The 72,089-nt window shown below is 36.1% G+C and overlaps 7 protein-coding genes across 7 annotated transcripts in view; 5 read left to right on the top strand and 2 right to left on the bottom strand.

Annotated features, from left to right (window-relative positions):
• The window catches only part of LOC110877593 (serine/threonine-protein kinase BSK2), a 4,638-nt gene extending 1,065 nt beyond the window's left edge, over nt 1-3,573 (top strand). Inside the window, exons 3-10 of the mRNA XM_022125753.2 lie at nt 381-516; nt 596-729; nt 859-964; nt 1,114-1,199; nt 1,288-1,476; nt 1,764-1,925; nt 2,664-2,777; nt 3,170-3,573. Of these exons, the coding sequence (XP_021981445.1) occupies nt 381-516; nt 596-729; nt 859-964; nt 1,114-1,199; nt 1,288-1,476; nt 1,764-1,925; nt 2,664-2,777; nt 3,170-3,424 (1,182 nt within the window). The 3' untranslated portion in view covers nt 3,425-3,573. The remainder of the gene's footprint in view (nt 1-380; nt 517-595; nt 730-858; nt 965-1,113; nt 1,200-1,287; nt 1,477-1,763; nt 1,926-2,663; nt 2,778-3,169) is intronic.
• A 10,008-nt stretch (nt 3,574-13,581) lies between these two features.
• Nucleotides 13,582-14,141, top strand: LOC110874300 (putative calcium-binding protein CML23). The gene has a single exon (XM_022123060.2). It carries the CDS (start codon nt 13,628-13,630, stop codon nt 14,048-14,050), a length of 423 nt encoding a protein of 140 aa, XP_021978752.1. The 5' UTR covers nt 13,582-13,627; the 3' UTR covers nt 14,051-14,141.
• A 12,884-nt stretch (nt 14,142-27,025) lies between these two features.
• Nucleotides 27,026-28,988, top strand: LOC110877592. The gene has a single exon (XM_022125752.2). The coding sequence runs from the start codon at nt 27,122-27,124 to the stop codon at nt 28,787-28,789; it is 1,668 nt and encodes a 555-aa protein (XP_021981444.1). The 5' UTR covers nt 27,026-27,121; the 3' UTR covers nt 28,790-28,988.
• Nucleotides 28,989-33,593: 4,605 nt separating this feature from the next.
• LOC118489198 (glutathione S-transferase T3-like) lies at nt 33,594-34,555 on the bottom strand. Its single transcript, XM_035986886.1, has 2 exons — nt 34,028-34,555; nt 33,594-33,939 (listed from the first exon to the last, which is right to left on the bottom strand). Exons 1-2 carry the CDS (start codon nt 34,490-34,492, stop codon nt 33,754-33,756), a joined length of 651 nt encoding a protein of 216 aa, XP_035842779.1. The 5' UTR covers nt 34,493-34,555; the 3' UTR covers nt 33,594-33,753.
• Nucleotides 34,556-37,740: 3,185 nt separating this feature from the next.
• LOC110877591 (40S ribosomal protein S13) lies at nt 37,741-40,149 on the top strand. Its single transcript, XM_022125750.2, has 5 exons — nt 37,741-37,905; nt 38,057-38,129; nt 39,219-39,357; nt 39,448-39,634; nt 39,931-40,149. Exons 1-5 carry the CDS (start codon nt 37,883-37,885, stop codon nt 39,962-39,964), a joined length of 456 nt encoding a protein of 151 aa, XP_021981442.1. The 5' UTR covers nt 37,741-37,882; the 3' UTR covers nt 39,965-40,149.
• Nucleotides 40,150-42,975: 2,826 nt separating this feature from the next.
• LOC110877590 (protein GRAVITROPIC IN THE LIGHT 1) lies at nt 42,976-46,483 on the top strand. Its single transcript, XM_022125749.2, has 2 exons — nt 42,976-43,173; nt 44,973-46,483. Exon 2 carries the CDS (start codon nt 45,034-45,036, stop codon nt 46,312-46,314), a length of 1,281 nt encoding a protein of 426 aa, XP_021981441.1. The 5' UTR covers nt 42,976-43,173; nt 44,973-45,033; the 3' UTR covers nt 46,315-46,483.
• A 1,117-nt stretch (nt 46,484-47,600) lies between these two features.
• Nucleotides 47,601-49,974, bottom strand: LOC110877589 (2-haloacrylate reductase). Its single transcript, XM_022125748.2, has 5 exons — nt 49,738-49,974; nt 49,493-49,634; nt 48,824-49,047; nt 48,495-48,752; nt 47,601-48,070 (listed from the first exon to the last, which is right to left on the bottom strand). The coding sequence occupies exons 1-5, from the start codon at nt 49,777-49,779 to the stop codon at nt 47,750-47,752; spliced, it is 987 nt and encodes a 328-aa protein (XP_021981440.1). The 5' UTR covers nt 49,780-49,974; the 3' UTR covers nt 47,601-47,749.
• Nucleotides 49,975-72,089: the final 22,115 nt, after the last annotated feature.

Here is a 72,089-nt window from a genome sequence, read left to right as displayed (position 1 = left end):
AGCAACATGAAAACTTTATTTGCTTAAGTTTGCAATTTGCTTTTACTTTGAGATATCTTTTTTGCTTCCTTCCTTTCCTTTTGTGATTGTGACTCGTGGGACCCAACCAATATCCTACTAACTATGGGTTAGGTAGTACGCAACTTGAACCGGAAATGTGGCCTTCAAGGGGTTTAAAGACCGAAAACCAATGGTAGTTGGATTCGAACCTGAGACCTCTGCTACCTACTAACCCATGGGTTAGGTAGTACACAACTTGCACAAGGTTATTTTGAGATATCTTGAGCTTATGAAAGATTATTAGTTGCATGTTTTGATTTCATGATCTATATGACTATATTAGTGTACTATGTGATTGATTCTTATGTTAATTTTTATAGGCAGAAGCTGCTGGTGTTGGCAAAGTTCGGCATAATAGATTAGTGAATCTGATTGGCTGTTGTGCAGAGGGGGATGAGCGTCTTTTAGTGGCGGAATATATGCCCAATGATACACTCTCAAAGCATCTATTTCACTGTATGAATTACAAGTCATGCTTGTCTTGTTTATATTTATAGTTGTGCATATTTTACGAAGTTGATGACTGTTGGTATAGGGGATAAACAACCTTTGCCATGGGAAATGCGTGTTAGAGTTGCATACCATATCGCACAAGCTCTCGAGCATTGCAATGCTGAAAATTTGAAAATCTACCATGATCTTAATGCCTACAGGGTTCTCTTCGATGAGGTATGTGTTCAATAACAACTCTGTATCTATATTGGATATTAATAATTAAATATTCATATTATGTTTATTTATGATATTGTTTTCTCATTCATGAAGTATCAGCTTGTTCCCTTATAATTTGTGCATCAGGATGGTGACCCCCGCTTATCTAGTTTCGGTTTGATGAAGAATAGTCGAGACGGGAAGAGTTATAGCACTAATCTTGCTTACACGCCTCCCGAGTTTCTACGCACAGGTATAGAGGTTTGAAATATGCTTTAGTTTCCTGTATTTTACTTTTCTTGTTTCAGTAAAAATTTAAATCTCAAATAACTTCCAACCTATTTCTTTCTGTTAACTAAATTTATTTTGAGTTCACATTCTAAACATATCGGCGTATTGCAGGTCGGGTCATTCCAGAGAGTGTGGTTTACAGCTATGGAACTGTGTTGCTGGACCTTTTGAGCGGAAAACACATTCCTCCAAGCCATGTAATATACATTCATTATATTTTCCTACTATATAACTTTACATATTTTTCTTATGATGCCTTTTTTTGTTGTCTATATTTCTTTTCAGGCATTGGATTTGATACGGGGAAAAAACGTATTGCTGCTAATGGATTCATCTTTGGAAGGACAATATGCTGACGATGATGCAACCGTGATGGTGGAACTTGCTTCAAAGTGTCTTCAATATGAGGGTAGAGATCGTCCTGATGTCAAATTTCTTCTGACAGCAGTGGCTCCTCTTCAAAAGCAGAAAGAGGTCTCCTTTACAATAATCACTTATTTTTAAGTACTTTCGTGTGTTTAATCTCTCAATCGGGCCAAAAAGGAAAAAAAATACTAAAATAGGGGAACATGTCAAAAGGGTCAAACCGGCTGTTGTTATCACTTACTGCACAAAAAAATGACCCGTTTTAATCCGAACCTTTGTTATCACTTGCCGAACTCTTGTCAGGCATCTTGCCAGTTGCCACCTCTAAATACTCTACATGTATGTTGACAAATGAGCCTAACTGAAGTTGCTTGGGTGATCCTTTGGATCTGTAGGTTGCATCACATGTCTTAATGGGTCTCACAAAAACTCCGGTTGCGGCGGTTCCAACCTTACTTTCTCCTCTTGGAAAGGCTTGTGCACGAATGGATCTTACTGCTGTACATGACTTTTTGCTAAAAACAGGATATAGAGATGAAGAGGGTGCTGAAAATGAGGTGTGCATAATAACTCTTCTATTCATTTGAATATTATGCCCAAATTTTAGGTTTACATGGTTGCATGGTGAGCAAAACCTTGTCCAAACTTATGAAACTGAAACTGGACCACGACTGGTTATGTGTGGTCTGGTTCTGTCCAAAATTGTTGTTTTAATGAAACGTCGTCTTTTTATCAAGGAACTCAAGCTCAGCTCGTTTTGAGCTCTATATCCATAGCTCGAGCTCGGCTCATTTATTATTTGTTAATTATTTAATTATATTTTATATACATGTTTAATGATTTCTATATAAATTTTGTAATTATAATTTATACATTGTAACATAATATGTATTATTTTGCTATATTTATAATTTTATTATATACACACACGCCCGAGCACGAGCATAGTCAAAGCTCGGGTTCGGGTTTGTTTATTAAATGGGCTTGCTTTAGGCTCGGGTGGCTCATGAGCAGCTAGGCTCGTTTACACCCCTAAGCTCGATCACTTGTCCGATAGCCAAGTCCAGTTTGGGACCTACACTGAACTGGCACTTTGCAGTCTGGTTTGCGGTTCAAATATTTTCATTTTATCTGTGCTTGTTCAGTTTAGTTCAATCCAGTGCAGTCAGTTTTGAACCGTTGACATTCGTTAAATGATATGGCTTATCAGATGTCTATACTAGTATATTAATCTATTGAATGGATATTTTTTAATCATGACTGATTTATATGTTCGGACTATTTGCATTATGAAGCTATCATTTCAAGAATGGACCCAGCAAGTGCAAGATATGCTAAATACAAAGAAGTTTGGGGACATCGCGTTTAGGGACAAAGATTTTAATGGTGCAATCGAATACTATTCTAAGGTATTCTCATCATCACTCATCTTTTCATATATAGTGAACCTCCAATGCATAGATAAGCAGTAATCGAGGTCCTGGAGATAAAGAAGCCCGGGTTCACCGTGACAATATGACATTAAATTGCAATTTGGTACTTGTTGAATTGGTCGGGTTGGGTGAAAAGCTATTTCTCCAAAAGATTATAAAACTGTTTTATTTCAATTATCATCTACTTTTTGAAATAATATGGTCAGGTTGGGTGAAAGCCTGTTTTCGATGTAGCTATTATGTTTCCCTATTTTACCCTTGACCCGTTATAGATAATAACCGAATCAACCTTTTTAAATAAACGGGTCAAAATTTCTACCCATACCCAATACTTTATGTTTACCCAAACCGTTGTTTTCAAACTGCAGTTGGTTTCAATGATGTCGGTCCCTTCGGGTACTATCTTTGTGAGGCGGGCCCTATCCTACTTGATGATTGGACAACCCGAACATGCATTAAGGGATGCAATGCAAGCTCAGGTATGCTTGCCTGAGTGGCCAACTGCTTTTTACATGCAAGCTCTCGCTCTCTCAAAGCTTGGAATGGAAACCGATGCTCAAGACATGCTTAATGATGGGTCCTCCTTTGAGGCAAAGAGGCAAAACAGTTGGCGTAATATGTGATTAAGGATCGTGTGATGAGGTAATGACTGTTTAAATTACTATTTTGCCATTCTATTGTAGACTACAGTTTTTATATTACCGTTGTGTAAATCACTTATAAATTGCCGAAAATATGGCTTCAAGTTATGCCGTTTCTATACTTTTGCTTTTCTTACCTTTTGTTTGATGTTCTTAAAACTGTTTTGAAGTCGGTTACATGCATAAAAACTTTCTTTTTCTTTGGAACCATGAGAATCCGCATGCATAAAAGTTGCAGGCAAGAAACTTTGAACTTCGATTATATTTTAAAATTTGTGAGTTACAATGCGGAAATGAAAACGTATGACTTCCTTTATAACGACCCGTAACGTCTCCAAGCAAGAAAACATTTGTCGAGCAGCTCAACTGAAGAAGAAACCTATCACCGGAGTTGCATCCCAACTCCCAAGTCACCTTACAAGATTCATCACTTGTTGATTGAAACCAAAGTACCTTGTTTCGAATCATGAACACGCGCACCTATTCAGTAAATCTCGCCCTCAGATCTTTGTGACTAAACCGTCAGAATTTGCCGGTGCTTCATGCTACATTGGTGTTTGTAGGCCAATTCCTCCTCATTGCTCCCAAGTACTCTCATTTTCTTTTTATCAAAACTACCTAACACTTACCATAATCACATTTGGCACCACACCCAACTACCCCAATCACCTTTGCAACCTCATTTTTTTTAATCAATCAATTATGGCACCACATCCAACTACCCTAAGCACTTTTGCAACATTCATCGGTCATCTCCATACAACCCACCACTTTTACCGCTTTGGCTACATATCCCCTAGAACCATTCCCACCCATGGGGAACCCGATTAATACCCCTTGTTGTACCCTTATCTGCATTTTGTTGGGTTAAACCATTTTTGGGACACTTGTCATCATATTAGGCCATGTCTTATGGATAATTATTATTTTAGTTTAATCTCTTCTAATTAATTATGGATAATCCTCCTACTAAATATTATTTAGTTTAATTATTACTTTTATATTTATCTATTTACTTCACATTCAAACTTAGTTATCTAATTTGATATTAGAGTAAATTAAGATTTTGGCCCATGTGGTTATATCACTTTTACTCTTTTAGCCCAAAAAGGAATTTTTTAACATCTGAGCTCTCAACGTCTTTTTTTCTAACCCTTTTGGACCTCAACGTCATTTTTTCTAACCCTTTTGGCCCCTAAAAGTAAATAGGTGGGGTTAGTGTTTGGGGCCAAAAGGATTAGAAAAAAAGACGTTAGAGGCCCAGATGTTAAAAGATTCATTTTTTGGCTAAAAGGGTAAAAGTGATATAACCACAGAGGCCAAAATCGTAATTTACTCTTGATATTAACTATATATTAGAACGTTTTGTTTAGTTTGGTATCAAATGGATTTTGTTTAAAGATAGATATATAATTTTATATTATTTGCTATTTAAAATTAGATTTATTCAACGCGTGTAATACTACACGGGGTTTTTTAAGGATATAATTTTTTTATTATTTGGTAGATTTTTCAACCCGACTATACACGGAGTTTTTAAAGATACGACATTTTTAGTATTTAATATACAAAATTACATTTGTTTAATCTGTGTAATACACATGGATTTTAAAGATATAACTCTTTTTTAGATCTATTCAACACGTGTAATATACGAAGTTTTTAAGGATGTAATTTTTTATTATTTGGAAGATTTATTCAACTCGATTATACACGGGTTTTTAAAAATACGACGTTTTTAGTATTTAGTATAAAAATTATATTTATTTAATCTGCGTAACACACATGGTTTTTAAATATATAACTTTTTTATTATTTGATATATAAAATTACATTTATTTAACCCGTACAATATACGGAGTTCATAAAAATATAACTTTTTATTATTTAGTATATAAAATTTATTTATTCGACCCGTGTAATACACAGGGTTCTAACCTAATTTATAATAATATAAATCTAGACAAAAAAAAGTTAAGGCTTTGTAGGTTAAAAAATAAATGAACAATTTAAGTGTACTAAACTGTATTTGAATAAAGGAAAAATATTATATAATAGTAACCAAGTTTTAAAAGTGTTCTAATTAGGTCACTTGTATCCTTTTTGTCCCAATTAGATAGCTTAACATTCAAATCGAGTCATGTCCTTTTTTTCCATTTGTCAAGAAAAAAATTGAGTATAAGATGCTGGGGTTGGATTATTTTAATATATAAAATTATATTTATTAAAAATAAAAACACTTTAATTACATTAAAAATTAAAAAAACAAGTTACAATCCACGTCATCACTCGACGTTAGTATGAAATAAAAGGGAAAAAGAAACAAAAATCTACATCACCACGGTTACTTATGAATGGGTGAAAAAACCCTTAATTTTAATGAAAAATGAATGTTGAGTGAACTGATTAGAACACTTTTGAAACTTGAGTGACCTAATTGAAACACTTTTAAAACTTTATTACTGTAACTATATGTAATCAAAAGAGAATGATATTAGGTTATTTTTAAATAAAATGACAAAAACTTTATTGACTGTTGTTGTATCACTTCTTTTGTTAATAAATAGATATCTATACTATATAATAAAAGAAACCACTTTCGTGACACTTGTCATCATATTAGAGCATCTCTTATAGAAAATTATTATTTTAATTTAATATTTTCTAATTAATTATAGATAATCCTTCTACTAAATATTATTTAGTTTAATATCTTATGGATAATTATTATTTAGTTTAATCTTCTTCTAATTTATACTATTATTTTGAGTAAATTACGATTTTGGCCCATGTGGTTATATCACTTTTATCCTTTTAGCTTAAAAAGGAATTTTTTTAACATCCGAGCCCCCAACGTATTCTTTTCTAACCCTTTTGGCCCATAACACTAACCTCATCCATTAAATGTTATTTTTAACATCTGAGCCCCCCAACGTCTTCTTTTTAAACCCTTTTGGCCCCTAAAACTAACCTCATCCATTAAATGTTAGGGGCCAAGAGGGTTAGAAAAAAAGACGTTAGAGGCCGAAAATGTTAGAAAAAAAAAGACGGGGGTTTAGATGTTAAAAAATTATTGTTTGGGCTAGACGTTGGGGGTCAAACAGGTTTTACGAAACTTAATATAAAATTAACTGATATACAAGAAGTTTTTAAGATATAACTTTTTATTATTTGATTTATAAAATTAGATTTATTCAATTCGTACAATACACGGGGTTTTTTAAGGATATAAATTTTTTTATTATTTAGTACATAAAATTACATTTGTTCAAACCGTGTAATACGCATATTTTTAAAGATGTACTCTTTTTATTATTTGGTATATAAAATTATATTTATTCAACCTGTGTAATAAATGAGGTCTTTAAAGATGTTTTATTCTTATTATTCGGTAAACAATATTACATTTATTCAACTCGTGCAATACACGTGTTTTAAAGATATAACTTTTTTATTTGGTATATAAAATTACATTTATTCAACCCGTACAATATTGTTCTTATAGATATAACTTTTTATTATTTAATATACAAAATTATATTTATTCAACCCGTGCAATAAAGAAGGTTTTTAAAGATATATTGTTTTATTATTTAGTATATAAAATTTATTTATTCAACCCGTGTAATACACGGGGTTATAACCTAGTGATTGTTATAAATAAATGTTCTTTAAGGACTTTATGCCATAGTGGGTATAGAGAATAGAGATTAGAGAATAGAGAATAGAGATGCTTGGTTCGATCCACACCAAAAACTTTATTGACTGTTGTTGTATCTCTTTTGTCTGGAGCTAGAGAATAGAGATTAGAGATGCTTGGTTCGATCCACACCAATACACCATACACCAAGCCTTTATTATGTGTTTTTTTGGTCATTTTCTAACATTAAAATTTCCAATCACACCAATTTATAACTAATAATAATAAGGCTATAGAGTGTGGTTATAACCCAAACCACTATCCCCTTATTTATTTTAATTTTGTCTAAAGAAAAAGGAAAGTAAATCTTGGAAAATTGAAAAGATGACCATGATTGACATGGTTTAATCCATGCGAACCATGGTGGATAAGGCAACAGGGTGGTGTAGCCTTCCATTCATGTTTCTACGTAGTGAATCATGTCCCAACCATGACCCCCAAACCCTTCAGCCTAATAGTAATAGTAATAGTAAAGGATAATGATAATAAAATTATTTTTAAATAAATCAAAAGTAAAACTGTGAGGTTGAAAAAAAGATTGTCATGTGTCATTAATTTGAGTCTTTTATTAATATTTAGATTAGATTTACGTAGCTTAATTTTAAAATATGTTAACATTTATAAAAAAAAATTATTATAAAAAAAGACTAAAAAGGTTGCAGATAATAGAATAACAATAAAGCCTAATTTATATAGCTAAATAAGGATCAAATATACAAGTTTTCAAACATGTAACTATTGTTATTATAAACCGTGTAAAATAAGACGGCGATTAGGGTTTTCCATCCGAAGATGTCGGGGAGAGACAAGTTCAAGCAGGATACTTGGTATGATGTTCCGTTCAAGAAGGGTAGGGGAAATCGGCATCAACACAACGAGAAGGAAAAGGATCCAGGGGTGAAGTTCTTCGTTTCCAATCTTCCTCAGGGGTGTGCGTCTGCTGATCTGGTTAGGGTTTTCAAAGAGTACGGTAACGTCCAAGGTACGTATATAGCCAGGAAGTATGATCGGTTAGGGAAACGGTTTGGCTTCGTTACGTTTGGTAAAGGTAGAAACATGGATGACTTAGAATTATCGCTAAAAGACGTCTGGATAGGTTCTTACAAACTATTTGTAGTACCGGCTAGATTTGTCGACGGTAAACAAATTCCAAGAAAGGAGGAGAAGGTGTGGCAACCGGTTAGGGGAGATGGTAGGAGCGAAGAGTTTCCGGAGGTGGTGAGTGATAATAATACGGCGCCTGCGGAAAATTTTATGCAGGATAGGAGGACTTTCAAAGATACTCTTTTAAACAAGGAGCCTGTGATTATCAATGAAGGGTTGGAGATTACTGTGGATAATAATATTGTGGCCTTTGGGGAATGGTTTGACCGTGGTATCATCGCTCACATGAAGAGTTTGCAAGCCTTAACGTCTCTGCGTTCTTGGCTGAAAAACATTGGTCATGATGTTGTAGAGATTAAATACGTTGGCGGTCTTTGTGTGGTTTTGCTGTTTGATAATAGGGATGCAAAGAACGATTTTACGTCCAATAAAGATGCATGGGGAACTTACATTAATTATATTGAGGAGTGGTATGGGCAAACGTTTAAGGTGAATAGGATTGCATGGATTAAAATCCATGGAGTCCCATTGAGCCTATCTTGTTCAGAGGTATTCGACGATGTTGCTTCAAGATTCGGTGAGGTTATTCAAACAGCTATGTTTCCTGAGGAAGATGGTGACCTCTCTGTTGCATGCGTTGGCATACTTCGTTCAGAGATCGATAGGGTAAACCAGAAAGTTAAGCTTAAGTGGAAATCTTATAGTTTTGTTGTGTTGGTAGAGGAAGAGATGGCTGACTGGATCCCCGATTGTTTGGTGGACATGGAGGAGGAGGGGGGTATGGAGGAAGAGGAAGTGGATCATGAAGACAATCTCGGTGTTGATGAGGGTTTCGACCTAAATGTGGAAAATACGGATACTTTTACTGTCAATGGATCGGGGCTAGAGGTGCATGAGGGGAGAGATAACAGTGACAACGGGAAGAAAGTCGGTAATGTCTCGATTATAAAGAAAAGGAAAGGTTTTTGTAGGAAGAAAGGGTCTCGAAATAAATCGGTGTCACCGGGCGGGAACGATAGACCCAAAAAAAGACAACGTGATGGCGAGGATTTGTTCGATTTGGACCGGTTTATTTTTACAGTAAACGAAGGACAAAATGTTTTGGAGAAGGAGGCAAATACGGGGGCTCGAGATATTCTTCAACAGGGAGGTCGTTTTGAGCACGTTGTTGGGGTGGGGTTGGAAGACGTTAGTGGTGTAGATAGCAATTCTAATGGGCCGCTTAATGGGTTGGGAGATCATATAGAGGTGATTAAAGAAATGGAAGCTACAGTGACCCTGGCTAACGATTTGGGTGTTAAAAATATGGTTAATTTCTCGGATAAGCTGGCTCAGGTGATTGTCAATGAAGGTTTTCAAGGCGTCGATCAATGAATTTCCTCTCTGTTAATATTCGTGGTCTGGGTAGTGATGATAAAGGTACATGGATTCGTAAACTTAGAACTGCTAATGAGATTGGTTTTATAATGCTTCAGGAGACACAGTTTGCGTCTCTTGAAAGTTTTGATTTAGGTAAATTCTGGGGGCAAGGGGTTTTTGATTGTGATTGGGTTGATGCGACAGGCAGGTCGGGTGGGCTGGTTTCTTTATGGGATCCGAAAAGATTTTCGGTATCTCAAGTCATTAAGAACCGGCATTTTTTATGTATTCGTGGTGTTTCTAATGATGACGGGAAGGTTTTTTCAGTGGTTAATGTTTATGCCCCCCAAAGACTTAGAGATAAAAGGGTTGTGTGGGCTGATATTGAGGGTATCATCGCTCAAGACTCTGCTTTTTGGGTGATTGGTGGTGACTTTAATTGTGTTCGAGATCGGACCGAAAGACGGAACTCTAAATTTAATGCTTTGGTTTCTAATGAATTTAATGAGTTCATTGATAAGGTGCAGATGCATGAGTTTTCTTTAAAAGGAAGGAAGTTCACCTATGTGTCTGGGAATAAGTGTAGTCGTATTGACCGCATGTTCGTGTCATGGAATTTTGTGAATGAATGGCCTAATGCGGAGTACCGGGCTCTTGCGAGGGAGGAATCAGATCATTGTCCGTTAGTGTTAAAAATTGAAGCTCGGAATTTTGGTCCTAAACCGTTTAGATTCTTTAACTCTTGGCTTCAAAGGGAAGGTCTAAGCGGTTTGGTTGAGAAGGCGTGTTCGGAGGAGGTGGGTAATGCTACAGCTCAGATTGCTTTGATGGGGAAATTCCGTAAATTGAAGGCTAGTATTATTGATTGGAAAAAGGGTTGGACGAGTGTCGAGGAGGAAGAGGAAGTGAACTTGAAGGCAGAGATTCGTGATTTAGACGAGATAGTTGATGATAGGGATTTGACGGAAGCGGAATTATGGGTCTTTGATGAAGCTAAGAATCGTGTTAGGGAGTTGGGAAATTTTAAAAAGAAAGATATGCAACAAAAATCTCGTATCCGATGGGCGCGGGAGGGGGATGAAAACACTAGTTTCTTTCATGGTTGTGTTAATATGAGAAGGGTGGTTAATAATATCCCGGGGTTAAATGTTGATGGCAAGTGGATTTTTAAGCCCTCCGAAGTGAAAAAAGAAGTTTATAAGTTTTTTAAGAATCGCTTCATTGAGGATACGGCCGTTCGGCCGATGTTGGAGGGTCACGGGATCAAAAGGTTGTCAGACCTTGAAGCCGAAAGCTTGGTGGAGGCGTTTAATGAAGCAGAGATTAAAGCGGCGGTGTTCGATTGCGGGAGCGATAAGGCTCCGGGTCCGGATGGTTTTAACTTCCGGTTTATAAAGAAGTTTTGGCCGCTTTTTGTTAATGATTTTGTTAAAGTTTTGCAGGAATTTTTTGAGACAGGCCATATTGATCGTGGAGCGGGATCTTCTTTTATAACGCTTATTCCTAAAGTTAAAGATCCGGTGGGCCTGAACGAGTACCGACCTATCACCTTGATTGGAATGATTAGTAAAGTGATTTCTAAAGTCCTTGCTAATCGTCTAAAAAAGGTGATGGGTAATATTATTCACGAGACGCAATCGGCTTTTTTGTCTGGGAGATTCATTCTTGACGGACCGCTTATTATTAATGAGGTTTTTGCTTGGGCAAAAAAGACGGGGAAAGAGATATTCTTCTTCAAAATTGATTTCGAGAAAGCCTACGATAACGTTAACTGGGGGTTCTTGATTTCCGTTATGAAGCAAATGAACTTTCCGAATAGATGGTGTAATTGGATACAAGGCGTTCTTGGCTCGGCTCGTTCTTCGGTGCTTGTGAACGGGTCGCCTACCTTTGAGTTTAATTGCGAAAAAGGTATTAGACAAGGTGACCCCATATCTCCATTTCTTTTCTTGATTGTTATGGAGGGTTTGTCGTCTTTGATTAGAATGGCGTGCGAGAAAGGTTTGTTTCAAGGCGTGCGGTTGAATAATGATGACAATATTATTTCACACCTACTATACGCCGACGATGCTTTAGTAATGGGTGAATGGTCTCAAGGAAATTTAAATGCTTTGAAGAGGATTCTCCGAATTTTTCATATGTGCTCGGGCCTTCGAATAAACTTGCACAAATCTAATTTGTTCGGGATTGGTAAAAGTACGGAGGACATTGATTTTGGCGCTAGGGGAATGGGTTGTAATCCGGGGGCCTTTCCATTTAGATATTTGGGCATTATCGTTGGAGCAAACATGAATCGTATATCTAATTGGGATGTGATTGTTGATACCTTTAAAAAGCGCTTGTCTTCGTGGAAGGCCACTGTGGTTTCGATGGCGGGTAGGGTGACTCTTATCAAGGCGGTATTGGAGAGTCTTCCGACGTATTACTTTTCTTTGTACAAGGCTCCGGTTACGGTCATTAACAAGTTGGAGATCATTATAAAGAGGTTTTTATGGGGTGGATGTGATGAAAAAAATAAAATACACTGGGTTGCTTGGGATAGAGTGACGAAGAGTATTAAAGATGGAGGGTTGGGGTTAGCTAAGTTGGAGGATAATAATTATGCGTTGTTGCTTAAGTGGTTATGGAGGTATCGCATGGAGGACGGAGCGTTGTGGAGAAAGGTGGTGGACGCTATACACGGATCTAGCAGAAGATGGGAGACTATCCAATGTAATAACCGATTTGCCGGTGCATGGTCCAGGTTAGTCAGAGCTGGTTATAACCTTAGAGTTGACGGTAATGGGTTTGTTAATTCGATAAAAGGGGTGGTGGGTGACGGTTCGACTCTCAAATTCTGGATTGATCCATGGCTCACCATGGAGCCGTTAAAGTTCAGATTTCCTAGGTTGTTCCGTTTGGATGGCAATAAGCGTTGCACAGTTGCTGATCGTATTCCTGAAGGTATCGGTTCTGGCACGATAGGCTGGAACTGGAAGCGATTTCCGAGTAGCGAGTTGGAAATTGAGGAGCTCATTCAGTGCCACCGTTATCTCTCTAGTGTCGTGCTTAGTACCCGCGAGGATTATTGGGTGTGGTCTCATGATCCGGGAGAAGGTTACTCGGTTAAAGAAGCTCGGAGATGGATGAAAGGAAGCAACCAATCCGTTAATAATCTGACATATAAATGGTGTACGTGGGTGCCGGGTAAATGTAATATTTTCATGTGGAGAGCTAGCTTGGATAGGCTTGCTACCAAGGAAGCTCTTCGGTATCGTAACATTAATGTTGGAGATGGTGCGTGTGCCTTATGCAGTGAAGTAGAAGAGACGGTGGATCATTTGTTCTCCGGTTGTAGGGTTGCTTGTGGTGTGTGGGACGCTATCGGATCATGGTGCAAGGTCCCTCGGTTCTTTGTTTTCTCGTTTTCTGATGTGATCCATGCTATTGACGATTTGCCTTACACAAACAAGAAGAAGGAGATTCTACGCGGCATCATTGCTATTGCTTGTTGGCAAATTTGGAAGGCTAGGAACGAAAAGGTTTTTAACGGTTTAGTTATTAACGTGGTGCATATTGTCTCGGATGTCAAGTCTTTGGCGTATCTTTGGTTTAAGAGTAGACATAAGGGGGGTTCGATAGCTTGGAGAAATTGGTGTATGTTTGATTTTCCGTTGATGTAATCTTTTCCGCGGCTTTTTGATCTCGTTCTTAGAGATCGGTAGCACGGGTTTGTGTTTTAATGAAATTCGCCTTTCAAAAAAAAAAAAACTATTGTTATTATTATTTTTAATAAAAAATCTAGAAAACATAAAGCACATCATGGTCTTTCCTTGCAGTTTCCTCACCTAGCCATTAATTCCGTGTAACAACTTCTGGAAAATTACACACACAACTTCAATTTCCTTTCGTTTCAGCATCAACATGGAACATGCAGAATTCAAAGCTAGGACTACTCACGCGTAAAATCCATATCTATATAATCATACTCTTCGAATAATCATCATCATCATCTTTTATCAATTTGTTAATCTTTAAAAATCATGAACAAATCAAGCGATTACAAACGCGTATTCGATCACTTGGATGAAGATGGCAATGGCATGATCTCTCCCTCAGAGTTGCAACGTTGTATCGGATTGATAGACCACGACGACATTTTAATCGAAGAGGTACAGGTTGTGATCGAATCGTTATATGGAAGTGAGGGACAATTAGGGTTTGAGGATTTTATTAGTTTAGTGGAAAGCGATAAGGAAGAGGAGAAACTTGAGGATTTGAAAAAGGCTTTCAAAATGTATGAAATGGAGGGAACCCATTGCATCACTCCAAAGAGTTTGAAGCGGATGCTGAGTCGACTCGGTGAGTCAACTAGTGTTGATGAGTGTGTTGGGATGATTCGTCAGTTTGATCTTAATGGTGATGGAGTGCTTAGCTTTGATGAATTCAAAGCTATGATGCTTTGAAAATTCCATGAAGAACAAATTCAGATATTCTTTCTTTGTAAATTGATAATATCTATTCATATTAACTTAGTTGAGTATTTTGAATTTATGATGATAAGTATACAGTTGCATTTGTTTTCTTGGTTAAAATAAGAGAAGAAAAACTCGTTGTGAAAATCGCGACTAGTCGGCGATTAATCGCTAGTCGGTCAGTAAAACTGAGTAATTTTTCATTAATCAGTCCATTAATGGCTAGTCGGCCTAGTCGGACTTAGTGGGGCCTAGTCGGATCTAGTCGGCCAACCAAAAATCGGTGATTCTGGCCAAATTCCGGCAAAAAAACTTGTATATTCTAGCCAAATCCTCTAAATTCCGGTCAGTTTCCAACCAATACATGTGAATTCCAACAATTAATCTTATATACTTAAAAATATGAGTTGAATAAGAGTTAAAATTAGCTACTTAAAATATTGACCTATAAAAATGTGTATATGTAAACATAAAACTGAAAATTACATATAAAAACCCGATCCGATTAATCCTGAGTAATCCCGAGTCGTCGCTAGTCCCCACCTCACCAGCCGACTAGCGACTAGCGGGTTCTCCAACCTTGGAAAAACTTGAAGGAGTTCATTTTTATTTTTCTTCCTAAACGGTTAAGTCACCAGCACCAAATTGGTTTCAAGAACTTACTTGGACGTGAATACCCTTTCATTTTTCTTTATATGCTTTTATTGGGTTTTGTCTCAGACCACAAAATTATTTTGCACAAGTTATATCATATGGGAAATGATGAAACAATGGAGACATTTGGATTTATGCATGAAGTTAGAAACAAGCAACTATATTAAAAAAAAGGTTAGATGACCCTATTCCAAAGATGGTTGATGAAATGATGGAACATGCAAGGGCTTTCATTTGAGGGAAAAAGGTGTGTCCATAAATGAAATACAAGAGTAATTGCATGTTGAAAGCTACAAAACTCTTTGTATAGATTTGGGATATGAAAATATTTTGATTCCTTATTAATCTGAAACTAGGTAGGTTCTCCCGCGCTTCGCGGCAGGTGCCGCTATCGTACTAAACCAAATTGAAAATGTTTGAACAACATATCGGTACGATACTAACACTCGTTATAACAATCGAAAGTTAAACCCAAAAATAAAGTCGTTCTATTCCCAAAAGGATATCGACGAATATTTTACATAAATCGAAAACCATAAAAAACGAATATGAGCAATGTCTTCCGAAATGAATATCAGTATTTATTCCGATGGTACCGATACCAGTACTGATGTTCGGTTGGAATTGACGTGGTATCAATACTCGCTATAGTTTATGATAATTAAAAAAACTCTATACTACCATTGAAGTTGTTCGTACGGTATCAATTCAATTCGTCATGGTAAAGAACAAATGGTATAAGTTCGGTTCCTAAAGGTACTAGTATGATATTCATACTCGCTATAGTTTATAATATAAAAAGATACTATATACCAATATCCAAGTTTCGCACGGTATTTGTTCGGTTGATCACGGTAAAGAACAAATTAAAAATAAATTATATTGATCCGTTTAATTTTGAACAAAACTTTTAGTAGAACGAAGACAAAAATAAACATGTCGCATATGTTCGGAACTTTATAAAGTATTACATTGTATTATTAGAATAATGAAAAAAGTAATGTCAATTTATATATAAAAAACTAAATGTGAGTTAGGTTTAATAACATGTACGTTTGTGCTTCGATTACTTAAGCTTTACCACTCATAACTCAGTTTCGGGAAAAAAATGTATCAATACATAGAAAATTTTAGGCACGTCACAACAACATACTCAAAACTATATAAGTATCTTAATAGCTATAAAAGAAAAAAAAATACAGAAGCAATTAAAACTATATTAATAAAATAATTAATTATTAAAAACAAACAATATTAAAATAATTTTAAAACACTATTCATGGTCACTTTCTATTAATATATATAACTAGTTATAAGGCCCCGCATTGCGGGGAGTAAAAGTGTGCTCTCAACATTGGGGGGGGGGGGGGTAGAAGCGTGCTATGTAGCTAGCCAACAACGACCAAAGCTGGAAAAAAAACGTAAAAGAAAAGCATTAATTTATAACACCAAGTAACTCACATGACCCATAACGTAGACGAACTCGCAATTATACAACCGTTTATTAGAAAATTAAAAGGTTAAAAAGTTTTAGAAAATAGATAGCCAAAATGAAAATATTAAAACTTAAAGGGAGTAAACTAATCTAACAATAATTAAAACTAAAGGGGAGTAAACTAAACTTGAAAAAAAAAACGAAATACAATTAACGGCTAGGTGGTGAAGAGGTTGTTGGTGACTAAAGTCTCGGTGGTAGAATTGTAATTAATCTCACTATGTTGTCCAATTATTACACTGTAGCTAAGAGCTACCATATTTGTATATATATAATAACTAGGTTATAACCCGGGAATACTCCCGGGTTGTGAATCTTTATATCTAAAAAATAAATATACATCTATATATATTAATTAATAAAAATATACCATGTAGTTGTGAATCTTTTTAACCCGGGAACTTCCCGGTCACAAAAAATCAATTTATAATCTAATTCTGTCATTAAATAAATTAAAAGACATGTTTTCAAACGTTATTAAGTGTTTAAAGAAATAAGTTAAAATTTGGTGTCAATACTATGCGGTACCAATGTTGAAATTAAAAGACATGTTTTTAAACGTTATCTGCCGTAAAGTAACACTTCTTTTTTCCATGGGGCGCCTCCTTCCTTTCCTTTACATGTGCACCCCTATGCTATGCGATACGGTACCGGTTAAGCCAAAGCACTTATAAAGAAATGAGTTGAACCAAACCACTTTTTTGTACCATAATCCCAAAGAAATAATTGTATTCATTCCATATAATAACACATGGAACTACATTAAGTAAAATACAAAACATGTGGGGTTTCATACCGATAACAAACTACATTAAGTAAAATACAACATGCGGGGTTTCCTACCGAATCTTTCTACCTTTTTTTTATTTTTATATTATGTATCATATACCGAATCTTTCTACCTTTTATTTATATTTTTATTTTTATATTAACCACACCGTATACACACTAAATACAATTTGAAGGGTACATTCCAAACCTAAGGTTGCAATTAACCATGAACGTGTACAAAGCAACAAAAGCAATGTAGAATAATAAAACATGCATGGACTCATTTTTGAGGGTGTTCCCTGTATTTTTCATCAAATGAGGACACCAACAACAAAATAATGTAGAGTTGAAACGTTTCTAGCATCTCACATTGTAACAAAGATTAATGTATAATTTATCAACGTCTATGTGATGAACATGAAAAGCATTTTAGTGATGAACATGAAAAGCATTACTAAAAAAATAAACACTTTATCACTAAAGAGCATCACATATTGTAAGATTGTGAAGCACCGTATATTGATTATTACTCAGTAACACATTACAATAATTCTAATATCCAATACCTCCCCCCAAGAGCGGGAATCGAACGTTCGGACTAAAATAAAAATCATAGACAAAATAATAATAAAAGCATTACTAAAAAAATACACACTTATGACTAAAGAGCATCACATATTGTAAGATTGTGAAACACCATTTAGTCATAAGTGTTTATTTTTTTAGTAATGTTTTTCATGTTTATGACTAAAAGAATCCTTTCTTTATCTTACAATTCATCGTCTTCTTTGAGTAAACTTTAATATCAAATCGAGTCGAGTAAAAAAAAAATTAGCTAAAAAAAGGGAACGGGTCAAAGTCCCCGAATGTGACTTTTTATTTTATTCATACAGCCTCCTAATCACGTTGCATGAATCTCGACCACTTGTATAACGCATAACAAAAACCTTCTCCTCTCTTTTCACGTTTGGTACGGTTGGTAAACTCCTCTTGCTCAGTCAAATGCAGAAGTCTGACGGTCATAGGTTTTAAATCAGAATCAAGTTTAGCTATCCTTGAAACATTATCAGGCAGCCGATGTATTGTTTTTAAAATAAATTAATAAGAAGAAGAATATAAAAATAATAATGTATTTTTATGTGAATAATAAAAATGTAATTTTTAATATATAGTAGTTCCAAGAATAATATTAAAACTTACAAAATCTTTAGAAACCATACGAACAAACTTATAAACACGACCATCTTGTTGTTCATCAATAGCTGGCTCTTCAACTGCATCAATAGGTGCAACTACAGGCTGAAAATCATATATAACATTTATTAGAATAACAATATAGTAATTAAATATATAAAGAAGCAACCAAATTTATACTTACCTCATCAACTTCTACATCAGCAAAATTAATTTCAACACCATTTTTACCAAAAATTGTTAAATGGAAATAATTTCCAAAACCTCTTGAGAATATTAAATAATAACTGGCCTCCAATTGAAACAGATTAACAATTACATCAATACCAATGGAGAAACCGACTTTACCATCAAGCGTTTCAATCTTGAAGTGAAAGATTGTGTTGCCTATATCTATAATGGAAATAATATCATTTGATGTATAATCAAAGAACTTGGGCAGGATAGACTCGGGAATGAGCTGTAGAAAGAATAATAAGAAAAATAATAAAAATGTTATATATATGTATATATATATATATAGGTTATAACCCGGAAATTTTCCGGGTAGGAAAATTTAATTTACAACAAATAAAAGTATAAAAATAACACTTTTAATATCTAAAGTATTATCTTTTCATTTTCTCCACCATAAATTTTTAATTCAGTTTCTTAAACTTTTTCTTGTTGTAAAGAGTCATAAAAACATACAAAAGCAAGAATGTATATTAATCATGTATATTTTTTTAGAATTTGTATACACGTATAGACAATACCTCACTGTCACTCTACACTCTAAATCAAACTATTTTGACCCGACTCATACCTATTCCCAACCTTGCCCCACCCACATCAGCTACAACAAAAACATCTACAAAAAAATACATGTTTGGATTCTAAAACAAATAATTAAAAAGGAACGGTTTCAAAAAAAATATTAAAACCTATTTATTTTTAGAAACAGAATCATTATTCCGTAAAAACATATCACACACTAAAAATTTACATAATTTTTAATGGATTCAAAATTAACACAATATAAAATTTATTAGTTAATCATGAAAAAAGAAAAAGAGAAATAAAAAACCAAAACAAAAGAATCATTAATACATATTCATACAATACAAAATTTATTAGTAAAAAACCAAGATTTTCAAATTTCAAAAAATATCATAGTTAGATTTGCCAAAAGAAAATAAATAACTTAAAAATTATAGAGATTAGCATAAACGATGAAAACTATCATTATACCGGATCAAAAAACACAAAAAAAACCCGATAAAATTAAACTAAGTGAACAAGAACCTTTAAAGTTAGATTTTCATCAACAACAACATTTGATTTCCCCTTCGGATCATCCTAAGAAACATAAAACATTAACCTTTGAAAATGAAAAAATAAAGGTAAAACAATTCAGTTAATTACAAACTCCTATAATTTAGTAAATGAACACAAACCTTTGAACTTTGATTTTCATCACAAAGAACACTTGCTTCCCCTTTCGGTTCAGTTTTTTTATCCCAATCATCTTTGAACTACATATAAGGGGAAAAAATGTTTAACAACCTAATACGAATAGTAATTAAATTTAACAAAATAAGAAAAAAAAAACAATGACAAAAAGATAATAATTAGAAAACATATAAACATACCAAAAATAATGGATCATCTTCCTCAATAAGCTTTAAAAATGAAGAACAGTTGTTACTCTAATCCATATCAGGAAACAAAAAAGATTTAATTAATCCAACAAATCATTTTGCATTAATCACCTGTTACTTCAATTTCCAATCGATTGAGCTTGAGTTTCAACAAATCCAAACCGTAGAACAACTTTATAAGATTGTTCGGGTCTAAACTTGGCCTCACCGTAGACCCCCTACAACTTGTCTATATGAAAGAGATACCTTAATTTAGGAAAACCATATAATACTAAAATTTAAGGAAATAACGAAATCTTAGATGGATTGTAATTAATACATATTAAAACAGTATAAAATTTATTAGAAACAACCCAAATATTCAAATTTAAAAAAATATCATAGTCAGATTTGCAAAAAAAAAATATATTTTACAAAATTATACACATCAGCATAAACAATGAAACCTAAAATTATACCGAAAAAATAAATAAATAATTAAATAAAACAAATTCCTTGTAAATAATGAATCATAGTTAAATTCCTTGTAAGGTGGTTGTTCTCCCCACATTAATGAAACAAATTTATTAAGTATTTCCTATCAGTGAAAAAAAAATGAAGTACATAAGTCTAAATATATGTTTAATAATCATAAAACCAATAAACATACCAAAAAAATAGGATCATCATCCTCAATCAGCTTTAAAAATGAAGGACTATTGTTACTCAGGTCCATACCTTCAAATTAAATGTGAACAGTTTTAAACATGTAAAAACGATAAATTATTTATAGAAATAAACTCATAATAGCGGGAAAACATATAAATCCGAAACAAACAAAAAAAGGTTTCAAAAAACGTAACACCATTTATTTATAGAAATAGAAACCTTAATTCCGGAAAATTATCATACTAAAAATAAATCACTAACGAAATTTAAAATTGCTCAAAATTTTAAATTTAAAATTTGAATTCCGGAAATAGAAATAGAAACCTTAATTCTGGAAAATTATCATATTAAAAATAAATCACTAAAATTTAAATTTGAGGTTTCAAAAATAAATCACTAACGAAATTTAAAATTGCTCAAAATTTAAAATTTAAAATTTAAAATTTGAATTCCGAAAATAGAAATAGAAACCTTAATTCTGGAAAATTATCATACTAAAAATAAATCACTAATGAAATTTAAAATTGCTCAAAATTTTAAATTTAAAATTTGAATTCCGGAAATAGAAATAGAAACCTTAAAATTTTAAATTTGAGCTTTAAAAAAACGTAACACCATTTATTTATAGAAATAGAAACCTTAATTCCGGAAAATTATCATACAAAAAAAATCACTAACGAAATTTAAAATTGCTCAAAATTTTAAATTTAAAATTTGAATTCCGGATATAGAAATAGAAACTTTAATTCCGGAAAATTATCATACTAAAAATTAATCACTAAAATTTAAATTTGAAGTTTCAAAAATAAATCACTAACGAAATTTAAAATTGCTCAAGATTTTAAATTTAAAATTTGAATTCCGAAAATAGAAATAGAAACCTTAATTCCGGAAAATTATCATACTAAAAATAAATCACTAACGAAATTTAAAATTACTCAAAATTTTAAATTTTAAATTTGAATTCCGGAAATAGAAATAGAAAACTTAAAATTTTAAATTTGAGGTTTCAAAAAACGTAACACCATTTATTAATAGAAATAGAAACCTTAATTCCGGAAAATTGTCATATTAAAAATAAATCACTAACGAAATTTAAAATTGCTCAAAATTTTAAATTTAAAATTTTGAGCAACGGAGATAGAAATAGAAACCTTAATTCCGGAAAATTATCATACTAAAAATAAATCACTAAAATTTAAATTTCAGGTTTCAAAAATAAATCACTAACGAAATTTAAAATTGCTCGAAACTTTAAATTTAAAATTTGAATTCCGAAAATAGAAATAGAAACCTTAATTCCAGAAAATTATCATACTAAAAATAAATCACTAACGAAATTTAAAATTGTTCAAAATTTAAAATTTAAAATTTGAATTCCGGAAATACAAATAGAAACCTTAAATTTTTAAATTTGAGGTTTAAAAAACGTAACACCATTTATTATAAATATAGAAACCTTAATTCCGGAAAATTATCATACTAAAAATAAATCACTAACGAAATTTAAAATTGCTCAAGATTTTAAATTTAAAATTTAAAATAGAAACCTCAAAATTTAAAATTTAAAATTTAAAATTTAAAATTTCAATTCTGAAAATTAAAATTATTTACAAAATAAATAAAATAAAATAAAATTTCTATTTCTGAAACAAATAAATATGAATCAAATAAAATTAAATTATTTACAAAATAACATAAAGAAACTGTAAAAAACAAAAAAAAAATTCTAAAACAGACTTATTATATTATAAATATGACTTACAATAAAGGTATTATCAGGAACAACCTTAGAGATGAAGGAGTTCTCGAAAACGTATGATTTAAATACAGAAACATAAAATGTTGATATTCCAATAGCCTTGACCAATAGATAATCATTCTTTTTGAGACCAGAATCTTTAACGAATTTGGTGAATCCATCACCTAAGACAGGTCCCGAAATATTTATTTTAAGTCTAACGACCCAGGATAAGTCATCATCAATAAGTTCAAGACATTGACCATATGGAACTTTTCCTCCCCATAATAAGGTTGCAAAATCATACGGTTCGAAACAAAAAAAAACATATAAGCTTAAATAACTTATTCTCTGTTGATAAAATGAAAACCAAAGAAACATACAAAAAATATAGGATGATAGTCATCAATCAATTTTAAAAACGAAGGAGCGTTGTTTTTAGGATCCATACCTGCAAAGGAAATAAGGAAATTTAAAAAAAAAAATATAACGGTAACTTATTTATAGAAACAATGTCTAATTATAGAAACCAAGTTATAATTGAGAATACAAAAATTAACCTTAAAAACAGTAATGTGTTTATGGAAACAAAAACATCTTTAGAAAGAAATTAAAGGTATATTTAAACCTAAATAGAAAAACTCATAACTGACAAAACTAACAATATGAACTTCAAAAGATAATGACATAAAGTTTCAAAATTATGCCTAAACAGAAAATTTTAATAAGAAATAAGAAGGAGTATACATATCAAAAAACAAACAATAACAACAACATTTAACTAACCTGTTTTTGTAGACGAACATTCCGAGTCCGAATTTCAAAAAAGATTGAGGGTTCACAATGGGAAAATACAAACAACAAATCATTTAAAACATATATTACTAATTAAAAAAATTGTGACACAAAATTTAATAAGAAATAAGAAAGACTATACATCAAAAAACAAACAATAACAACAACATTTAACTAACCTGTTTTGGTAGACGAACATTCCGAGTACGAATTTCACAAAAGATTGACGATTAACCATGGGAAAATACAAACCATAAATCATTCAGAACATATATTACTAATTAAAAAAACATCTGAACATAAAGGATAAAATTAAATATTACAAACTTAAAAAAATTTAACTAACCTCTTTTGTTTGAGGAATTATCGGAGTCCAATTTTTATAACAGATTAAGGATTCACATGAAGAACAAATTCAACAAAATTCAATAACTGTCATAAATTGAGAAGACATGATAAACAACTAACTAAAACAACATGCCTTTAATTTTTTTGATTGGATCTACAGAAATAAGAACAAAGAAAACGTTATTAGCAATCGAAACAATCTTTATAAAATCAACTTTGGATACAATCATGTGCGAAGAAACAGAACATTATACCGGATAAAAAATTAGCAAAAAAATAAAATAAAAAAACAATAAAACTAAAATTACCAGTACATGTTCGAGGAAGATTGATAGTCCGGCAGTGGCATAAAATTTAGGGTTAATCATGAAAAAATAAAACCAAAACAAAAGAATCAGTAAAAACATCACTCAATAAAGACATCAACAACAAATGATCCTTTCATAACATTCAAATCGGATAATGTAAATCATAAAGAACAACACAAAAAATACAAAAAAATCTTTAAAAAGTGGGATTAAACACTTAAAATACATAAAATCTTGTTTCGTTTACATACCTTCTCTATATGTGCAATGATCTACAAAAATAGAAGAACAACAATGATAATTAGCATTTGCCGAACCGGTTTTTAACAAAAAAAAAAGATACTTTTTCATCATTAAAATGAAGATCAAACAACATAAACAAACAGTATAAAGCCTTGATGATGTACTTTACCTTAGATTTTTGAAAGATTGTTGATTGAAGAAGAAGCTTCAAGAAGGTAGGTAGAATAGAGAGAGAACAGAGAGAAAAAAAATGTGTATCTTTCATAATTTAGGGTACAATAATTGAGAAAAAACATTAAATAAGATCCATATTGTTATTGGGTTAATTCGAAACCCATTTGTCCGACCCAACTAATGTCGGATCCCGCATCCAAATTTTGAGATTTGGTTTGTGTATTTAGAAATTTGGATTGTGTAGACATAATTAGACCAATTCCCTCCCAAAATCAAACTCTACAAAACAAATGGATGCCACATCATCAAATTAGCTTCACCATTTAAGGACACATAGCCCACATCATCTTATTTATTAATATATATAGATTTGTAAATAGTGTGAACCACATGGGTATGTAAAAGATAGATTGTTGAGCACCTTGAGTTGTTCATTGAGTTGGATGTTTAAAATTGTAAGTCATAAAAAACATATACTTAGAGTGTAATCTTGCAACAAAATACCAAGTAAAGGACACCGCCTGTCAACAATTAACAGGGTTTTTTAACTGGGTTAGGTGTAAAGGACTAAACTTGCAACAAAATACCTAGTAAAGGACACCGCCTGTCAACATTCGTTAAAAAGAACACCGCTTGAAAAGTGGTAGATAAAGGACAAAACTTGTAATTTTTCCATTTTTCTTTAAAAGAGTATGGATAAAAGTGTGATTGGTGGTAGAGAGTGGGGCCCACCATTAACCCTCTCTCCCTCCTCTTCCCTTATGCGGTGACTCTTCCTCGGGTGTCTGAGTTTGCCGCACCAAATGTGGGGATGGCGGCAGTGAGCGGTCACTGCAAGCCATCCCTGCAAGGCACCCCGTTCACCCTTACTCTCAACACTTATCCCAACATTTTTTATCCAAGATTGTCTCCTCACACAACCCATGTAATAGGTTTGAAGATACACATCAAATTACTTGAAACTTAGGTACAAACTTCTGTATAAACAGACCCATTGATCAATGATAGAATACAACACTTAACAAATGAAACGATAACGAAACCTAATATAGACAAGACAGTGCATTATCTTGACTAATTTGTAATTTTAAAGAATAATTTATTTGTATAATGTATTCATTTGTTTTAATTTTGTTTAACGAAGCCTAAAAAAGTCAAAATACGCTAAAATACGTCAAAATATGGAAAAAAATACGTCAAAATACAACAAAATACGCTAAAATACATCAAAATACAAGAAAATACGCTAAAATACGTCAAAATATGAAAAAAATGTCAAAATTTGAAAGACTACGCTAAAATACGACAAAATACGAAAAAATATGACAAAATACAAAAAATACGTCAAAATACGCTAAAATACGACAAAATACGCTAAAATACGTCAAATACGCAAGTAATGATATTATAAGATGCGTATACATATAACACGACAATTTACAATACAAGTGGATTCCAAACCAAATGTGCGTACTTATAGAACACGATAATCACACGCAACCAAACGTGACAGAAACGACGCGCATTGAAGGTATACTTCATAAAAGACAAAATACGCCAATATTCGTCAAAATACGACACGTATACGCGTCGAACCGAGGAAAACACGATAAAAATAAATTTTGGTATTCTGGCCAATACGATCGTATAGGCCTAAGTTGTGTCGTATTGCACTTTAATACGCATCATATAGGCCTATAAGATGCGTATTACCCCCTCTGATTTCTTAAAAAACCAGGGGGTCATTTGAAAATTCAAGGGGTAATACATATCGTATAGGCCTTTACAATGCGTATCCCCCCTCCCCCGAATTTTCAAATAAAAAAAACAGGGGGTTAATACGCATCGTATAGACCTATACGATACGTATTAAAGGGCAAAACGATATAAACCCCTGATTAACAAGGGGTTATTATCATATACGATCCAAATACGCACAAATACACACACATACGGTGAAGAACATACGGTTAAGATACGGATTGGATTCGAGTTTAAAGACATCAACGATATGTATCTCCGAACCGCGAACCCTCATTATCTATACGTCTTCAATTTTGTATTTATACCGTTTTGTACGACCAGCTCCCACTAGCTGTGGCGTTTGCGTTACAGCAGATGGAAGGCCGGCTACAGGCGCGGATAAACGCCCATCATGCCCGTACCGAGGCCCTTCTCATGCGGGCGATCCAGGGCGGTATACAGGCGGCTATCGAGCGTGGTCGGACCCCATTGCCGATACTGACATTGCCGCCTCGCCCTGGACAAGATCCGAGGTCGTTAGGCGCGACTCAGGATCCGTGGCCATCAGGCACGACTCAGGAGCGTTAGGATGCGGATCCAACGGTTTAGGATTGTTATACTTTTTTTTGTATTTTGACTGTTTATGTATTTTGGACTATGTCATGTATATATACAAACTTATTATAAAGTTAAATTTGCAGTTTCAGTTTCAGTTTATTTATATTTGTGATTGTTTATTTTTACTGTTTAGATTGGTTTGCTTGGTTACGTCACGATACGCTATAATACATCACGATAAAATATAATAAAGTAAAAAATATGATACGGTACATCACGATACGCTACAATACGCCACGATAAAATATTAAAAAGTTAAAAATGTGATACGATATGTGACGATACGCTATAATACGATACGTAACGATATAAAAATAAAAAAAAATTTTAAACTCACTAGAATAAAAATAATCAACAATAAACACCAATAACCAAACCCAAAACACAAAAAACCAAACCCAACACACCAAAATTCAAACCTCAAAAAATCAGGACCTCAATACGGATCGTATAGCCCTATACGATCCGTCTAAGCCAGTCGTTAGACATCTGCTGAACCTGTCAATCTGCCATGTATTAACTTTATCCTATACGAATCGTATAAGTCTATACGATCTGTATTGGAGTGTCAAAGTGTGAGGATAGATTTCCTTCCAATCCCCTTCTTGAAAACCCCTCACATGTGAGACTAAACTGACCCATTCACACACTCCATTTCCCCCCAATTTCCCACCTTTCTGCAAAAAGATCATGAACCCACCACCCATATCACCACAGTTCACCTTATTCCACGATGACGACGAAGAATATTCCGATTCCGAACCAAACCCTAATCCCCAATTCATAAACCCTAACCCTCACATATCCTCCCAATTCTACACATTCAACTCCGATTCACACAACTTAATGATCCGCTGCATACTCGACCGCCGGAACCCCACCTCCGACGAGATCAGGGCGGCCACGCCGTCGCCGGTACTTGCCAGCTGGAAATCCGTTTGGAAAGACCGTAACGAAGAAACGGCGTACTTAACGGCGTGGAAACGGATTCAGGACAAGTTAACGGTCCATAACGATCAAATGGGTAACCAGTTTTTATGTTTTAAGAATAATATTAATAACCAGTTTGTTTCACATACTAGTCAATGGCAAGATATTGTTATGAGTTTTCATGCTGATTGTAATATGAAACATTTGGGGGTTAAAGAAACTGTTGAAAGGGTTAAGAAAGTTTGGACTGTAGGTGCTAAGTTTTATGGGATTCCTGAGTCTTATATCCGTGCTTGTGTGTCGGCTTGTCGGGTTTGTTGTTCGGGGAATAACGGGTTAAGCGGGTCGTGTTTGGGTCGGTCGAAAAGGCGGAGGTTTGAGTATACGGAGTCGTTTGATGTGCCGGCGAAAGATGTGGCGTGTAAGTTGAAGCAGTTGGCTGCGAAACATAAGGTGGTGTTGTGTATTAGGCAGAAGTATATTCGGTATAAGCCGTTTATGGCGGAGGTTAAGGATTACGCGTGTCATCGGGCCGGGGAGCCGGTGAAGAAATCGAGGGGGTTGAAGCGGGAACCGTATGCGTCGAAGAGGTGTGGATGTGGGTTTCGGATACGGGCGATTGTGCCGATTTGTAATTATAATGAGAGGGATAAGAGTTTCGTTTATTTAGAAGAGGGTGTGGCGGTGTTTAAGTTGTATGCGGTTCATACCGGGCATGAGCCCGGACCGTTAGATGGTAATGCGAGGATTATGCATAGGGTTGTCGGGCATAAAGGCGGGTTCTTGATGGATCAAGATTTTGGTTATGGAACGGATGATGAAGTTGACGATGAGAGCTTTGTGGGAAACGATGACGGGGATGTGCAGCGTTCGGTTTTGCAGCAAGTGAAGGAGCTGAAACATGAAGTCGGGGTTCTTGAACGGAAAGTTTTAAAGATACGACCGGAGCTTTTGAGCTCCGTGTCTGATGAATTGTTTGATCTTTTGAATAAGGTCAGGAATGTAGGAGAATACGGGTCAAAATCAGGAGGGTTAATTTTGGAAAACGAGTTAGTGGATTGGAACGCTGGTCAAGCTACGGATTTGATGGAAGGTGATGACGACAGTTTTGAACCGACACTTGGAGATGTCGGGTCATGGGATCAAATAAACGGTGATTGCAGGAACGAGAAAGATCTTTTGACCGATACATGTAAAAGTGAGAAATGGCTGAAGTGTAACGGGTTTGATGAAAAAACTATACTTGATTGTGAGGAATCAAAGTTAATAAAGTCCGCTAGGAACGATGAAACGGAGGCAGACGCGCTTGTTGGTTTGCAGGTTGACGGTTTCTACCCTGAGAATCCAAAATGGTACGATTCACCGTGTGGTTTGGACCCGATAATGGATTGTGGGAGCAACGGATTCCGGCATGGGGAGATTGTGTAAAGCGGCTGGCCGATTGTAACTAATGTTGAGTTCGTTAGGTGTATATTAGTGTACAAAGAAGAATGATTTGGTAAAGTGTAGCTTTTGGGCTTCTTTGCACATACTTCTTTCTGACTATATCTCAACCACGTAACGTGTCGTGACCTGTTAGATTTAGGACTTCATTGAGTACATGAATGAAATCATCATTTTATCCCCATCTTTCATCTATTCATTATATAAGTGTTGTCTTTATCACAGTTTCGATTCGTATATGATCATGTATTTGCAAGCTAAGCAGTTAAAGCGCAAGGCGCTGTGAGGTGTATAGTTCCCAAAAGCTGAGGCACCCTGAGGCGAGAACTTCACGTATCCGATGCGAGGCATTGTTCTATGTACAACCAAATAAGCTTTATGTACCGCCGCAAGCTGCATTCTCTCGTCTCTTTACAAACCATTCATAATCTTTTCAGCCTTTTGGTCATTTTTATGTGTCATCCTCCTCGAGACCCTAATTTTGACCCACATGCATAGGAAGAGCCGCTTCAGGGCCGGCTTCGCGCCTCATACGCACTTTTTAAAACCAACTTTTATTCAGCTGAATAACAAGAACATGCTTTTCTTCTTAACTAGTTCATTACCAAGCTATAAGTCATATATGAACTTTTCAAAACTATGAACGCATGCCTCTGCATGCGCTTCGTTGACTTTTTTTGGTCAATGAACAGTTTGAAGATTCTGAGGTTGATGAAGCTGTATTCAAATCTGGAGGAAAACATGGTAAGTAAGCTAAATTGTGTGGAACTGAGATCAGTATGCAGTCTTTCATCTTGAGAAATAAACATTAAATCATAATAGTTTTAGGTCTTTGCAATTTGTTTGATAAATCACAAATAGGTGTCTACTGTCTACAATGATCTTTTGCAGCTAATTCATATCTTACTGACTAGGGCAGTAAACGAACCGAACGTTCAGCGAACAGTTCGTGAACTGCTCGGTGGGAAGTTCGTTTATGTTCGTTCGATTAGCTTAACAAACGAACACGAACAAAAAAATCCGTTTGGTTAGCTTAGTGAACGAACACGAACACGGGTCTCGTTTGTTCGATTAGCTTAACAAACGAACACGAACAAAAAATTCCGTTCGGTTAGCTTAGCGAACGAACACGAACACGGGTCTCGTTCGTTCAACTGCGTTCGTGAACGTTCGGTTAGGTTCGTTCATGTTCGTTCGTTTACGTTAGTTCATGTTTGTTTGATTATATTAAAAATATAATAAATAATAAACCTTTTATCTAAACATGTTGAAAACTTGAAAACCTATTTTTTTCTAAGTTAGCTAAAATTTTGACATTCTAAGACATTTTTTTGGGATAATTATGTCTAAGTTAGTTAAACTTGATTCGATGTTTGGTGGTGTATTAGACTTCTTGTGTTTTGATCTAACTACTTACATCCAATGTTTTTATTTTTTATTTTCAAGTTAAATGCTCGTTTGTGTTCGTTTGTGTTCGAGACCAGTGTTCACGAACTGTTCGTGAACAACTAAATTTTCTTAACGAACGAACACGAACATAAACTTGTGTTCGCTCTGCGTTCATGAACTGTTTACGAACATGTTAATTTTCTTAACGAACGAACATGAACATGGTCTTGTTCGTGTTCGTTCGGTTCGTTTACAGCCCTATTACTGACTCTTGTACTGGTGGAAAAACAAAAGTTTTTAAATGTAATGACCACAGATCATGTCTCCGAGGATGATAAATCGGTACAATATTATGCTGCGAACGTGCTTAACCTGACCTTTCGTCTCTTGATGGGGATTTCTCGAAGGTATTTATTCTTGCTTCTTTCACTGTAGAATACAAATAGTTATGAAGCTAGTTTCTTTAATCATATATATAACAGTAGACAAAAAATGTTTGCAGGTCAGCCTGTCCCATTTTGACTCGTTACACAACCTGAGTGTCCTGCCCTTAAGCCACCTCTCTGGTAAGTAAATTTGGTATTCTGTAAAAATCTTTACTTTAACATCATTTGCTATACACACATAATTGAATGCAAATCAACCAAATGGTGATCTATTTCATCAGGAGTCTTGGAGGTAAATATGTATTGCAGGGCCCAACTAATGTGGTAAATACTTATAATATATTGAGTTAATTACTGTTTTCGTCCCTGTGGTTTGCCAAAAATCACTATTTCAGTCCATTAGTTTAAAAATTGCGATTTCAGTCCCCGTGGTTTCACTTTCGTAACCATTTCAATCCATTTTTTGTTAAGTACAGGGACTGAAATGGTTACAAGGTGGACTGAAATGGTTACGAAAGTGAAACCACAGGGATTGAAATCGCAATTTTTAAACTAATGGACTGAAATAGTGATTTTTGATAAACCACAGGGACGAAAACAGTAATTAACTCTAATATATTAATATCCTTTGGGCTTCAGTTCTACTTTTTGTAGGGGCGTTCATAGTTAGGTTAGGCCGGTTTTGACGTTTAAACGGCAAACGAAACCAAACTAGCTGGATTGGTTGAGTCAGACAAAACGGTTTGGTTTGGCAGCTGGGATCATTTTTTAATTTAAAAGTCATTATTTTGTATCAAGTTTCAATTTTTTTTTTTTTTTTAAAAGGTGAGTTGTGAACTTTCAACATTATACATACGCAAGCTGCATATTGTAGACGGTGAACCGAACTGTATAAGTCTAGAACTGGCCGAATCGTCAGATTCTTCGTCGGTTTTAACGGTTTATGAACATCCCTTGTTTTTTGTATTACATTCTTAAACATATGAAACTTTCTTAACAGGCAGTCTTTAGCCCAGTTTTACTAATCCAGTCATCTCGACCGATAGTTGTGACTTTGTGAGTTTCTTTATTGTTTAGTGGTTTAATTAGAAAGTGTAAATGTTTCTGCCACGTAGGCAGTGGGGCTTTAACTAAACTAGGCTTTCACAAGAGTGTAGTGGTTTAACTAGTAAGTTAAAATGTTAAATAAAAGAAAAAAATAAAAAATAAAAAAATGAATGTGTGTGCATGTGATTGGTGGAAGGGGGTGGATAGGAGCTTAATGCTCGTTATGGGATTAACGAAGAAGCAGGCTCACGCCCCTTGACACACACCGTAATGGTTTAACGTAGCCTTATTATTTTCTAGTCTCAATCTTTATGGGAAGTTTATGTATTTGCATATTAGTATTAAAACATATGTGTTGATGTGTTGCTTATGTATTTTTATTTTTTATTGATGTTGAACTGTTATTTTTCTAATTGTGGTTCTTTAGTGGTGTTTAGCGTTTATTGCAAATCTAAATATTTAAGTATATATCGTTTCTTTTAAAGCGAGTCGAGTTGAACTGGCATGAGTTGTATTAAAGTCAAGTACGAGCTCAGTGGGGGAGACATACAAGCCGAAACAAGCTAGCTTGTACAGTTTTGAGCTTGATCCCGGATTGATGCTAGTTTGGCTTAGCTTGCTTGCTTGCTTGTTAAACAACCCCAGTCATGACACAATTTTATATAAAATATATTAAGAACACATGTAGCCAAATTCTGCAACTAAACAGGCATAATATATATGGTTAATGCAAATTTATCCCAAAGTTTTTGAATAAACCATGTATTGGAACTTATTTGTATACATGGTGAACAAACTGATTGTTTTGGGGATATGATTCTTGATACATGACAATAGACTTTATTCAATAGGGATGAGATGTTTGAGAAGTAATTTAGGTTATGTCTGTATTTTAACAAATAATTTATCTATTAGCACATAGGCCCTGTGAGGAATATACTATAGTGCTTTAGCCGCATTTAACATATTATTAATTTTACTTGGATAAAGATTTTACAACTTTGATTTTTTGAGTATTTTTTTCGGTTGTTATATCGAATGTCGGTAGCGTATCAGCATCGTGATGAATCGAACCGAACTGATACTGACCTTATGGCGCGAGGAAATCCCACTAGTACATACATCTATTTTGGCTATGATGTCTATACATCAATTTAAGAAGCCTTACCACCCTCAAGATGCCAATAGGCTATAATGCAATGGGTTATTTCTATCATTAATAAATTCAACAATTTGTTTTTGTAATTTTTGGCTTTTAAATTACAAAAATTTGAATGCATTTAAAGTTAATGTTTTAAGTATATTTATAATTCTATCAAGTTTAGTATATATTTATGCGGTAAACAAATATACACGAATTTAAATTGGAAAAAAAATATATGAAAAAGGCTTAGATGCACAAGTGCAAATGACGACCAGACTATCTATGCCAACTATGGAATCTTTATATATAATCACATAAGGGTGTAAGGGGTGCTCACCTAATAGGTGAGTCCCCTCTCTTACACATGACTAACCAAATAGTGTCACGTCAACTCCCCTCTAATACTCCCCTAATACCCCTTTTTGATGGCGGCACTCTCCTCTTAGGTGAGTTCGATTTTTTTTTTTTTTTTGTAAAATTATGGATGTTTATAAATTAAATAAAAGACATTTCATTAAATTTAAAAAAAATACATTGAAACTAGAAAATAAAAAACACATTCAAAGTAGAAAATAAAAATTACATTAAAACTAGAAAATTAAAATTTTAGAAATCGCATGGCCACCCGTACTTGTTAGCGATTTCTCGCTTTCGGGCGAGGATGAAGGCAACATACTTGGCGGAACATCGTCGTGCGGCTTAAGGAATGTTTTCATATCTCGATCGTAATTGTAGTTTTTCATCGTCTCGCGTTGTTCCGATATGAGCTCGCGAGCCTCCGACTCTCTTTTTTTCCTCAATTCGATCGCCTCCAATTCTACCGCTTGCTTCGCTTCTTTCATGGCGGTGTACACTTTGAATTGTGCCGCCAACTCGGCCGAGCTTCCCTCGGACGATGTCGCTTGACGCTTGTCTCGCCGTTGTGGTCTTTGTGGCGAGGGGTCTTCGTTCATATCCGGTATCGAAGGGTCCACGTCACCGGGCTATCTTTTATGTGCCGAACCTTCACCTTCCTCACCCATCAATGGGACTTGGGCCCATTTCTCGTGTCTTCGAACGACCTCCCACGCCTCGATGTGTTGAAAACCGTTCGGAAATTTATCTTTAAATTCTTTTAACGCGACTTTCATCACGTCGAGATCCTTACATCCGCTTCCTCGTGTGCATTCCTACATGTTATAAAATAAAAAAAATAAAAAAGTATGAACTTAGAAAAAAATTAAAAATATACAATGTTAAAAAAAATATAATTTTTACCGCTTGTTGGTATAGGCCGTTGAAAAAGTTTATTTTCGTCATCATCGGGTTCCATTTAGACCGTACTTGATGAACGGTCCGGTTACTTCCACCGACACTTTTGTTAAAATGCTCTAAAATCTTACGCCAAAAACTCTCGCGGTTTTGTTGATTGCCCTTTTTTTTATTGGTAGAACAATGTACCCACGCCTTCGCCAACGCCTCTTCTTGGTCCTTTGTCCATTTTTCGCTCACCGTTTTCCCCTTTTTATCCCGAGCGTCATCTTCTTCGTTGCCCGCGTCTTCATCCACATTATATTCATCTTCCTCGTCGTCGTCGCCCAAATTTTGAGTTTCGGGCACGACCTCATCGTCCTCGTCGTCGTAAATAGGTGGAGGACGTTCGACATTTCCTCGTGTAGATGGAACTTGTGGAGAACGAAAAGCATACGGGTCGAAGGCGGGGGATTGAGGAGGAGCGTCCATTGATAACAAATTTTGAAAATAGCCGAAATTGGGTTGTTGGGTGTTGTAAAACGAGGGGTGTGTAGGTTGTTGGAAAAAAACGGAGGTTGTGAAGTGTATCCGAAAGGGGGTTGTGGTTGAGCATTTGCACCGCTCGAACCATCTCGAGACGGTTTCGAGACCCGTCCCTTAGTTTTTTTCTTGGCCTCGCGGGGTTGGTTCTCCATTGCTCGGTGTAAAGGGGGTGTGGTTTGAGAGTATAAAAAATAAAAAGTGAAGTGGGTGTGGTTGGAGAGTTTAAAAAATGTGTGAGAATGATATGGTTTGAGTATAAAAAAATGGAGAGAATGAGATGGTTATTTATATATGTTTAAAAAAAGTGAATTTTTTTTTTAAATTGGACCGTTGCTTTTTGACCGTTCCTTGTTTCTCGTGCAATTTCACGCGGTGAATCCATGCCTATTTCACCCACCGATTCGGGTCACCACATTGATGACGGCGGTATTCCCAATCGGGGACTAACATCACCGCAACCACTTACCGCGTACACCCCGTCCACCCTAACAATTAACATTGCACACCTCTTAGTTTTCATTTATATAAATTATTATCAAATATATATTACATAATTTTGTATCACCAATTCTAGATCACATCACAATTTCCAAAACATCAAATATGTGTGTATGTGACATTAAACACTAAATTTATCTCAGATTAGAAAGAAGAAAACCAAAGGCATCAATCCGGTATTTTAACTTTACAAGTTAAGTAACTTGTCATTGAGCATATCCTCCTTCCATATACCAATATCCTTGGCTATCAATTCTTCTATTCTAACTTTAAGATCTTAGTATTTACCGTCATCACAGCCTTCGGTGTTACAAACATCGTCCTTGTCACCCTTGCCTTAGTTATCGTCTTCAAAACTGTCATACCCATGTAACTCTTCGCTCTCACTATCGCTCCCAATGCATCTCTTGGTTTGTTTTACATGCATAAGACAAGGGACCGACTCTTTGTAATCCTCATGTCTTCCGGTGGCACCCTCTATTAGTTCTAGTTGAACTAACCGAGGGATGAACTCTTGATCATATCCGAGACTATGAGTTTCTTCTAGTACTTCTTCATCAACTTCATAACATAATGGGTGTAGTTCAAACACGGGAAGAAAATGGTTGGAGTGAGACTCGTATTCTTCACTATCTATTGCTTGATTTGAAGAACCTCTAGAGAATACAGTTACAATGCACAAGCTAAGTGCCATAAACATCAGCAAACCGAAAGTATGCTTTATCTCGTACGCGCATTTGGTAAAGATATCATGAACAACAAGATTTTGTTCATGACGTGACAAAGAAAAGAACGCGAAGATGTTATTCAAGAAATATGGAAGTTTAGAAACTCGACGGATCATCATACACCGATCTTTCTTGGTTCATGGCTATTTTGTGATCTCCAAATTATTAGTGTTTTTAACAAAGAAGTGGGTGTTTGGGTAATGATGTCATCAAACGTGGTTTAAAAGCAATAAAGTCTACTATTGAAGTTTCTTCGAAACTAAAATAATAAATAAATTATTTGTGTACATGTCATGGTGATATGTAGAAACTTGTGGGGGTGGCCAACTAGAAAAAATAGTTACTTAATTTCGATAACTTTTTGTTGACCATTCAATTCAAGATCATGTAGCTAGTTTTGTGTGGTACATGGCTAACATGCATGATGCATGCCAATGTTACAAACATTACATTATGAGTATTGATAATCATTGGTCGTAGTTTCTTTTCATATCTATTGTCACTACATGATTTAATCTATAATCATTCTAGTAAATGTGATAACAAAGTAACACACTTTAGTTATCGGATTTGATAATTAATTAACATATTTCGATGATTTTCTGGTGAATTAACATCTTCATGACCTTCTAAAATGGAGGTTATGGGTTTGAGTCTCGCCTTGAGCAAAAATGCTCAGGGTTTGAGCCAAGGATTGTACCATAGTGCGCTTTCAGGCAGTGAGCTAGCTTAGAAACAGTGGCGGGTCGGGTCACCAGTGTCGTTTGAGTTCACGGTCGTGGATGGCCTTATGCCATTGCATTTATTCGGGTGATTAAGCTTTTATTGGTCGTTAAAAAAAATTAAGCGTGTTTCAGTTCAAATGCATAACATCAAGAAAGATTTGTTGGAAATTCGATTCTCGTTCTTTGATGTGAACCCTAGGTAAAGTTTATTCTAACACCAATAATTTGTAGAGGGAGATTCATATATTTAGTTCTCATTTTGAAACCCGGTTTTAAGAGAAACAATCGGAGCTGGTCCCGATCAATTTGGAATCAGCTAAGGCACGTTTTTAAATTTCATTCGTTTTTAAGGAACCTGTTAATGCCCAACCGATTTCAATGAATATTCTCAACCTGGTTTTAAACAGGACCGTCTTTGCTACTGGTTTTGGACCCCGACCGTTTTTTTTCTTACCTCGGCCCGAAAAGATATATTGAATAAGACGGGCCGGGCCAGGCCGGGCTAAGGGGCTAAAATCTAATCCTAAGCATAACCAAAAGGTCACTTTTTAAGCATGACTTCAAATTAGAGATGGGCATTATCGGGTATTTTTAAAACCCGGAACCGGTTCCAACCCGGAACCGGGTATGGATACAAGTGAATGGAACTGGGTTGTCAGTGGAACCGGGTCCGGGTATAACCCGGGTACACATCATTTTTTTTAGAAACGGTGGAACCGGTTTCGGGTACTATAGAACCGGGTCCGGGTACTGTGTAGAACCGGTTACGGGTACTGTTTGGAACCGGTTCCTCTGCGTATTTCAGAAAAGTAACTGACGACTACTGTTAAGAACCGGTTACGGGCAGAAAAAGCTGTTTTTTTTTTAAATTGTACCGTTAGAACCGGTTCCAACGGTCAGATTTTGCATTTAATGAGTTTACATATATCAAGATTCGGTTCCAACGGTCAGATCCATATAAGAATCGGTTCCAACGGTAACATACCGGGTACAGATAGGAACCGGGTACAGAGAGGAACCGGGTCCGGGTAGAAACCCGGGTACGGTTGACTTTTTTTAGAAAAAATGGAAACCGGGTAATACCCGCCGGGTTTTTTAAACCTGGGACCGGTTCCTCTGAGCATCGGGTAGGAACCGGAACCGGGTCCGGGTCGGGTCCACTGGAATCGGGTAGGAACCGGTTTTTATGCCCATCTCTACTTCAAATATACCGAGCCCATTAAGCATGTTAGAATAGAAAGCCCAACTCATATCATAACTGGGCCTCTAGTGAAATACCCCTAAACAATCATACTATAAATCACATCGATCCATAAGTGTTTATCCTCCGCCTACATTTGCATCTAGGGTTTTCAAGCAGCGGCGAACATAACATCTCCGTCACCATGGGGCGTATGCACAGTAAAGGGTAAGATATTCGATTCGTGTTATGTTGTTAGGTTAACGATGAATTTGATTGTTCGTTTCTGTTGAAGTTTGATTAGGTTTTATGTGCATTTTTAGGCAGATGTTGTTGAATAATGAATTGATGATGATTTATGTTTTTGTGTGATGAACAGTAAAGGTATATCTGCATCAGCTAAGCCGTACAAGAGGACACCACCTAGCTGGTTGAAGATCTCTGCTCAGGATGTATGTTATTTTTAATTCTCTCTTCTTTATGTTTTTAGTTGTTCACTGTGTTAAATAACACTTTAGGTTGCTGTTTATAACATTAAAATGTATGATTGTAAGGTGCTACACTGCATTTAAGAAGTTTGATTTGTTGCAAATTGATTTAAGAGCTGTTTATAGTTCCATTTTTTTTTGACATTTATTTTGATATTACTATGGAATTTGGGGCTTTGATTTTGACTTATTGTTTTTTTTTTCTGGCCTCTATAGAAATGTGATTTATGATAAGTTGTGATTACTGTCTGGTGGTTTCCTAGTGGTCAATAGCGATTGTAGCGATCACTATAGCGCACTGTTACGTGTACAGGTCAAGTATTTTAGGGTTGCAGAGATGGACGGCGAGAATGGCGACACATTAAATATTTATTTATTTATTTATTTATTTTAATAGCGATTAAATACAACTATAATATAGTCGGATTGTAAGTTTTTGTTAAATATACATGTAAAATACCATATGTACGAGGGTATTTTGACATAATATACATGTAATTTAAAAAAAAATTGTAGCGTGTCGCCATTTTTAAAATAGCGCTCGCTGTATATTGCTATTACCTATGCAGCATATAGGCGCCTTATCGCTATTTGTCGCTATTTGCCATTAACGACTATAGGTGGTTTGTGTAATGATAAATGTGGACTGGGTTGATTGATACTGGCCTGTTTAGGTGATTTGACAGTTTGATTCTTGGGTTTATATTACGTACTCTTAATTCACCAAAGCAAATAGGTTTCAAACTGGCCTACCTGCTTTAGTGTGGGTTGTTCTGCTGGTATGAATTTATATATAGTGTGGCCTACCTCCTAAGCATTGTGTCAACTTCGATAGTGAAATTGTGTTTTTTTTTTTATTTTTTTTTTGCTTTGTTTGATTATGTTTAAAAGACAGGGTTGATGGAATCAATTGTTTTTATTATCTTATTGCTGATATGAGTTTATATATAGTATTCACTTTTTTTCTTTTCATATATCATAAAGGCTGTGCAACAATATAATACTGTACTTGATTCTGTATATTGATTATCTATGTTTTGTTTAATTTATCAGGTTCAAGACAGCATCTGCAAGTTTGCAAAGAAGGGTCTCACGCCATCTCAGATTGGTGTCATTCTTCGTGATTCTCACGGTATTGCTCAGGTCAACAGCGTAACTGGCAGCAAGATTCTCAGAATTCTTAAGGCACATGGTACGCATCATATCATTCTAGTTGTGTACTTTGTTGGCAACCATTGTATTTTGTTAATCGACTAATTTATGTTGTGTATACGTTTAACAGGACTTGCTCCTGAAATCCCAGAGGATTTATACCACCTGATCAAGAAGGCTGTTGCTATCAGGAAGCATTTGGAGAGGAACAGGAAGGATAAAGACTCCAAATTCAGGTTGATTCTTGTTGAGAGCAGGATTCACCGACTTGCCCGCTACTACAAGAAGACCAAAAAGCTTCCACCCGTCTGGAAATAGTATGTATTTTTTCCTATTATGTTACGTTATCGTCTATCAAACCAACCGGTCAAACCATAACTATCTTTTTTGCTCTGCCAGTTTGTGATTTACGATTATGTTATGTTATGTTATCGTCTATCAAACCAACCGGATTGACTGTTTTTGAAGTATTTCTTTTTTTGCAAATCTAAATTTTCTTATAAAAGGTTCAAGCAGCTGATAAAATGATTTTTGAAACCATGGTTCCTGATTTGGCGCTTTACATTTTTTTTTGTAATAGATTGTTTACTAATAATTATTTTATTATTTGCAGCGAGTCAACTACAGCTAGCACCCTTGTGGCTTAGAGGATCGCTGAAGCTGGGGAGTCCATTTCTGAAGTTTATGTTATCTTGTTAAGAATCGGTTATGGTTTCTTTTACAAAAAGATTTTGTGTTGTTTTGAAGAACATGTTATGAATGTAGTACTTTTTCACATCAACAGTTGGGTTTTGTGAGCAAGGTTTTTTGAAAGATTGGTTATTTTAGCAAATGCCATCAATCAATTATCACCTAAGCTAAACGATTAGTCATTTATCTCAAAGTACGGTGAACTACTTGTTACCTTTTTTTTGGACGGCTTAGATCACCTGGGTAAGTCGCTTGCCTACGACCTCACACCCCCGGTTCGAATCCTCGGCGCATACAGGCTTTTCAACCTCTTGCTCGAAGGCTTTGCATGTTTTGCATACCCGTGGATCGAACTCAGAACACCCGGGCAGGAACCCACGCAAGTGTGTTAAACCCTCCCACCTCCGACCAGCCGGGCTGGCCATCATTGGCAACTTGTTACCTAAATGATTAATTTGGACAATGATTCATCATTTCATGGTAACTACTAACTAATCCTAAACTACTATGGTAAAAACCAAATTTAATTATCATGAGGCTTATTTAGGGTGTTGTTAATGTCACATAACCATCAATCAATCGATGTGCGAACGAACACACGTTGACTGTTGTTGGGGAGGGAGCTTAGGCAAACTGCGAGCAAAGAGAAAAAGGTCGTTTGAAAAAGAGAGTGCTAGGGGTGTGGAATTACAAGGAAAAGCCGTTAGAAGAATGTGAATGATGATTGCTTATGTAGTGTATAAGTGGCTTCATATTTTCTCTCCGTAACACTTGGTTGAAGAGGTAGCAAAAGAGTTGCTTTTAACGGTGTGACACAAATGTATAACTCCCCAGGAATTTCAATTGCGCTCATATTCATCACTGTAGGAATTGGGTTCAAGCTTTCCCCAGCCCCTTCTCATCAATGGACTCCTGACGTATACGAAGGAGTGTGGTTCGTTCGATAAATTCCTACCTCTCTATCTATCTCTGAGATGTTTGGATTTTTCAAAACTCCATGGACATGCAGGAGAGAAATGCTATCCCCACTCGGACCAAGACAGAACTTTTACTTGTTCAAATAACAATTAAGGTGAAGCAGGGTCAGGAACGACGAATCTCTTGACGTGCTTGAGATGCATAATAAAGTTATTCAAACTTTAACTTTAATCAACATAGTAGATTTCCAAGTTATTAATGCATGATAATTAGGTTATGTTAAGGACAACGTACACAATTGGTATTAAGGGTGTTTATAGTTAGGTTATCTTATGTTCATCTATTAGCTGTTGTGAAGATTCACAGCTTCATCCCAGTGGATCTATGTAGCAACACCAGTAAAACCGTTCAAATCAACAGTCAATTTGGTTTAGCGGGTTGGATTTTAATAGAAGATCATTATATTAGCTTATAGATGTTCGAACAACGTTGGTTCGTTTAGTTTACGGTTTTGATTAAAAATATGACAGTGAAAAATCATATCAAACTATTAATATAAAATTAATTTCAAATCTTTTTAGCAGGGTATCTTTAATGGGGTTAAGATTCTTTTAGAAAAACATCATGACTCGAAACAATTTTGAAGTATATGATTGACGTGATAAATGTATATTCGTTTTGTCTTTCGTGACCATTGATGCATTTGTGAAGTTTTGTTTGAAGTCCTGTTTTTGTTTCATAATAAGTTTAGCCTCGGATGGTCCGTAGATTTTGGAGGCCCAAAGTGACTAGTAAAAATGGGCCATAAAAATAGAAACTTATATATATAAACAAAATTCATTAGTACGACGACAATTGTTTATAATACAGTTGTTCTCAAGCTTAACCGAGTCAAGCCAATGCTAGCTTGGGCTTGGCTCGAATTTCAAATCGAGCTGGAGTTTCAAATCGAGTTGGATTAGTCTAATACACTTTTTGCCCAAAAATATCTAACTTTTATGCTAACAATTGGTGTGTTAAATATAACTACATGTATTATATTATTTCAACAATACGGAGTTTACTAAGGCAATGCCGATTTTATGCATTAAAATTATACTTTCTGACTGTTCTCTTTTTTAGTTAATCTTTTTATGATTTGTCAATTTGACACGTCATAACACAAATCAAATAATTCATAACTAACGGGTCCAATTTCCAGTGTAATGTTTAATCATTAACATCTAGATTAAAAGATTTAATTAATAACTTTTTTATGTGAACAAAAACATTAAAAAAACATATCACAACATTTATATTAAGGTATTTTTTCCTTAGGCTCATCCGTTCCTGTCCATGCTATGTTTATCCAAACTCGTTTCTACTTTCCACCTGTTACCTAAGGTTGGTCCAAGCTATGCTTATCCAAACTAGGACCGAACCAAAACAATACTTTATTTGAACAAACCATGTTGACTGAAGCTTGTTTTAACCCGTTACTGACTCATCGACTTTGTTGGCTATGTTAAAAGACTCCACCCCGTTTCTAATCAACTAGAGAACTTTCTGGTGAAAAAGTTGGGGTTTTGGCCTAAACTGGTCTGGGTTGAAACGGGGGTGGGTTTTATTTTGTCTCACCGCGGCACCTAATAAATAGGCTGGACTAAAATAAACCAATAGTTCGGGCTGAATATGTAGAAGCCCAAACCCAATGAAGACACTAATAATTTAGAAATAGTTGATTTTGAAATATTCAATTATCTCTAGATCAAGTGGTGCAAGGTTTGAATTTCTTTTGGAGACGTAGGTTCAACTCTCACTTGGTACACACTGCATAGTGAGGCACTGATGAACAATGATAGGAGACCCAAGTAAACTTGGGTTCGATCCTTGAGTCAACCAGATTTTTCCCGGAATTGGTGGTGGTAATTTCACCGTCGTGTCTACGAGCTGGTGGGTTACTGGGTTTTTCCCGGAATTGATGGTGGACTCGGGTTAGTATTCCGTTTAATTGGGTGTCCGAGAGTATTGGGGATTGATTTTGTCGGCAGTTTCAAAAATGCAAAAAAATGTTGATTTTGAAATAAAGTAACACAGATTGCTGCTATCCATTCATGAACCCCCAATCTTGTCCGTTTCTTCAGTTTTCTCTCTCTACAACGTGCTATAACCCACAATATACACAGGCGCGTATATATATACACACACACATTTATCCGGTAGATATCCGACAATTATTCGGCAATTATCCGGCGAATTCTTCAATCAGGTACTTCCCATTTGTACCGTTTTTACTTTAACGGTACAATAAACAATGTTTAAAGTTTATTGGTCATTTCACTTTTTGGTGTCGTTAATTTTGAATAAAAATTAAAAAAAATGGGCACTTTTTGGTTAGCACCGGAATTGTTTAAAGTTTAAACATTGTTTAATTGTTATCGAGAGTCTGATAAATAGAGATCAACAAATAGTTGTATTTATATGAATTAGTGGTCTGCTTACAAGCTATCTTACTTAAGTATGTGGTGTAATCTGATACAAAATTAGGATTAAAAACATTGGCCCTGTATTATTGGTTAAGCTAGTTAGGAGATTGACAGTGAAAGGAAAAGTGACTTTGAAAGGGATAGAGACACAGTTGTATCTTTCCATACAAATTACTAGTTTAACTGTTTAAGCTATTAGGGGTGTTCATAAACCACTGAAACCGACTGGACCGGCCAAACAGAAGAAAGTCGACTGCTTTTGCCGGTTTGAAGTATGGGCTTCGGTTTAGGGGTTTGACGGTTTGGAACTAGCCGATTAACATATATTATTTATTTATTTTATGTTTTAGAAATATAAAGTTATGTGTGTGTGCATACATATACAGACATGTATATTCTATACTCATGAACAAACCTTTTAAAAAAAAATATTTTTTTTTCTAAAACCAAAACAGAACCGTAAAATCGTGAAAACCGGCTGGTTCTGCTGAGCCAACCAACCTCGCCAGTTCGGTTTGTGTTTTTCCAAAACCGTAGTTATCAGTTCAGCCCAACGTTTTCGTCAATCAGGCTAAGACGGACTGTGAAAATCCCTTAAGCTATATTTATTTCTATTACAGAGGAAGTATGCATGGATTTATGGGCATTGTTAATTTTTTTTCAAAAGGTGTAAAGGGTTGCTAGTCAATTTTGTTTTTTGATGTCTGTTCATATGATCTCCCACATTGTGACATATGTTTTTTGGGTTAGTGATTTTAATTGGGGTGAGCTGTCGTTGGTTGACGCTAGCGACACGGTTTCTACTTATCCATATGCAAGATGCCAGATTAGTTTTATGAACTGTGTTCGGTTTTTTCCATAATTAACATCTTAGTATGCTTGATTTGAACCAAAAAACACAACTCTTATCTTCTAATTACGTCAGTTGTTTTACTTTAAGTATGTTTTTATAAGTTCTTATGTATAAATAATTTTTAACTGTTTTTTTATAAAGAACGCATCACATACGTGATGTGCTCGCATCGCGCATCACGCATCAGATTTTTGGACTAAACGCATCGGAGCGCATCACGCAATTTAAAACCAAGCCGGCGGTTTAACTTTTATCATCTGTGTGACTGTGTGTATATGTTTTCATTTTTGTAATATGTAGTTTTGTATATCAGTATATGTATTATAATTATGAACCCTCTTAGCATTTTAAAGTTGTAAATACAAACCAATGCTTTTGTAAAAATCGGTTTAAACTGCCAAACTGACCAACCCGGCTGACCCAACCAAACCAACTTGGCCAGTTTGGTTTGTTGTTCTTCGAAACCACAGTTAGCGGTTCATCCCAGTTTTGTCATCAAAACCGGTCGAACCACGCACTGTGAACATCCCTATTTAATACTTTACACGCATCATGCATGTATTGATCATGCACATATGAGTATTTAAGCTATGTTCTTCTTTTTCCTTTTTCATCGATTTAGTCGATAATCTTTACTTTTACAGATTAAGACTTATCAGATACATATTATACTTCGGAAAATATGTATCAATATAATACATATCTGTTCGTGTAATGTTTCTTTTTCAGGCCGTCTCAATCCTCGACGGGGCGGGGGACCCACTGAACAACCCGTTTTAACGAAGTAGATATGCAAGTGGGTGGAGCAAGAGACTCCCAATTCGGCGACAGCTGTAACCCGAAGGTCCACCCGCAACCTATGGAAGAGACCGCAAACCAAAATCCCGAACCTGTTGAAGCTTTAGTTTCAAGAATATTCACAAACATATCTTCATTAAAATCAGCATATATTCGACTTCAAGCCGCCCACACTCCTTACGACCCTGAAAAGATCCAAGCCGCGGATAAACTCGTAATTTCAGAACTTAAAAATCTCTCTGAACTTAAACATTTTTACCGACAGAACAACCCGCAATCCACATATATATCTTCTCAAGATTCTCGTTTAGCTGCCGAAATTCAAGAACAACAGTCTCTTTTAAAGACATATGAAGTTATGGTAAAGAAGTTCCAATCGGAAATTCACAATAAAGATTCCGAAATTCTTCAATTACAGCAGCATATTCAAGAGGCAACGTTAAAACGGGCTAAACTCGAAAAGAATCTCAAAATGCGGGGTTTGTCGTCATCTTCTAAAGATTCTGATGCCTCGGTTGGTGAAAACGGGTCGTTTTCTACAGATTTGACACCCGAGCTTTTTAAGTCAACCGTTGAAATTGCTTCGAAAGCTATTCATGATTTTTCGAAACCGTTGATCAACATGATGAAAGCTGCTGGTTGGGACCTTGATGCAGCTGCTAACTCGATTGAACCTGATATCGCGTATGCGAAACGGGCCCACAAGAAATACGCATTCGAATATCATATTTGCCAAAAGATGTTTAGCGGGTTTCAACAAGAACACTTCGGTCTCAAATCCGAAACCGATTCTAGCACTAGCAAAGAAAGCTTTTTTCAACAGTATCTCGCTTTACGGGAAATGGATCCACTTGATTATGTCGGGTCAAACCCGGATTCAGATTTTGGTAAGTTTTGTAGAAGCAAGTACATACTTATGGTGCACCCGAAAATGGAAGCTTCTTTTTTCGGTAATTTGGATCATAGAAACTATATAATGGGTGGTGGACATCCAAGGACACCGTTTTATCTAGCGTTTCTAAAACTAGCGAAAGCTATTTGGCTTTTGCAACATTTGGCCCGATCGTTTGACCCGGAAGTCAAGGTTTTTCAGGTGAGTAAAGGAAGTGAGTTTTCGGAGGTTTATATGGACAGTGTGGTGAAGAATTTTGTTGTTGTTGATGAAAATGGTGAGAAACCGAAAGTCGGGTTGATGGTGATGCCTGGTTTTGGGATCGGTGGAAGTGTGATTCAGTGTCGGGTTTACCTGACGGGAATCAAGGAAATCGAATAGAACGCGGTACTCGGCCTTTGGTTATCTTAAAAATGGTGTAAGATGAAATGTGAATGTGTATCATGGTGTGTATGTGTTGTTATGTTTGTTTTAATCTGTGTGGGTATTTGGTTAATATAGTTGTTATGAATGAATTTGTTGTCATATTGGCCAAAGGCCCTCTTTTCAAGCTCTTGTCTAGTAAAGTGATTTTTTTTTTCTAAGATATTCATGTGTTTTCGACCGAGGGTTCCATCCATAGTGCGTGCATCAGTTAGCAGAGTTTGGCTCATTCAACGTAGCAGAGTTTGAGCTCGGCTCATTTTAAGCTCTATATCCACATCGTGGGCTTGTGATAAAGTTTTCAACCTTGACTTGTTTCTTTGTTAATTATTCAAGAACTAGACTTGAAATCGTAAAACTCAAAGTTTTCAACCTTGACTCGTTTCTTTCTTAAGAACTAGCCTTGAAATCGTAAAACGAAAACAACCCTGAATCGGAAGCAATAAACTGATGCCGGCACTATAGATGAAACCTTGTAACTTAAGATGAGGTTGTTTTGGTCAAATTCGCGAAGAATTCATACAAATGCATTCTTGGTTAGACAATTAATATTTTTATGGTAATTGTAGCATTAATTATGGGTGAGAAAAAGACTGGACTGTAATAGAAAAATGCCATAAAATGTCAAACGTGATAGACAAAAATGGAAAAAAAAAAGAAACTTTTTAGACTGCAGTGTTGTATCCAAACCCTAAGGACTAAAATGTCAATTTACTCTAGTTATTTTATAGTGATTGTTTTAACACAAACACATTTTGATTTTGAAAAAAGAGATGTTTAAACTGAACTCGTAATAGCTGTTACGTGACTCAACCGAGAGGCTAGAGGTGCACAAAAAGTTTTTTTAGAACCGGGACCGGGTCGGGTTTGGTCAACAACCGGTTCCGGGAATGTTCGAGTTTAGGCCGGTTCGGGTCCGGGTTTTGACTAGGTAGAGGTGGAATTGGCTCTAGTTCAGTTCCTTTTTCTTTGGCCGGGTCTGGAACTGGTTTGTACCCGTAGTTCGGGTAGGGTAGAAACGTCTGGGTTTTTTGTGCACCTCTAACCCAACCTGACCCATCTATTTTGTCGGCCCTTGAAATCATAGTAGTGTGCATATCAGGACTCTAGATTCTAGTTCTACTTGATTTCTTGTAAGGCAGCTACTCATAACTTCAAAATCTAGACAAAATGTTCGTTTTTTTTTTTTTTTTTTTTTGGGGGGGGGGGGGGGGGGGGGGGTTGTGTTAAATGGATATTGAATACAACAGATGAAAGACAAACTTGCATCAGTTCTACTTCTTAAACAAGCAAAGACAACTTCAAATGAGATGTATATCAGTATACTACCATGAGATTTTATTAATCATACAAACTTGCATAACTTCTTCCATATAAACCACATACATAAACTTCACTGCTCCACTCCATCGGGTATCAACACAATGGAGCCGGAAGTTTTTCTACCCGCCATGTCAGCATGGGCTTGAGCAGCTTGGGATAACGGGTAAGTATGATTTACACGCACCCTCAAAGCACCCGAAGCCACATTAGTAAGCACCTCTTTCATGGCTTCACGCATCTCGTCCTTTGAAAAACCAGACGTCCTCACAGAAGGCCTTGTCAAGAATAGGGACTTTGAGGCTAGCGCAGATAAAGGCACAGGGTCAGGTGTCCCAGACGATTGGCCATAACTCACCATATATCCACGCGGTTTCAAGCACGCCAATGATCCCTAAACGAAGAATGTAAGGCAAGTGATGTTACAACTTACAAACACACAAACCGAGTAATTGACAACTCTTTACTTTGGTAAGAGTAAAGTACATGGATGGTCCCTGTGGCTTACAAAAATTCTGGATTTGGTCCCTAACTTTCCAAAAGTACACGGATGGTCCCTGTGGGACTAAATGCATTACAAAACGCAAACCACAGGGACCATCTGTGTACTTTTGGAAAGCTAGGACCAAATCCAAAATTTTGGTAAACCACAGGGACCATTAGTGTACTTTACTCCTCTTTTTTTTGTAATTAATCACCTTTTAAATCCTTAAATAATCAGAATTTCCCAACATTCGATAGCTGATTATATTATTACAACGCATAAAATATGTTATGAACATGTTAAACAGGTAGATAGAAAAGAGGATGACAATTACCTGGAAGGTGTCTTTTCCTACAGAATCAAAGACAACATCAACTCCGCCACCGGATGTTATTTCATCAACACGGGTAACAAAATCCTCGTGATTGTAAATAATAACATGATGACATCCGTCTTCTTTGGCTTGCAAAGCCTTCTCTTTAGTTGACACAGTTCCAATGACAGTTGCACCAAGCATGTTTGCCCACTGGCATAACACGGATCCAACACCGCCTGCTGCTGCATGGACCAATACCTTGTGTCCTTGTTCCACCTGTATATAACACTTATTGCTTTCAGAGAAAGCTTAATACAAACCCACATTGATCAACAAGTACATCTTACCTTGAACCAAGTTCGGACTAGGAACCGAGCAGTTAATCCTTTAACCATGACCGAAGCAACTATCAAAGGATCAATAACAGGAAGAACCATTGCTTTGTCTGCCAAAACAATCTGCTCCTCTGTATAAGTTCCCATTGCGCTCCCGGAATGATAAATAACATCACCCACTTTAAAATCACACACTCCTGGCCCAATGGCCGTCACCACACCTACTGCCTCCATCCCTGCAAATCAAACTTTAACATGAAGTCAAACCGACCAAGCTGCCAAAACCGAAGAAAGTCGGCCAGTTGTACGGGTCCTGTTCACGGTTCAGTTTTAACGGTCTGCCAGCTTAAGGTTCGATTTATGGTTTGGAACTTGGTTAAGGTTGTCTAAACCGAACCGACCATGAAGCCTTTAATATATATATATATATATTCTTGGAGATATAAATTTATCTAACCTATATTACACTCATTATCAATCTTTTTTTTTTTTTTTTGTAAAATTTAATACTGCTATTTTAAAAAATAACTAACCATAAAACCAAGAAAACCTGCCGGTTCAGCCCAACCCAACCAACCCGGCTGGTTCGTTTGTATTTTCCCAAAACCGTATTTACAGGTTCTACCCATACTTTCCTTCAAATTCGGACCGTAAACAACTGTAAATATGAATAACGCAAACCTGGTGTATAAGGAATTTGAGGGACATTATAAACGCCTGTACGGAAATAAATATCAATGAAATTAACACCAATCGCTTTGTTCTTCACTCTTATCTCTCCTTCTTTTGGATCACCAATTTCAACGTCTTCCCATTTCAATACCTTTAAAAAAAAACATTTGATTACTGAAATACGAATATGTATGATATTGTTTGAAATACAGAAGAAATATGTGGTGAGATAAGGAGAAGGGATTAAATTAAACCTCAGGGCCACCAAGCTCATAAACCCTAATGGCTTTTACCATTCTTCAATATGCGGCGGTTAGGTACGATCTTTAGCGATTGAACTGAATCTGATTATCCTTTTCGCATCGATGAGAAGAACGGTCTATTGAACACTGACAAATTTCTTCCTTCAAATTAAAAGGACTGGCTGACGGAATATGTGATGGTATCTAGGATTCTCAGAACATCATTCACAACGTATCCCTTGTGTTTAGTGGGTGGGTTACTTATTTATATTAGGGGAGGAGGGGTGGTTCACTAGTGATAGATTCTATCATTCCTATTGTCTAATAAAATTATGTCATGTCATCAACCAAATTTCAATCACTAGTGATAGAAATGTAGGAGGGGTGGAATTACTAGTGATGGAATTCTATCACTCCTAATTTTTTTAATTTTCATTTTAAAATTAGAAATTAAAAATAAAACACTAAATTATAAATTTCATTAAACTTTAAAAATAAATTACATAGCCAAATAAAAAAAAACAACTAAACGGGTGGCATCTCCCAACCCCACTTTGCGCAAATCGCGCGCTTTTGTTGAATGACAACTGACTTGAACGGTTCGTCGAGATGGCGTGGTTTTCACACAAGATTTTTAAATCATTTTGTCTTTCAATCGTTTTCAAGTGTTCCTTGTACGCCTGCTCGCGTTCAACTTTTAGGGACATCATTGTTTCTTTTCTTTGTTCGGCCTTCTTGAATTGGGTCATTTTCTCCTCTTCGATTCTGAAGATCGACTCCGCCACCGCTTCCTTCCCTTTGCTTGACGATTCACCACCTCGTCTGCGTCGTGGCCTTGTGGGTGTATCTTCTTCAACGGGGTCGTCAAGGGGTTGATCGGGTTCGTCAAGGGGGTCGTCGTTTAAGTTCATTTGGGGCAAGTTATCCGACGCGGAAGTCGTGTAGTTCCCCGACTCGGATGTCTTTGATCTTTTCGAACCGCCTCGTTTTTTTGGAGCCGTAGGACCATGCATGTCAACCAACTCAACGGGGACCCACTTCGGGTGATGTCTCGCAACTTCCCATGCCCCCACGTGTGGAAAAGTTCTCTTTTTGTACACTCGGCAATACTCTTCGGTGGCTTGTTACATGATCGTCGCCTCGCTCGCTCCACTTTGTGGGTTTCGGTTCTACAAAAAATAGAAACTGTTTTTTTATAAAACTGTTTTTTTAAAACTGTTTTTTTATAAAACTGTTTTTTTATAAAACTGTGTTTTTTTTTATAAAACAGTTTTCTTTTAAAAAAAACTGTTTTTTTATAAAACTGTTTCTGTTTTTTTTAAACTGTTTTTTTTTATAAAACTGTTTCTGTTTTTTTTAAAACTGTTTTTTTAAAAACTGTTTTTTATTAAACTTTAATAAAAAACATACCTTTTGAATGAAACAAGTTCAAACGGTCAAAATATTCAAAATATTCAAACGGTCATTTCAATATTCAACGCGTTATCTGTTCCACGCGTTATTGTTATAACGCGTTAAAAAAATGGAGGCGGCGGTGTAGCGTGGTGGAATCACGCGTTGTAGGGGTGGTATAACGGACCACCCCGTGTCCTCTTAGAAAGAATGGTATCCCTTGTGTTTATTGTATTTGTGTGGGTAAGTTATATTATAAGGAATCTTTGTGAGTGATTTTGATGATGAGGAAGAAAATATATGATAAATGTAACTGATCATCTGAAAATATATATATTTTTAATATTTATAAAGGCGGTTGTGTATGAAAAAGCGAAAAACTATAATAATTATAAAGGTATAAAAATATTATTTAATTAAAATAGAAAGAAAAAAATAATTATTTTTAGTGTAATTATATGGATAAAGAATCCAATCTGAATGCTCTAGATCTGATCCAACTTGTTTATTAGACCCCCGTAGTGGGGCGTTTTTTTTTAATTAAAAAAAACGCTGAAACACCCCCCCCCCCCCCGAATTACATATAGGCGTTGTTTGGCGTTTTTTTGAAAAAAAATCCGTTGGCGTTTTATATAAAACGCTGAATTGTGCATTGGGGCAAGAGGTGACCGTTGCCAACGGTCATTTCTTTAATATTTTTTTAATTCCAAAATTTACCCACTATATATATACTACCCACTTTTTCCTATTTTTTATAAAAAAAACTCACACTTTCTCTCCTACTTCTTCTATATTTTATACAAACATGCATCCATTCCGACCCCCCTTTGGTGTCCCCGCAAGACCCATGAACCCGAACACAACCCAACCGCAACACCCGTTTAACCTTCAAGACATGGACCCGAGCATGTTAACGTACGCGGCTTACTTGAGTGGCGCCACTCCGTTCGTGCCTCCCACCTTCGGCTTTGGTCAAGCCGGCGGGTCGCAACCTTCACAACAACAAGCCGAACCCGATGTCGATGTCGTGCCGGAGACGCAACCCGAACGGTTGCCAGAGAAATCGAAACGCGGCAGAAGGTCGCATAAGAAGAAGGAAAAGGACGAACCTCGACGTAAAAATACTCACCTTAAATGGACGAAGGAGGAGGAATTCACGTTGGCTCGGGCGTGGCTCGACGTTTCGGAGGACCACGAAATTGGTAACTTTTATATTTTTTTACTTATTTTTTTACTTATATTTTTAACATACAACTTATATTTTACTTTTATTTTTTCAATTTGTAGCAAACTTTCAAACAGGCCCCGTTTTTTGGGATAGGGTTCGTGCACTCTTTTATAGCACGTTGGGTCAAGGCGAGCATCGGGACAAAGATTCCATTTCTAGAAAATGGACCGACATCAACAACAAGTGTCATTCCTTCCAAGAAGTGTACCAACGTAACTACGATAATCGCCCGAGCGGAGAAGGTGACGTCGGGGTTTTAACGAAGTCTTTGGAAGAGTACGAGAAAACGAAATGCCCTTTCCCGTACTATAAGGGTTGGGATCTACTACGAAAAAGTCCAAAGTGGGCGCTAGTAGGTACCATAACGTCTAGTAGTAGACGTCGAGCTAAACGGTCAAAAACATCATCCTCCGTTGACCCTGAAACACCGACATCGGATGCCCGCAATGTCGATCTAAATGAGGTGGTGGACGTTGACGAGGAACTTGAAGAAGAGTTGACCCGACCGCCCGGTAGAAGAAAGGATAATCGAACCGGGAAAAAACGGTGGAGTCGTCTTCCGATCTCGAGTTGAAGGAAGATTTCGAGGAAATAAACCGTCGTCTCCAAGACATTCGCGACCTCGGCCACCAACGTTATGAGATTATGAAAGAACGAGTGGCCTAAACCAAAAAGTTTAACGAGATGCAAGAGGCGAGACAAATGGAAAAGGACATTGAGTTTTTGTCCAAACCGATCGACCACCTCCAAGGCGACGCGTTGATCCTTGCGCAAATGTATCGCCAAAAAATTCGGGAAACATATGGACTCTAGATCATCTTCTTTTTTTTTTTTAACTTTTTTTTCCGATTTTTTTGTATTCGGTTTTTTTTTTAATTTCAAGTAGTGTAATTTTTTTTTTTAAATTAATGAAGATTTTTATGTTTTAAATTAAAAAAAAAATAATTGTGAAATGATTGCATGGGCGTTATTGGGCATTATTCCCACTACGACACTTTTGCAATAACCCCCAATAATGCCCCATGCTGGCTGGACTGCCACGGGTCGCAAAACACCCCATGGTGGGGGCATTGTTGAGCTAAACCACTACACATGGTCTTAGGACATTCTTTCACCACCTTTCACTTCACGTCATAAAGTACATGCCATTTTACCGCACCACTTTCATTTGTTTTTTTTTTTTTTTTTTCACTAAACCCTTACTATGGTTTCACTACACACTAAAATAATACTATTTTTAAATAAGTTAAAAAAACCAAAGAAAAATTTCTGATTGGTTGAAAAAGTAAGCCAAACTGTTAGTAACGGTTTATGATCATCGAAAACCAAAAGCGAACAGTTGAAAATTAAAACCTAATCGTTGAAAATTTAAACCGAACCATTACTAACAGTTTGGTGTCATGGTTTGAGATTTTGTAACACACCAGCTTTTAAATAAGAATTAAAATCTAACTATGCCTCTAGTTGCTTCTAATGTTTCTAATTTACCCAAAACGAGGGGTCAACGGAGCCAAAATGAGGAGTCAGCCAAGCCAAAACGAGGAGTCAGTCGAGCCACTAAGAGGAGTCAGCCATGCCACTAGGAGGAGTCAGCCATGTCACTAGGAGGATTCAGCCCGACGCATCGGAGGAGTCAGCCAAGCCGCTAGGAGGAGTCAACCATGCCACTAGGAGGAGTCAGTCCGACGCATCGGATGAGTCAACCAAGCCACTAGGAGGAGTCAGCCCGATACATTAGCCACTTTTTTGTCTTTGAGGAGTCAGCCATCGACTCAATCCATGATTCTTGACACGTGTTAGCACCCCATTGATGGACGCTTGAAGGTGACACACGGATGCCTCCCATGGTTCAGGCGCCACTCCATGGACGCCTGAAGGTGACATTTCGATAATGTTACTTGGTCAACTGACATTTTTGTAATTTCCCCATAAGTTTATCCGAACACGACCTGTTTAGTTTAATATATTTGAGTATTCAACACAAAACTGACCCCAATTTCATTTAGACTAAACTAAAATTCATAACTTTTATGTGAGATTCGTGTTCTGTAAGATTTTAAAATACAATCATCTTTAAAATATCTTTAGGAAATATTACAGAATCATAATCTAACTTATAATAAAAGACTCTAATTAATGTCACGTGTCATTTTCTCCTTTACCTCTATTAAAAAATTAATAATAAATATTTGAATATAAAGAGTTAAATGCCCGGATAGTCCCTGTGCTTTGTCCTTTTTTCACCTTTAGTCTCTAACTTTCTAAAATTACAGCTATAGTTCCTGACTTTTCAATTTTCGTTCCCGGATAGTCCCTGTGCCTGACATCAGTTAGTTTTCTCAGTTAAGAGGGTGTGAAATGACAAAAATACCCTTACTGTTAAATTTATACTAAAAATTTAAAAGAAATATACTTGGTATTTAACCAACTCATCCACTTCATCGTCATCTTCCCCACTACCCAACCCATCCACTTCATCTTCCCCACCCCACCCATCTCTCTCTTTTTACCTGCCATAACCCACATGCCACCATTTATCTTTCTCACACCACATAAACATACAAACCGTAAAATCAAAACCCATAATTATTATTTTCTACTCAAAATCAAAACCTGCAATATGTTTTAACACTAATAACTAAACATGTTTATATACAACTGAATACATTACTCCACTCAAACATCATCATTCATCACATCTTATTTACTGAAAGAACAGGGCAAGTAACCTAGCATATAATAATGTGTCATGAAACGCTTCCCAAGATTCAAGCATTACTAGTACCAAAATCTAAATAAAGTTTACTACTTTCTAGCCACAGTGATTGTTTCTGATCAAATTTGATATGAATTGTAAGTAATTGAGACATAAAATTGAAAACAATAAGTAACAATTCTACAAAAATAAACCTGCAACACTAAATCCAAGGATTATTATAGATGGTGGTTGAGAGATGATGGTCGTTTCAACTTGCAACCCTCGAAGGATTGTTCAAAACCTACAACCTTCTCTCTCTCAGATCTACGACGGAGGCCGTTTCATCCCCACCACCGTTCGTTTCACCGTTGATGTGCACAAAATGCAACATATAAATTACATCAATTGTGGCATAAAACTAACCTTTTTTTAGTACTAATGTTGGAAAAAGTGTGTTTTTGTCTTCCTTTTGTATTTTCAGGATTAAATGAGCTGAAATGAACAAAAGAAGCAAAAAAGCACCTAAATCTAACACAAATACAAGAAAAGGAACAAACGTGGCATGTCCGACCTCCCGACAGCATCTTCCCAAGCAAAATCAAGAAGACAGAAGGCTGAACACGCCCCGTGCTCAGTGAGCACGGGGGCGTGCCCAAGTGTCAGCAGAAAAGACAAAGTTGTAGAAGCTTCTATCGCCCACCACGGGGTCGTGCTCAGCGGACACGGGGCCGTGGTCAACTATAAGATTCGCAGAATCCAGGCAAATCTTGATAGTACAGATACGCTTCTGCACACGGGGTCGTGCTCAGCGGACACGGGGGCGTGGTCAACTAATGCAAACAAACTGTAATTAATGAAGAAAGAGAGAAGAATGGACACGGGACCGTGCCCAATGGACATGGGGCCGTGCCCGAGCTTCTGTTCAGCCTATAAATAGGAGTGCTTGGATCACTTGCAACTCATCCCTTGGCACACCACCTCTCTCACACTTCACCCACCACCCACCACCATCACAACACCATCATCCACCACCATCATCCATTGTCCATCATAGAGTGTGTGAGTCATCTCGGGATCCAAGATTGATCGTAAGAGTTCTTGACAATCAAAGGCCATGTTTGCCTAAGTCTCTTACATTACTTGGTGAAGATAAGTGTCTAGTGTAATACTTTTTATTTTTAATCTTTTCACACTTTTTACTTGGTTACGTATTAATGACTTTAATAACTAGTTTCTTATGTTGAAGGTGATTCTTCCTTATCGTTTGTCCGTGGTGTCTTGGCATTATTTTACTGTCTATATAAAATAAAAGATTTTCACCATTCATATCTCCACGGTCTATATGGAGGTATGTTGGCTACCTGGTCGGGGGTTAAAGGAACGGTTTGATAAGAGTCTTGCCATTGTTCAGTGTATAGATCCTGCAAAGGACCTGGGTCAAATTTAGTAGGACCTCCTTCAATACCCACCGGTATTGGATGGTGGGGGTCCAAACTCTTTGATCCCCTCATAAGTTAAACTACTATTAATATTTTAACCCGACTACTTAGGACTGTATCCCTGCTGACTCAGACTACTTAGCCGAGGGTAACGTCACCTTCAAAAGAGGGGCCTACCACAATATGCATTAATAACTTAATTAATTATCTTTCAATAATCTGACCCTTTAGGATTGTATCCTTGGTGACTCAAACTACTGGGTTGAGGGTAACGTCACCTTTAAAAGAGGGGCCTACTACAATAACTAAGATAATCTCTTAAAAAGTGCAAAAGTGCGGAAATAATCAAAGGTTACACTATACACGAGTCACAGCCAAGTGATTCATCTTGTCTATCTGTTTTTACTTTTATTTTATTTTTCAGCATTTTAGTTAGTTTTATTTTTCTAGTTTAAAAACCTTTTTCTAACTTTTTATTTGATTAGACGTTGAGGATAAACCGGTACTAAAAGCTCTTGTGTCCTTGGACGACCTCGGTATCTTGCCAACACTATACTACGCTCACGATGGGTGCACTTGCCCATATGTGTGTTTGGTGTTAGTAAAATATCGTGTTTTATAAATTTAAAACTTGACTAACGTGTAAAAAGGGCTTAAAATATACTTAATTCCATATACACACCAACCCGCATCAACCGTTGTCGGAAAAATGCTCACCATGGTCGGACCTTAAACACCCAATTTGAAAACCCCCAATTTGGAGCTCTTGCCGTCGGAAAAACCCACCATGGTCTAACCTTAAAACGCCCAATTTGAAAAACCCACCATGGTCGGACCTTAAACTGCCGTCGGAAAAATGGCTTTTGTCGGAGGGTGGTGCGATGGTTGTCCTGGTGTGAGAGTGGTGCTGGTGTGAGGGTGGTGCTGGTGCTAAAGAGAGAGAGAGAGAGAGAGAGAGAGAGAGAGAGTAGATAGAGAAAGTGTGTGTGTACAAGAGAGAAAGAAATGTGTGGGGAAGATGAAGATGAAGGGGATGGGTTGGTAGTAGGGAAGATGAAGATAGAGTGGATGGGTTGGTTAAATAAAAAGTATTTTTCTTTTCACTTTTTAGTATAAATTTAACAGTAGGGGTATTTTTGTCATTTCATACCATATTAACTGAGAAAACTAACTGATGTTAGGCGCAGGGACTATCCGGGAACGAAAATTGAAAAGTTGGGGACTGTTGCTGTAAATTTAGAAAGTTAGGGACTAAAGGTGAAAAATGGCAAACCACAGGGACTATCCGGGCATTTTACTCGAATATAAAATATATTTCTAAAATATTTATTTACTTTTAAGAATAATATGTGTCGTGACATTTTTCATCAATATAATATATACTAACAAACTTTTTTTAATGCACGGATAGTCCCTGTGGCTTTGCAAAATAACACCTATAGTCCGCAACTTTTGGAAATTACACCGATGCTCCCTGTGGTTTGATAATTTGTTACTCGGATAGTCCCTGGAGTGGTTGACGGTCAGTTTTCTCTTCTAAGTGGATGTGAAATGACAAATTTACCCTTCATCTTCTCCAATCTATAAAAACAAAACAACCCCACCCCACCACCCCCCACCTTTCTCTCTGTTTTCCCCCACCATTAACCACCAAGCACCACTCACCTCCCACCTACACCACAAGTAGCCACCTTCACGGTGAATGAGCCCACAGATTGAAACACATGCACACAGAAACCTATCAAGCAGATTGGATGAAACAAATCTCCTCCTTCCACTAGATTGTGTTATCGCTCGCATATGCCTTTTTGTTCTCCCCCACCATAAGAACGAGGGTTTTGAATGGAGTGTCATCATCTTCATCATTCGTCTTCAATTGTTCAGTCAATTTGTCCGTGCTGATAATTTTGTGCATTCATTGATTAGTCTTGTTAGGGTTTTGTTTATGTTCTGATGCTATTATATACTTTAACAATAATAATATTCGTGATGCAATGAATTTCAACTAACATTTATATTTCCGTATGAGATTGAATCAACACCCTTTCATAGTGAATTTCGATTTCCATCGCCACCGCTCATCTACCAATCATGTGACATTAGCTTTGATTTCCTATTTTCTCTTCACAAAATTTGCAAAGAAATGGTTGGAATTCCAAATGAACAGAGGTGCAAAGATCAGATAGTAAAATGTTTTGATCTGCCGTAGCAGGACATGAGTCGGGCAAAGCTCAAAGCTACCGATAGAAACCTTCATGAGTACATTAATATGCTTAACGATTTGCTTTGGATCTTATCCATTAACAAGAAAAGATGGAACTTGGAACAAGACTCAAGCTTCTGCCATTACCACCAAAGGTGAAACATCTTCAACTTTCTTCCCCTTTTCACAAATTTCATGCTCAAAAGTTACTATTTGTTTCATCCAATCTGCTTGATAGGTTTATGTGTGCATGTGTTTCAAATCCAAACGGGCTCATTTACTATGAAGGTGGTTACTTGTGGTGTAGGTGGGAGGTGGGTGGTGGTTAACGGTGGGGGGAAACAGAGAGAAAGGTGGGGGTGGGTGGGGTTGTTTTCTTTTTATAGAGTGGAGAAGATGAAGGGTAAATTTGTCATTTCACATCCATTCCAGGGACTATCCGAACAAACTGTCAAACCACAGGGAGCACTGGTGTAATTTCCAAAAGTTGGGGACTATAGGTGTTATTTTGCAAAACCACAGAGACTATTGTGCATTTTACTCTTTTTATTATAATCAATTTAATTTTATCCTTACTTGTTATCATTGCTTCTAATAATCTTTATCTCTTTGTTACATTTTGGGATTTGTGATTAAAAATATAGAATACCTCAAATTTCCCATTCACCTTTACCAAAAAAATTTATTTACTTTTAAGAATAAAAGTTATCTTCAACATGTATCATAAATACCTATTAATTCTCCCCAAAAATAGTTATAATAATAATAATAATAACAAAGGTGCTAAAGAAAATAGAGGTACTCAATCACATATTTGTAATAAGACTCATCTTTCTTTTTAATGGCATCAATATGCCCAATGTTTGAATCCGATTTAGCTTTCTTTTCAGGTTGTAACAGGTTCATATTAAAATGGATGCTTTTTAACTGGTTAAAACGGGTTTGGCCACATCAAGCCAACGTGTCAACATATTTTGTACATTCTATATATATATATATATATATAGAGGAAGGTTAACGTATATTATGGCTAAACGTACATCACGTACGACAGGTAATTACGCACGTCCATTTTAAAATCACGCACGTTATAACTCAAAAATCCAAGATCACGCATGTTGAAACACAATAATCACGCATATTGAAAACATTAATCACGTATGTTATAGAACAAATCACGCATGTTATAGAACAAATCACGCATGTTGTTGTACGTGAAGTACATTAAGCCGTAATGTATGATATACTTTTTCTATATATATATATATATATATATATATATATATATATGTTTTATAAAGTTTGATGTGTATTTTGTGATTACTGAAAAGATATTATCAAAAGATGATATAATATTTTTTAAATAAACAATTAAGAACATATTTGATCATTTCATGTTTTTGCTTTCTAAAAGTGAAACAGGTTACCCGGTTCACTCATTTGATAAAATACGACTCTAGTTGATTGATTTCATTTTTATATTTATAACATAATTTCAGTATTTAGAAATTTAGGGGGTGTTTGGGATTGATTTTGGAAATGGCTTATTAACCTTTTTTTTCATGGTAATATATTTTGGAGCTAATAAGTTAATAAGTCATTTGAAAAAAAGTTTCATATCCTGGCTTTTGGAAATGACTTATTACGTTATTGATTTTTTCAAAAACCTAATAAGTCAATAAGTTATTTCCAAACTAAATCCCAAACACCCCTTTCTACCCTTCTAAATAATATCATTTTTATAAGAGTAAACTGCTATTTTGGTCCCTGTGGTTTGGGCAGTTTTGCTATTTTAGTCCAAATCTCAAACTTTTTGAATCTGGGTCCCTGTGGTTTGCATTTTGTTGTCATTTTAGTCCAAATCTCAAAAACTCTCATTTTTTACTGTTCCAACATGCTTTTTTTTTGTCTTTTTGTGCAGGGGTATATTTGTCCAAGTACATTTCATTAAAACATTTTCTTAATTAAAAAAAACCCCAAATAAATACCCTATAAGTTCTCGTTCCCCATTTACATCATCTTCAACCTCCCAAATAAAACCCTAACCAGAGATCATCTTCAACCCCAAAAAAACCCTAACCCACAGTAGATCGGCACATCATCTTCCCCAACTAAAACCCTAACCCACAGTAGAACAATATGAACATTATGCTGAAGTAGATGCTGACATAAGTGAACAATATGAACAAGCCTCCACCACTGCCACTGTCTTCCAAAATCACCATCGGTCATCATCATCAGTCCTCTTCGTCATCGTCCCCACGTTATTTCAACTGCCGCCGCCGGTGCGGCCTCGTTACCGGCGCCGCCGCCGTTGCCGGCTTTCCTTCACATATCATGTCACACCCCCCAAAATACCACATGCAGAAACCCCCGCGAGGCGTGTGACGTACCAGGATCTAGCCACCAATCACATTGAACTCATAGGTATATTTAAATAAAACATTCATTTATTAACATTAAGTGTTACAACGTTACAAATAACAAATAATTCACCGTATACAGCGGAAGCATAATTCATTCGTTAAGTGTTTATAAACCACATGTAAAAACCATTAGTCTTGTGTTGCGATTCCATGTATCTCGACCCATGACCACTCCAGCCTCCCAGACAGCAAGTTCCAACAATATGCACCTAAAGGCCTGCAAGGCATGTAACAACGAGTCAACAACAAAGTTGAGCGAGTTCACAGTTGGTTGTTTAGTTTTACAAGTTTGTTTTGAAAACCATAAGTTGTTTCGTAAACCACGAGTTAACCAGTATCTTTGTTTCCCAATCCATATCCATAACCAGTGGGGGCTTCCCTATGTGAACCACTAGACCGTTACCATATCGAAAACTGACGAAAATAAGTTGTGCCCTACGTCAATGTCTATCATCATTGACTAAGTGCCCAGATCCATTAGTACACGCCTGTCACGACCCCCGACCCACCCTGGACGGAATCGGGTGCCGTGAGCAGTCCCGTGGTACCGGTGATTATTTTTGAAAAACATTGCAGCGGAATTTTCATCAGGACCGTGAGTTAGGAAAAATATCAGAGTTTAGAAAACACCGGATTTGATTTAAATAGATGGGATAAATCCCTATTTTAGAAAGATAAGTTTTATTTTATAAAACAATATTTCTTTAATAAGCCATTTCTTGATGCCTTTCAGTGCCGTATCCAGCCTTATGATAATTACCTGAAACATGTTTGAAAAAGGTTTTGTCAGCGGGAATGCTGAGTGAATTCATTCCATTTTTATACAAATACATTGTTATACCTTACAGTATTAAGGTTTTATATTTATTTGCATTTACCTTACTCAATCAGTATTTTGTCACATAATAGCAATTTCAATATAACAGCAATAATATCACTCATTGGTTTACTTTCATCCAATAGTGAATTAATCAAATAACTATACTTTACTGTTATTCAATTTATCTATCATTAGGCAATTCCTATGACTGGGTCATATCACTGTTGATCATTCTTTCAACTAGTGACTCTGACCATATCACTTGTTCATAACACTGTTGATCATTCTTTCAACTAAGGTCTTTGGTCATATCGCTGTTGATCATTCTTTCAACTAGCGATTCTATTCATGGCACTGTTGATCATTCTTTCAACTAGTGCTTCTGGTCATTATCACTGTTGATCATTCTTTCAACTAGTGATTCTATTCATGGCACTGTTGATCATTCTTTCAACTAGTGCTTCTGGTCATTATCACTGTTGATCATTCTTTCAACTAGTGATTTTAATTATAACACTGTTGATCATTCTTTCAACTAGTGTCTCTGGACATATCACTGCTGATCATTCTTTCAGCTAGTGACTTTGGACATAATGATGTCTTATTACTTTGTCAAATATATTACCTCTAGCATTAATTCATGCAATTCAGAATAATGACATGTTATGTCAATTATTATAACTTATCAAAATATGTTAATTCACTAATTGTAATAATATGATATAATAACTTGACTACAAATAAAATACAGTATACTTGACTTTGTTATGGTATCTGCCATTTAGATTTATATATAATAATTATGGTTATGCTAACTTTCTGGGTAATAGCAATGAGAATCAAATAATGTATAATACCTCCCATACCAGTAGTTATTTATAAAATATAATAACTTAATCACTGTAAGTATAACTGGTAACCATTTAGGATTTTTAGAAAGCAATTTGCAATATAATTGTTTCACAAAAAGGTGATAAAACTTTTGATAAAAGAGTATAGACTCACAAACAGTGAGAAAAGAGAAATGAACTCACATTGCAGATTTCTACGGGCAAAGTTTAGTCTACAGATATCCTTGATATACTGCTGATTCAATTTGGGCAGAGTCTAGTCTACTGATTAGCCTAATTCACACAAACGGGTTTGTAACTAATACAGCAATTACGACAATTCACGAGATTAAACCTTCACAACAATTAATCAGTGCAATACTCGATAATTCAATCGGATTCACAACGAATAACAGAGCATAGTCCGAATTCGAAGAGCACTCTAATATTCAAGTCGAAATCACGACGAATAATCAAAGTACAAGCTCAATTGAGCAGCACCTGGACTATCGTTGGATAGTTACAATCGATCGGACTTTGAATCGTAATAGCGATCGAGTTATTACCCTGATTGCGGCAGCGTTTCGAGGTTTGTGTGTGTTAATTGTGGTAAACAGAGCATAACTCCGTCTATATTTCGACTTTTAACGTCGATTTTGTGCCAGAATTCAAGTCCCAACCTCTACTATTTATACACGAAATTTGACCCTGTCGCGTAGCGCGAGGGGTACCCCTATAGGCGTCGCGCTACGCGAGGGGTAACCTAGTTTCTATAGGTAGCCACGTCCCTAACTAGGCTTGCTGAGTTGATGAAATTGTAAAATTCAAAACGGCCAGCAAGTTATTTAGATAATCGTAACTAGGGTTTTGCCCCCCCTGAGTTTTAGGGGTCCTGATCCTGATTCTGATTGTTCTGGAAATTTTAGGGTTAGTGCAGAATTACTTGGGTTTCTCAATTAGTGTTTCCTTAATAGCTAATTACCATCCTAATTATGGTTTTTAGTGACAGTTGTTACAACGCCCGTCCTACCAGCACGGTGTGAGGCTTGTGAACTCTAATAGCGCTATTAACTAATGACCCGCTCGCCATTGGCCCGACGATTAAGTCGATATAAAAATGAGGGACTTCATGATAGAGTTTTGTCTAGTAAGTTAAGGTTGTTGTCCTACCCAAGGAGGACGAACGTACGTATTCTACCCAAGGAGAATACGCAGGATTAATGTTGGCATCCTACCCATGGAGGATGGCGGTACATATCCTACCCAAGGAGGATATGTAGGTTCCGTTTTAATTCTTTAACCCATTCCCAACCACCAGGAATCCCATGCCTTAGAAAGTGTGTGAACTCACCTTGGTTTGCTCGGTTTGACTAATTACTCGTTTGTCAATTGATCAAGCACGTCCTATCATTGTTACCGAGAACAATCAATTTCATGTGTACATATACTACATATTTCACGTATGAGTAATTCACGTATTCCTTAATCACTTACCACACAATTTAATGTATAAGTAACACATATATAGTTCAAGTAATAACAATTAACATATATAATCGACATGGACTTATAATTCCTATACAAAAGTTGAACCACCAATTCACAATCCACTGACTTTTTATTTAACCCATGATGGGATCGTGTTGTCTACTTGCAATCAGAGATGTGTGACTAGTATATTACCTATTACCTATTCAATTCGGATCCCATGCTAGCACATGTTCTGACAATACCCATTTCCCATATTGTACTATACATGTAAATTAGTAGCTTATAGAACACAAACAATTCAATCTATATACGACAAATAACCAAACCATATTCCCTAGTTTGACCAACTCATTTGATAGTAATTATCGGCCCATCTATCAAGGTTTCTCAGCCCATGTGCATTGCATATTATATACTCGGTCCAGCAAGATTAACCCCTATTCTCTAGTTTATGTTTCACAGTTCCCTGTTGAAATTATGAAATCAGTTTCAGCAATTAATTTAGGGTCACCCCCATCATGTAACAACACTAATTATCAACATGAATATCCTATGTGACAATTTCCATGCACATGAACAATATGGCCGACAATACTCTAAATGATATCACTGACTTCCTATTTGTTCTATTAGACTTTTGATACAATCACATGCAATCTGGATAAAACACTTCTGACAATCACTAAATGTGCCGACAACCCATAATGATTACATGTGATGATACAATTTACTTTATTGAACCGAGATGAGTTTATCAAGTGAGCTTTATGACGAACATGAGATTTCGTCGACACCGGGTTGCGACGAAAAGGTCACGACGAACATGGGATTTCGTCGACCCAAGATTTCGTCGACACAGGGTTTTCGTCGGCACAAGGATTTCGCCGGGTAAAGTATGATCATCATTAACAGTTACACAACCCAGAAACCCTAATCATCTTATTATAATCTAGATCTAATCATCATAGTCAATAACTTCAATTATAATAATCTAGATCATTCAACTCAATTCATGATTCAACAGTTTTTATCAATAGCGGCCCAATGTAAATTTATTAAAATCATAGTTGTTGGTCATCATTCAATTGAGACATCCTCTAACTATTTGTCAGTTTACTATACTTGATTCAGCCCCACGTGTTTATTTCTTTTATGTTGACTTTGCATACTACTATCATACATTGAACAGAGCACCTAAAGACTACTCATGTTAATTGTTTAATAGCAAACAATGATCCATCACATAACCAATCAAATCAATCATTAACAATTAACATGAATATGGACTTACAGTTCAATGGACTCGAATAAGGAGATGATGTCTCAACAATACAAGATCGCCTCAATGGGGCGTTTGCCGTTCGTGATTTCAAAGGAGGGGTTGGGTTGTTTAGGGTTTGCCAAAGTGGTAACAAGGGATCATATAAAAGTTATAAGCATATGACAACTATTCACGCATAAACAAAAGGTGGGATTGGGTTCGAATTAGTTTATGGGCTCGGTAAGGTATATGGGCCGAGGGGAAATAATTCATTAGCCAAGAAGTGTGTGTGGTAAACTAGTTTTCGGCCCAAATGTATCAAGTGTCAAGTGAGTTCATAGTTCAAGTTAGTAAATCTCCTAACTTAATTAACTACACATAAAACGTTTAATGATTCCTAACACCATTTGCAAATCATACTCACAAAAACATTCAACGGCTCCACAATAAATAACTAACACACACACATAAATGTTTAATGGTGCAAGAGTGTAATATGTAGGTAATTAATCGTAGAAACACACTCCAAAGATTGTGGAATTTAAGTAGCGGTAACCTTAGATATTCGGATTGTCATGATGCGTGTTAGGTGTATTATATTTTAGGTGTATATGTTAAGCCCTTTTTACACTTTTTTAGCCAAGTTTTAAATTTATAAAACACGATATTTACTAACACTAAACACACATATGGGCAAGTGCCCCCATCATGGACATAGTATAGTGTTGGTAAGATACCGAGGTCGTCCAAGGACACAAGAGCTTTTAGTACCGGTTTATCCTCAACGTCTAATCAAATCAAAATGTTAGAAAAAGGTTTTTAAACTAGAAAAATAAAACTAACTAAAATGCTAATAAAACTAACTAAAATGCTGAAAATAAAAATAAAAATAAAAATAGATAGACAAGATGAATCACTTGGATCTGACTCGTGTGTAGTGTAACCTTTGATTATTTTCGCACTTGCGCACTTGTTTAAGAGATTATCTTAGTTATTGTAGTAGGCACCTCTTTTGAAGGCGACGTTACCCTCAACCCAGTAGTTTGAGTCAGCAAGGATACAATCCTAAAGGGTCGGATTATTGAAAGATAGTTAATTAAGTTATTAATGCATAATGTGGTAGGCCCCTCTTTTGAAGGTGACGTTACCCTCGGCTAAGTAGTCTGAGTTAGCAGGGATACAGTCCTAAGTAGCCGGGTTAAAGTTTTAATAGTAGTTTAACTTATGAGGGGATCAAAGAGTTTGGACCCCCGCCATCCAATACCGGTGGGTATTGAAGGAGGTCCTACTAAATTTGACCCAGGTCATTTGCAGGATCTATACACTGAACAATGGCAAGACTCTTACCAAACCGTTCCCTTAACCCCCGACTAGGTAGCCAACATACCTCCATATAGACCGTGGAGATATGAATGGTGAAAATCTTTTATTTTATATAGATAGTAAAATAATGCCAAGACACCACGGACAAACGATAAGGAAAAATCACCTTCAACATAAGAAACTAGTAATTAAAGTCATTAATGCATAACCAATTAAAAAGTGCAAAAGATTAAAAATAAAAAGTATTACACTAAACGCTTGTCTTCACCAAGTGATGTAAGAGACTTAGGCAAACATGGCCTTTGATTGTCAAGAACTCTTACGATCAAGCTTGGATCTCGAGACAACTCACACACTCTATGGTGGACAATGGATGATGGTGGTGGATGATGGTGTTGTGATGGTGGTGGGTGGTGGGTGAAGTGTGAGAGAGGTGGTGTGCCAAGGGATGAGTTGCAAGAGCTCCAAGCACTCCTATTTATAGGCTGAACAGAAGCTCGGGCACGGCCCCGTGTCCATTGAGCACGGCCCCGTGTCCATCCTCCTCTCTTTCTTCATTAAATGCAGTTTGTCTGCATTAGTTGACCACGCCCCCGTGTCCGCTGAGCACGACCCCGTGTGCAGAAGCATATCTGTACTATCAAGATTTTCCTGGATTTCGCGAATCTTATAGTTGACCACGGCCCCGTGCCCGCTTGTCTTCTTGTTTTGCTTGGGAAGATGCTGTCGGGAGGTCGGGCATGCCACGTTTGTTCCTTTTCTTGTATTTATGTTAGATTTAGCTGCCTTTTTGCTTCTTTTGTTTATTTGAGCTCATTTAATCCTGAAAATACAAAAGGAAGACAAAAGCACACTTTTTCCAACATTAGTACTAAAAAAGGGTTAGTTTTATGCCACAATTGATGTAATTTATATGTTGCATTTTGTGCACATCAAATACCCCCACACTTGAATCTTTGCTTGTCCTCAAGCAAAACTCTTTATAATGTGGCTTTTTCACTCCCAAATGGAATGGGTAGAAGAGAAGATTTTTGGGCTTGTCATAGAGTGTCGGGATTTCTAAGATTCTTTATTAAGTTTTATTTTTATTTATTTACAATCCTATTTGTCATGATTTATTAAAAACGTTTCATAAGATAAATTACTTATTAGGGCATAACATGCCTTTTTAAAATTCCATTTATATACATGTTCACATACCTGACGGGGGATCACTCAACACTCGACCGAAAGTGTAAATTTTTTAGTGGATCACTCGAGAGCGGCATGGAACTTACTCCTACCATAAGCTTGCCAAGCAATCAATCCTCCTCCTTTTTAACTATATACCTTTGTAAATATCAAGAGGACTTTTGGGTGAAGGGTTAGGCTTGGGCTAAAGGTGGGTGGTTGGGTTAGTGGTTAGTAAAAGGGCGAATGTGACACCTGTGTCACTTCAACCATCAAACAAATTCCAAAACAATGAAATATTGTATCCCATACTTGGGATTCGTAAAAATATGTGTATCATTTGCACACATCAACTCTTGTTCGATTTTAAGCTTTAAATCGCTCTCTGGAGGGTTATACGCGCTCTGATGCGTAAAAATAACCAGTTTAATCCAACGAACACTCCGGAATAGTGACATAGGCTTAACATACCTTAAATAACTTTTACATAACTTAGAAATAAGTTTTGAAGGCTTTGGTATGGCAAAATCAAGTTAAATCGCTTACAGGGACTAAAGTTGACAAACTGCGAAAGTATGCCAATTTGAACTGTAACGAACATTCCGGAACATGTCCATAAGTTAAACATACCATAAACATCCTTTACATAGCTTAGAAATAGGCTTTGAGGGGTTTGGTATGCTAAAATAAACTTTTGGGTCATTCAGGGACTAAAAGTGTCAAAAAGTGCACAAGTTTGCACTTTCGCGCATAACTTACGTTCTGAATACATCCGGACATCCAAAAATTTATGTAAGCATCCTAATATTATGCCTTAGTGTTTGGCATGAGAAAAATCCATTCGTCGCGTCATTTGGATCGTCTTTCGCGCTTATGCGCATTCCGTCGTAATTACGCGAACATCGCGATCGTACGGCCAAACGAACCGACATCCGGAATATTTTTAAGCATATTTCAAGTCCCCTACACTTTAACTTCATCATAGAGCCTTGAAATGAGGTTAACGGGGCTTAAAAGTGCAAAAAAATGGGCCAAATTGCATGTTTCTGAAGTGCAGGGACTAAAACTGAAAATTCTGATCTGTGACCCTCAGGCAGGGCGCGTAAGGATTGCCCAAATCCTTACGCGGGGCGCGTCAGACTCCCAGAAAAGATAAGATCAGCTAGTCAGCAAATTTCAGCTGATTAAACCACAACCACACAATCAATACTTGCCCTTTCAGCTCACTAAGGGTCATTTTCAGTAACCACAAGTTTTCGACAAATGTACGCACGTGATTCGATCACGTTTTTAAAGAAACGATCCTAACGGTTCGGGAAATACTATAAATACCCCACCCCCATTCTTGTAAAAACCCACACAATCTGATCAAGAGCTCTAAGTTGGAACCTTTGTTTCATACCTGAGCCATTTTGATCTAGATTAGCATTCGGGGACTCTCCGTAAGTATTCTTTCGCTCTTTTATTCGCTTTTCGAGTCCGAAAGTCAACGTTTTGTTGACTTTCTGCATTGACCAGCCTATGGTCAACACGAAGTTCGTGGAACTTCATAACGTGAGCGTGATCACGATGGTTATAGTCCGTAGTGACTATACCTACTGATTACCACGTTATCTAGGCTCAGTGACGAGTCGTAGTTTCGGCCATAATGCGCATTCTTGCGTATTTTGTAACCAAACTACTCATAGGCATCAAAGCCGTTTGTTTTGATGCCAAACCTGTTTTCTAAACTTAGTTAAGCATGTTCTAACATGCTTAGCTCGTCACTTTTAGTATAGTGCTTATATAGGGTCGTAAGGTAAGCGATCTAAACCATCGCTTATACTTTCGAACCCGACCCATTTGGTCGATCATTAGGATCCGACCAAACACATTAGGTGACCATAGCTATAACCTTCCGAGGTTATGCCTTGTGGTCACGATGTTAGGCGTTCCAAACGCGTTCTACGCGAACGACGCGTTAAGGTAGCATAAGCTACCTAAACGGGTCGTAATGGGTCGCAAGCACTTATGTTAGGTTTCATTTTAGTATGTAGGCTTTGTTAAAACCATATTACACGAGTCTCCATACTCGTTTGGTTTACGAACACGCATACTATCCGATTCTTCCGATTTTGGTCCGGTATATTAATATAGCTACCTATTAGGTGCCGTTTGATATTCCGTGATCTCTAGCATTATCTGGTTATTATACAAGGAATTCAAAGCAATCTCAGGTGAGTACATAGTTCCCCTCTTTTACTGTTTTCAACTGTTTTGGGGTGAAGCATGTGTACCTATCTGTTATTTTCATCATTTCAAAGTATAATTGATTATGCATGTTAGTATTTATCTTTTGACAAACTAAATGACTATCTATGGTTTAAACACTGATTTCTCAAAGATTACAAAAGAAATTGTTGGAATAGTACTTATTTTGTTCACCAGACCGATTGGTAGTATGATATAGCGCTATAGGACTAGACACCCCATTCCTGTTGTCATGGAATGTCTGAAACCAATTTGTTTTTCCATCCAAATAGGGATTTCCTTTGTGGTATCCTTATAGTCTCAAAGGTGTAGTTTGATGCACTAGGTCTGAATGAATTCTTAAATCGCACCTTTAAAAGTATATTTTGATATACTCCCAAAAGTACAGTTTGATATACTCTCATGTGTGGTAATTGTACAGAACCAACATATATATTTTATCAACAAACCAAAACATATTTTAATATGTTATTTACAAATCCAAAGTATATTGTTAATATGCTACTATAAGGTTATTCGTTTAACCTTACATTATTTTACAAAGCATAACTTTTGACATATTCAAACACTTTGTTTTGTAGATTTTTACTTGTGGTTTAAGAAATCTCATTTCACATACCATACATAACTTTTGTTTATACATTACATGGTTTACATTTAACTTTAGTTATACAATAACCTTGGACTATTGGTTTAAACATGAACATTCTATATTTGTGGTTTGGTTGGTGTAAGTGACTTAAGTAACGAGGCGGGTGTAATATGATACAAGCATGGTGGATACGCCGCTGGTACTTCCTATATATAAGTGTTTGTATGGTATCACATATCGTAGCGTTATTTGAATCATTTCAATTTAGGTCATATAACATTTTATACAAATAACCCACTTTTCACAAGACAATGATTTACAAACGACTTATCTAATACAAACTCATTTTACATGGTTATCCATTTAACCACACAGTGTTCTCTTATTTTTACATATCATCTGATTCTACCGTTTTTCAAATGATTTGCAAGACAAAGCAAATTACAAGGTTCATGACTGACTGTTATTAAACGTTTTCCTTAAACTCAAGTCATGAATCCCATTTTCACAAAACCTATGTATCTCACAGGCATTTTTATGCTGACGTACCTATTTTTACACATGTTTCAGGTGCCGTCTTGAGATGATTGTTGATATATGCTACATTTAGGATGGACTCGTGCCTTAGCAACTTTAAAACTTGGAAGATCATAGTTGTACTTACTTGATCGTATTAGAACAATGAGTCCATTTAATCAATAAAACAATATTTCAATTTCCATGTATTATGAAACAATGATTCTGTTACAACACTCCCTGACGTTTCCGCCACGTTTTGTTGTTCCACGTGGTCGGGGTGTGACAGCGAAAAGCGTAAAAAGCATCGGTTTTTTGAAAGACTTTTTATTTTTGACAATTTATTTTATTTTGATGAACCATTTCTTTCAAACAAAGTTATTTTTGATGAACTTGTTTGTTTATTTGGTTTCACCATTTTTTTTAGGAATAAGAAAAACCGAGCTTTGTTACTAAAAGAAAGGGTTAAAATGAAAAAGGGTTTTGGTGGGTAAAAAGGGTGTTTGTTTTTGGGTTAAGAAATGAAAAGGTTTAGGCTCAAAGAGGTTAACTAGGGGGATTTTGGGTAGGTGGTAAAAAAAATGAAAAATAATGGTGTAGAAAGAAAAAGGGTTAGTCCTAATGCCTCCATCGTTTACTTACTCGGGTTTAAGTTGGTAAGGACCGGGAATGCATTGTTGTGGCAAGTTCTAGAGTCGTAAGAACCAAGCGGCTATTCACACAAG

This window comes from Helianthus annuus, chromosome 17, assembly GCF_002127325.2.
Source record: "Helianthus annuus cultivar XRQ/B chromosome 17, HanXRQr2.0-SUNRISE, whole genome shotgun sequence".
Taxonomy (NCBI): domain Eukaryota; kingdom Viridiplantae; phylum Streptophyta; class Magnoliopsida; order Asterales; family Asteraceae; genus Helianthus; species Helianthus annuus.
Note: the sequence above shows the minus strand (reverse complement) of the source record. Positions and strands in the feature narration are given on the sequence as shown.

Excerpts from the sequence above, each read along its gene's own strand:
- LOC110874300 (XM_022123060.2), top strand. The coding sequence starts at position 13,628 with ATGAACAAATCAAGCGATTACAAACGCGTATTCGATCACTTGGATGAA.
- LOC110877592 (XM_022125752.2), top strand. The coding sequence starts at position 27,122 with ATGAACCCACCACCCATATCACCACAGTTCACCTTATTCCACGATGAC.
- LOC118489198 (XM_035986886.1), bottom strand. The coding sequence starts at position 34,492 with ATGGACGCTCCTCCTCAATCCCCCGCCTTCGACCCGTATGCTTTTCGT. Across the intron at positions 33,940-34,027 it reads ACGGCCTATACCAACAAGCG|GAATGCACACGAGGAAGCGG; the intron begins GTAAAAATTATA and ends TATAACATGTAG.
- LOC110877591 (XM_022125750.2), top strand. The coding sequence starts at position 37,883 with ATGGGGCGTATGCACAGTAAAGG. Across the intron at positions 38,130-39,218 it reads TGAAGATCTCTGCTCAGGAT|GTTCAAGACAGCATCTGCAA; the intron begins GTATGTTATTTT and ends TTAATTTATCAG. Across the intron at positions 39,358-39,447 it reads CAGAATTCTTAAGGCACATG|GACTTGCTCCTGAAATCCCA; the intron begins GTACGCATCATA and ends TACGTTTAACAG.
- LOC110877590 (XM_022125749.2), top strand. The coding sequence starts at position 45,034 with ATGCAAGTGGGTGGAGCAAGAGACTCCCAATTCGGCGACAGCTGTAAC.
- LOC110877589 (XM_022125748.2), bottom strand. The coding sequence starts at position 49,779 with ATGGTAAAAGCCATTAGGGTTTATGAGCTTGGTGGCCCTGAG. Across the intron at positions 49,048-49,492 it reads TCAAATTCCTTATACACCAG|GGATGGAGGCAGTAGGTGTG; the intron begins GTTTGCGTTATT and ends TTTGATTTGCAG. Across the intron at positions 48,071-48,494 it reads TAGGAAAAGACACCTTCCAG|GGATCATTGGCGTGCTTGAA; the intron begins GTAATTGTCATC and ends TTCTTCGTTTAG.